Here is a 72,089-nt window from a genome sequence, read left to right as displayed (position 1 = left end):
ACAAGATGTGAGTGACATTCGATCTTTTCTGGGCATGGCGAGTTATTGTGCCAGATACATAAAAGATTACACCACCATCAGTCACCCTCTACGAACCCTTACCAAGCAAGGGCAACATTTCGTTTCGAGCGGGCATTTCAAGAAATTAAACGAGCTGTTGAATCAGCAGACAATTTAGCCTACTTCAGTCCCAAGAGGAAGACGGAGATAACGGTGGATGCTAGCCCAGTGGGAGTGGGTGCAATCCTGGCCCAGTATGACAATGACACAGATCAACAACACATTGTGGCTTACGCCAGTCGCAGCCTATCGGACACTGAGAAGGCCTACTCCCAACCCGAAAAAGAGAGTCTTGCGGTTGTATGGGCCTGCGAACATTTTCATGTATTCATCTATGGCAAACATTTCACCATGGTAACCGATCACCATGCGCTTTTCACCATCTTTGGAAACCCCAGAGCCAAGATGCCACCTCGAATTGAACGTTGGGGTTTGCGTCTGCAGGAATACACCTACACAATAATACATAAACCTGGAAAATCAGCGAATCCTGCGGATTATATGTCAAGACACCCTCAAGCATCCCAAGTCTCACATCCCTCGATAGCTGAAGAATACATACACTTTGTAGTGGACCTAGCCCGGCTGCCCGCGGTTCCCTCAGAAGCAATACAGGAAGCCACTGCGCAAGATGACATCCTTCAGAAAATGGTGCGTCGACTGCAGACACATCGCTGGAGACACGACAGAGAGGAAGAAAGGAACGACCCTCAAATCCGCCAAGAGATGCAGGCTTTCAGGCATATCAGTGACGAACTGTCTGCCACCTCAGAGGGGCTCCTGCTAAGAGATCATCGGATCGTCATCCCGAGGCAGCTACGCCAAGGTGTCATCAACTTGGCCCACGAGGGCCACCGCGGAGTGGTCGCAACAAAAAGAGCTCTCCGAGAACGAGTATGGTTTCCACTGCTCGATCAAATGGTGGAGCTCACCCTAAAGGACTGTCCCCAGTGCCAACTGGTCAATCAAGGAGATCCTCCAGCTCCTCTACAAATGACCAAGCTACCCAGTGGGATATGGCAAGAACTTGCCATGGACTTTTATGGACCCCTTCAGTCAGGCAAATATGTCCTAGCGATAATGGATGAATATTCAAGGTTTCCAATACCAAAGTTTGTATCATCCACCAACGCCTCCAGCACTATTGCCGTGCTAGATGAAGTATTCGCTGCTTGGGACGTCCCCAAGGAACTCAAGACAGATAATGGTTCTCCTTTCAACGGGCATGAATTTGGGGAGTTCGCAAAGCATCTCAATTTCAGGCATCACAAAATCACGCCTCTGTGGCCACAGGCCAACGGCACTATTGAAAGATTCATGCCAACTTTAAAAAAGACATTTCAACAAGCTACCCTGGACAAAAAGGACTTACAAGTGGCTCTCAATGAGGTTCTGAGAGCGTATCGAACAACACCCCATGCCACCACAGGCAAGTGTCCTGCCACGCTTATGTTGGGGCAACCCATCAGAACGCGTATACCTATGTGGGAAGGAGCGTTGGGACCAGTGTCTCCTGCCCGTGCCCATCAAGAGCTAGTAGTGGCTGATCGAGCTGGTAAGAGCAAAATGAAGTCCTATGCAGACACTCGGAGGAGAGCAAGATCTCCATCCTTGCACGAAGGAGATTGTGTAGTAGTTAAACAAGATCAGTTAAGGAAAATGGACTGTAAATTCAAAAAGGAACCTCTGGTAATCACTCAGCAGAAGGGAACAATGTTCACTGCGGAGTCAGAGAATAGACAGATTACCCGAAATGTGTTGCACTTTCAAAAGTGTACCCCTGCCATGAAAGAGGCTCTCGACAGGACAATGGATCAACAAAATGTGGAGATACCTGATCAGATGGTTGCAGTAGAGAGACCTGAAACTCAGGCAGAAGCGGCGCAGGAGTGAGTCTCCGCCCTCGACGGAACATTCAGAAGCCCAGGCGACTAATTGAAGAACTCTGATCACGTCAGTTATTTCATTTGTTAACAAAGGGGGAGATGTGATGTTTTGTGCAGTCTAGTAGTTGGGGTTTGGGTGGAGCTAGGGGGTTGGAGGAAGAGGAGGAGCAAAGACAGGAAAGGGGCAGTTAGAGTATGGACAGGGACGAGTAAGGAAGCACTAAATAAAGCTCCTTGAAGCATAAATAAGTGTCTGTCGTTATTGGTGCAAGACACTACAGAAAGTGAATATTTAAAGTTTTTTTAGTTTATTAAAATAAAAAAATGCTAATTGTTTAATAACATTAATAATTAATAATGTTTCGTTTTGTGAAATAAAAATGGTTTATTAAAAATGCTGGCTGGTAAAATTAAAAACGGATTAAGTTATAATTTGCGAGGTATGGGGTGAGGTTTCGACTGCCTATGGGCCTCCACAGGGTTTAATCCGGCACACAGCACAAAGCTGCGAAAAAACCAAGATTCCTTGGGGAATGAGATGGAGTCATGAGGCTGTTCCCTCTCATCTTCTCACTTGTTCTTTCATTTTCCTTTTAGCCATTTTCTCCCATTCAGAGATTTGCATATTTGATTCTGACTGGGGCCCCTGGGGGCCCCTGGAAGATCCTTCCTCCGGGTCCTGGCCTTTACCCACTTGTAAAATGTTAGTCACCTGTTCATCACTGACACCTGTTTCTTGTCATAAGTAAAAATATGGTGAAAGGGGAAGCCTCGCTGAAAGTGGGTCTTTTTATGTTTGAGGAAGCAATGATGTTGTTAAACTCACAGGTCCTTGCGAGGGTTGACTTAGAGACAACTTAAAACAGTGTGACTGAATTTAAAATGGGTTTGCCTTATTGGCTGTAGACCAGGTCTCCACTTTGATACATAAAAAGTAACTCATATCAGTACATCTGGCAGAAGGTTGTTCTGAGTTTGACATGAAAAGCACACTCTATGAATCTGTAATAATACCCAAGTCATTTTATATGTGTAGCAGCACCTGATCCTGGGCATGCCCATAAAGTTTAGCATTAGAATATCCAACTTTCATACCTCTGATCTATTATTTGTATGTACAAGACCTACTTTTCTAATTGTAAGTTGTTGCGTGCATTGAAATGTGTTGCTGTTTGAGAACCTTTGTAAACAAATCAAGGGCAAGTGAGAGAAAAATATTGTGAATGGCCTATCCCTCAACCTCCCTATCTGACAGAGTAAACACCAAGAGTATGGCAGGCACAGATTACCTATATTATATCCATATTTGTAAATATAACAATGATTAATTCAAAATGTGGGAAATACATTTTAAAATCCATTCAGAGTTCCCTGTAGTGCCTCAATGCCCAAACAACTGAGGTGGCTCAATAAAAAAGTGTTGGGCACCACCGAGGATCTTCCCCTAAAGGCCTAACATACTCCAAGGGAAAGGACCAGTTTTACAAACATTTTGCATTGTGTTTGCATCACAAAAGTGTTGCAAACTAGAACAAAATATTTTTCTTCTTATTTACTTTCTACTGGAAAATTGTCTAAAGGTAACGCAAAGTAGGGTGAAGCACTGTTTTACATTAGTTAGCATCAAGGGGGCTTTACAAGGGCATTCCCATGCAACCAATCATGCTTTTTGATGCCATACCCTATCTACCAAAAATCTGATACAGGGTTTTGTGTAAAAAAGGAACATCATGGAAAGCAGCCGTTTCTGACTTTGCATGTGTGGTGCAGAGTACAGCATACGAACAAAGTAGGAAAAGTTTAAAAGAGTTATCTAGGCATAGTATTTTGTACTGGAAGGAAACCCATCCAGTACAAAACCAACACTAGACTCATGCACACACCCTTGCACTATGGCGCATAAGTGTGGTGCTTGGCAGGAAGATTCTGTGCCAGCACTAGGGAGAGGGGATGAGAGAGCCATATCTCTGTAGATATGGCACTCTCCTGCTCCCTACCTGTCACGCAACACAGAACATTTTTGGCTGCTGCTCTGTGTTGGGTGACTCTTTCATACATCTGGCCCCAAGTCTCTGGCAAAGAGCTCCCAATCAGGAGTCCACCCTGAGTAAATCAATACATCTGAGGTAGGAGTAGACCCAATGACAAAGTGAGACATGTACCCGTGCCCCCATACCCAGATGGCCAAGCACAGGCACTCACATCAAATATTCCCTAAGAGCTATCATCCACAATATGATGAAGCAATCTCAAGAACCAGGGCAGATTCATCTCAATCCAGGGTTCAAGGAATATTGGATGCCGCTTTCACATTGCGGCTGGGGCTGAAGAAGTAGCTGAGGTTATGGCCCCAACAGCACCATGCAGCCAATCCGAGACAGGGAAACCACTCTGTGGCAGTCTCGCTTATCTGCACGTTCTCAGCTAGGGGATGGAGGGACATCTGTCAAAATGAATTTTCTCTTCTCGTGGTCTTACCAGAGATCTCCCGCTAGCCATCAGTCAAGCAGCTTCCTTTTGCAAATGACCCGGAAGAGGTCTGACATCTCTCTCAGTGGACAGGTGTGTGTGTTGCCGGCATGGTCCTGGAGATGGAGCTCAGACAGGATACATACTGCCGAATGTATGTTCAGGTCACACTCAGTGTGTATATGTTTTAGAAGACAATGACACGTATTTGGGAGAACCAAACTCTTTCCATTGGGTATCACCCTTCAACCAATGGTCAAAATGAGAGAAAACAATAGATATTTTAGCAGAATCTTTTTTATTTTGCGAAAGCTACCAAGGTCAATAGAAAGTTCTTCAGCTAAGATTGTTTCCAATAATGCTGAACAATCTTCCACCAGTTGCAGTCTATTTTCTACTTCATAGGGTTAGCACTCAGCATGCTGACATTCTACTCATGGAACTGATTGACGGGTGCCTTGCATGCAGGCTCTGTCTTGCTGACTAATACAGAAAATCATTACAATCTCTCAGAAAACTCAAGGCAGCTCAATAACGTATGAAAGTAACAATCAGTTTTAAATATTGACCTACTCAACTCCCATAAAGCAGGTTTTTCTCTTGTCTTCCAATTAGTGTCCCAATATTATGGATCTTTTAAAATTGAACAGGAACTCCACTTTCACCAGTTAACTTACATCTATCTTTTTGAACACACATTTGGCTCTTTATATTTCTCAGAATAATCCTGGTATTCCAAGTCCTTTTCTAGATGAGACTCCACTTCTACCTCTGTCTTCCTTAGTGTCCACCCTTCAGGAATGTAGATTTTATGCAGTATGTTCTTCTAAATCAGATGGACTCATTTGTACTTTTTATTCAACTGTCAGGGTTATTCTCTTTGTGAAAGTTCTTCATAAGACTCTTAGAACGTCCATTACCCCCTCAACTTTTGCAAGAGTTTCTTGTTTTCTTTGTCTTCCTGCTGCGTGCTGCTTTAAAGCAGCATTCACCTGGCTTGTTTCATCTTTAATTGCGTCAGCAGTGGGTGTATACTATAACATCTTGCCTGGCTTCGCGGAACAGATGACTCATGGACTGGATGGGTTCTTAGGTGTCTGTTTTTATTTGGTATCATACAGGGATTCTGGCATTGCTTGCTGTCATATGCCAGAGTCTGCGTACTTACTACTTAGGTTTATGATGTATGCGGATGGCAGATGCCTCTGTGCTTCACTGGTGGGGTCGTCCCTTTTTGGTGTGTTTGGAAGCAATCTTGGAGTTGAGTGGTATGCTACTGAATGCAGAATTAGATTTGTGGTCTCAGGGAGGCATGTTTCTGTGCCTTATTCCCCTCTTTCACACAATAGGCTTTCCTCCGACTTACCACCCTTAAATTTGGTTCCAATTGTCTGTATGAAAGGATAAGACTTATTTTTAAATCTTAGGCATTACAGAACACTTAATCCGTATTTACTGAAAAGAACTATAAAGAAAGACACTAGTTCTTGATGTATTCTGTACTCCCACTGTGTATACTTGGGCCCCTCTTTACTTAACTTACTACCCCTATGGTGGTTTGGTAGCTTAAAAGAAAGGCCACATGATAATTTTGATGAATGATGAGAAATGGACCAAAGTATTGGTCAGAATTTTACCAATATTGTGTCAGCAGGAAGAAAAAAAGAAGACCGCCCAATTTATAGGTCTCTGGCAAAAGGAGATGATCGATATTTGTTAGCATGTTCATCTTGACTACAAAACGTTTTATTCTTTTAGAAACCAATTGTCTGTGTTTCGGTAACTGACTTATAAAATCAGTAGCTGTTCGAACTAAAAGATCAGTATGCAGAGAAGAAGGAACAGCTCTTGGATGAAAACCTTGAATATGTAAACAACATAAAACATTAGTCGAACATTGGATAACACTGTTTTAAGAAAATGTCTAGTGCAAACAAGACGCCCAATTATCGAAATTGCATCACAGAAGCAGTGCATGTATTGTTCCAAACTTTGATTCTTTGATTGATTTGCTCTGTTGGCTCATTAGACTATGGATGAAAAACAAAGGAAAGAACTTGTTTAGTGACTAATGCCTTACATAGCTCATTCCAAAAACATGAAAGGTATTAGGCACCTGATTCAGAAATAATGGAAGGAATTAGCCCATGTTAAATAATGGTAACTTAGATAGGGGAGAAAGTGGATCATTTTCAAAAAGGTGCCAACTGTAGACATAATTTCTTCATAGCAATCTGAAGGTTCATTGAACCATTTGTTATAAAACCTACAGAAGATTTAGGAGCCATTGGTTATTGCTGTAAATATGCAAAAGGATAGACTAAAAGTGCAATGATGTATGGTAGGCACAAATCAGACAGGAAAAAAACATGTTTGTGATCATCAAAATGAACAGCAGCAACCAAGAAGATTGCAAAAAAAATCCAATGTAATCACTCCTTTATAACAAGAAATGGCAGCATCATGACACATTTTCAGAACTTCAAGTTGTAGCACTTTAGTTGGCCAAAAATGGTTTGTGGCTAAAATGTAACTCATTTTGTCGAACCAAGGGAGTGCTAAAAGGAAGTTTTTGTAATTCCTACGGATACATTTGTTCTTGAGCCAACCGTACGTCAACTTCAAAAGGCCGAAAAATCCAAAACACACAATGAAAAGGAATTAAAGGTCAATCATAAGGGCGTTTTGATGACGAGGTAGAGCGTCAGCCAACAAATTCTTTGATAGATGAATGTAGGTGATCATTTTGTGGAAAAAAACAGCAAATTAATAGATAACTCAGCATTAAATATTTTGTAACAACTGCAAATTCTGACGATCAGATCCAATTTCAGATAGTTTAAATGGGGCAGATCAAAGATGTGTTGATTCGGTGCAATCCATCTTCATGGTTTAAACCTCTCTTTCATCAACAAATTAAGTTCTGTTTCTGACAAACAGCGAGACATATTAGGACAGGATTTTCTAGTTCATCCTATACTTGTATTTGTAACAAATCTGTCCCTACAGCTCTTGCAGATGTGTCTGTTCCACAATAAACGTATTTGAAGTATCAGGATAGCATACATTTACGGCTGGAGTAACGGTCTTTTAGACCATATAAAATGCCCTTTCAGGTTGATTATTCCAACACAAAGCTACTTTCTATTTCCCTTTTCAAACCGTAGGTAAAATCATTGGTTATCGGTGCAAATCTTTTAACAAATTGATGATAAATATTTGGAAATTCAAGAACGTTATAGGTCTCATTAATAACTGAAAGCCATTTCAATATAGCTGAAACCTTTTTAGATCCATTGAAAGACCAGAAACTTTCAATCAAAATCAAATATACCAAATATCTTCTTTTTCTATTTCACACTTTTAATGTTTACAAGGCAACTGCTATTTCTGAAGTACTGATACAAAACACACATGTTCTTGATGATCTGCAAGCACCAAAATATCAGCTAGATGCAGCTTAATCAAACAGATTGAAGACATCTGAAAATATTGAATCCTTAAAACTTTGAAAATGGCAAGAACATTGCACACCAAAGTTCATTACAAAATATTCAAAAGGCCCAAGTAGGATGCAGAAAGCTATTTTCTACTCATCACACTATTATACAGGAAAGGTGCTAAGCATTGTGCAGAACAAGTTTAGTTAAGATTGGTGCTCCATGAGCTGACTCCAAAAATTCCTCTATGAGAGGGAAAGTAAATTGATACTTGATCATTACTTAATTGAAATCTCTGTAATCAAAAGAAGGTTGAAAATCTTGATCTAAGGAATACATATATCTCAAAGGAACAAATTGCACAATTATATCCCCTAGGAGGGGAAGTGAGCAAACCTTAGGCTTCGCAAAGATTGGAGAAAAGAATGGTACTGAAATGGCAACAAAAACAAATTAGCTTTATTTAAATTCAGTGGTGAATCTAACATCTCATTATTAGGTGTCCAGTACCTTCCTGAAGCATAACAATGATCATGACAAAACTGTGAAGACAAACTGCCGTTCTAGCAGACAAGTTTGCATACAAATTATGCCTCTATAACCAAGAATTCCAAGAAAACCAATAAATATTACAGCATGTTTGGGAAAAGCAAAAATGTCAAAGGAAAGCACTAAAGTGTGACCTCCAAGAGAGACTGAAATGACATCCGATATGAGGCAAGAAGTTAATGGTGAGCCATCTCAATAGTTTGAATCACTCCAGGAATCCTATTAACTGTCTAGAATATTATTCTTAGTGGTCCACGCCTAATAAATAAATATTCCACAGATGCCACTCTCCAACAAAGCAGATGCATTAATAACTTCACCTTCTACTGTTATAAAGGTAACTATTAACAGAAACAGAAAATTATCTGTGTTACTTAGGATCAAAAATAAGGAAGTTAACATTCCCTTGTTTTTTTTTCTCTTTCCCACAAGACGAATGGACTCTTCCTGCATTTTTCGAGTTGGTTTAGGAAAGCCTGAATCATATGCTCAGCATCACAATAATATAGACACAAACCAGCCTTTCCCAGCCTTCTTTTTCATCCTATGTTAAAGGACTCCTAGTGTCCCTACTAGGATGGGGTCTTCTTGAGGCAATGGGTCAACTGGGATGTTTGATAAAGTGAATAGAGAAACGCAAGTGCAGTTGGAATAACTTTCCCAGGCTTTCTTTCTTTTCTCAATGCCCTTATTGTTATCTGTGTTCAATAACAGTGTTGTACAGCTTATACTTTCTAAGTAAAAACTGTGAGTTTGTTGGATAAACTAAACGTCAAAACTGTTCAAGACTGATTCTATCCACTCTATCAGGATATGTTGGCCTTAGTCCTGCTTGCTCACAGTGCACCACTTGTACCCCTAACTAGGTAAAGCAACAGTTGGAATATGCAACCTCAGAACATGAAAACCCTGAGCCCCCCCCAAGAAAATCGTGGTAACATCTAGAACCTTTTCATTTGGTAACTCAAGCATACCCAATGAGATACACAAGAAATACACAGCTTGGAGTTTCAATATTTATTGAAGTACTATGATTCTTGTGTCAAATGCATATGCTGCAATAATCAATAGAAGGAAACTGAATTGTGTAATCAGCAATACAAGAATGGTGAAGAAGACTAATAATTCAACCATTGTGCTGTTTACAGAAAAGATATGCAAGCATATAACTACTGTTATATTTTGCTCATACTTAGCGCTACCTATCCTAGTATGCCTAGAGTGGATGTATCAGCCAGAATACATGTAGGGTTATCTAACTTCCCTGTAACTTGTGCGTATGTGTTGTCAGGAAGTCCATCTAGGTGGAATTCCCTCTCAGGAGGTAAGCAGGAATCAGCTGGGCTGAAATTGTGGCATGGGTCCACCACGCAGTGGCAGCGAAATGCTCCTCTTACTAAAAAAAGAGTGATGTCATTTATATAATAAACATCACCCTTGTTGTCATGCCAAAGTCCCAGTCAGGCTGCCATTATTGATTCTACCCTGACAAAGCTGTCTCGAGTGAACAATAACAAACAACAACATTTGGCACAGTGAACTGTAGCTTTTGTACAGAATGTTCACAGCTTCTGATTATGTGCCTCCGGAGATGTTTAAATGTAAGCAAAGCTATTTCTTGGAACAATATCCGTACAAGCATGCAAGCAGAAGTGCGTCAAATGTCAACGTTCAAGAAAATATGTTAAGTTTAAACATGTACATGTAAAATGGTGCTGTTCCTGCCTGGGCCTAAATGGAATAACATGACAACTGCAGTAAGTCAATTACTTGAGAAAATGAAGCAGGTCACTGTGTACAAAAAAAATCCATCCTTATTCTCTTCATTCAACCCTCATCAAGAAAGAGTCACTTGAATGTATTAAAGCAAAGTAGTTTTAGTGCCAATTGACAAACTTCCACACTCTTCAACTGAGTAGTCGGAGGCTTAGAAAGAATGTACATTACAACTGTTGTGCTGTGATAATTCCTCAGGCTTCTGTGAGAATCAAATTCAAGATTTAAGGTATTACTTCCAAAGCCTTCCACCCCAAAAACAAATAATTGCAAGCCTCACAGTTTTCAGGTGTTAAAACACAAAGAGCAAAGCCATTCTTAGCTTTGGGACAAAAGATTTGAAACATTATGAGACAGCACTACAATTTTTCTTTTGTGTGACTACCTTGCACTGGAACTCAATTCCTGAAGACCTGCGATATTTCTATGGCATTTTTAGGTTCCATAAAATTGAAAAACCATTTGTTTAACCTATCATTGGACACTGAACTGATACTTTTAATCACTTCATTACCCCAATTCCTTCCTTTAACCTACTTCATTTTCGTTCTACTTGCTGTATTCACTCCTAATATCATTGCACTCCTGTCTCCATTTTTATGTTCACAACTTTATTTAAATCTTCCCAATTTCTCTCAAGAATCTACAACTGCCCTATCAAATCCTACAACTCTTTACTGCTGAGCCACTTGTTCAGAATTCTTCTCCATTTAATATTATTTTCTAAAATGGTTTTCCTTTAGTTCATAGTGAAATGATACTCCACCTCTCTATTTCTTCACTCTAAAACAGCCTGTCTCTTCCTCAGTAGAGCTGTGTGCCAATAACGTACAGAAGACATAAATGAATAAATAATTTGTACTGAAATAGCGCCCTGGTTATTGATCATCATACCCGATAAGGACTCACCAACATGCTACTCAATGGAAATCCTACCCAAGGTAGGACATTTTTTCACTTTAAGCAGAACATGGGAAATCCTCCCAAAGTTGGACATTTCTCCACTTTGAGCAGAACATGGAAACTTTACAGCATTGAAACAAAGGATAATAAAAAATAGTGAGATCAATAGTACACCATGCACATTTGTCTGTTACTTTACATGTGTATTTGTAAAGCACACATTCACCCAGAAGGGTGTCTTGGCGCTAAATAACAGATGAATATTCATTGTTTCCCACCTCAATGGTACTTATTTTATCAACATCAGAAGGATGAAAGGCTGAGTAGACCTGCTGCTATTTGAAACTGTGACAATGAGATCAAACACAGGCCCTCCAGTGGACTCATCCGCTTAGTTACCAGACCCTTACTATTGATGTAAAGAGTCCTGTTTCATTACTGGTAACCCAAGAGGTGATAGTATGTGTGGACTTTTGGGAACAACGTTCCTAAATTTTTTCATTATATAGAAACACTTTGTTATCCGAAACGCGTCTGATTAGGCTTTAATAAATCAAGATCTGCCAAACCACGCAATGTGGTGTTCGGTTGTTCGTTTTCCTTCCTCTGAAGCATCGCCAGCTGGTGTGCAAGAGACGATTTTGGTAAATACTGTTTGGATATATATATATATATATATATATATATATATATATATATATATATATATATATATATATATATATATATATATATATATATATATATATATATATATATATATATATATATATATATATATTCACTGAAAAAAACATAGGTTATAGACCATATATAGTTAGGAATTAGCATTTCCAAACCTTGAAAATTCACTGAAAAAACCATAGGTTATAGACCATATATAGTTAGGAATTCGCATTTACAAAACCTTATTTTACTCACACAAAACCATTGAAATTCGCATATATAGTTAGTTGCACTAACTATATATCGCGCACCCGCAATCCACTGCTGATGATGTCACATATTACATCATTCATGACATGGTCAGTGACATCACTGATGACATCTCAAATGACATCACTGATGACATCTCAAATGACATCACTGATGACATCACTGATGACATCTCATGTGACATTACTGATCACATCACTGATGATATCATTCATGTGATAATACGATGAACCTCTTCAGACTCTAATATAACCTTAGATACAATCAGTGTAAACAGACACTCACAGACTGTCACTCATCCATGGAGTTACTCACACACCTAGTCAGTCATGCAAAGAATCAATCACACCTCCATTTCCTCAACTGTACAGTTATACAAACTTTACTTATTCAAACATATACTAACACATATTTACTCTCTTTTATACAATCCCTGATACAAGTTCACAATGATCCATACAGCCACTCACACATTCACTGGCTCTTATGCACAGTTATTTATATATGTCAACTCTCACATGTACTGTGTTTTACATATGTACTTACTTTGACATGTAGCACTGAGATATCCATTCACTCACCAATACACTCATGCACACAGTCAACCGCCCATACAGCTGTTTCCACATGCACTTTTGAAACCATACATCTAGTGAATCAACTGCTCACACATCTATGCACAGAGTCATACACCTCCCAGCCACCCACTCACACACTCAGTCTCCCATACAAATACTTGGGCAACCAATCAATAACCCATATAGTTACCCATATAGCTACTTATCAACACATGCAACAGTTTACAGAACAACAGACATAATGATGCACAAATTAAGACAGTTTAGTCACTAACCCATGCACTCAGTGAGACACATTTAATCACTCACTCATACAGTCAGTCATGCACCTACTAAATCCTTCATCCAGACACTTATACATCCACTCATTCTTCAATATGTAAGACATATTTTAACTTTACAGAAACATACAGTCACTGGATGCTGTCATCAGTGATGTCATCAGTGATGTCACTGACCGTGTCATGAATGATGTAATACGTGACATCATCAGCAGTGGATTGCGGGTGCGCGATATATAGTTAGTGCAACTAACTATATATGCGAATTTCAATGGTTTTCTGTGAGTAAAATAAGGTTTTGTAAATGCGAATTCCTAACTATATATGGTCTATAACCTATGGTTTTTTCAGTGAATTTTCAAGGTTTTGTAAATGCTAATTCCTAACTATATATGGTCTATAACCTATGGTTTTTTCAGTGAATTTTCAAGGTTTTGTAAATGCTAATTCCTAACTATATATGGTCTATAGCCTATGGTTTTTTCAGTGAATATATATATATATACATACATATATAAACATCTATCATCTGTATATCTATATAAATACAAACATAAATGCATGCATACATATACTTATATGCATACAGATGCATGTTATTTACATGAAAGTTGAAAAAACACTAATAAAAGCAAAGCTAAAAAGCCATCTCATTACAAACAGAATGGCTTTAACTTAAACGAGGGCGAGATCTATTGCATTTTCAATGCTTGTTTACTTTGGTTCCATCAAGAAGGCATTCAGATGTGTCACACATTTGCCATAAATTCTGAATGTTAGCACTCTAGTTGCACATTAGATCACTGTAGTAAAGCTACTGCTCACCAGGGACGTCTGCTGCTGGTATTCAAAGTGCATGTTTCAGTCTGCATGTCAGAATTTTTTTAATGAAATAGAAGAGGATTTGAGAAGTCACTCAAAATGATCCCTAATTTTTCTTTCTGAAGCACTAATCATACTTTCTATGGCAAAATTAACCCCCTCATGTTGTTCCTTTTTAAATTGAGTGTTTTCAGACTTACCACTTCATTCCAATCAAGATGGCTTCTGGTGTGCCATACTTTTGTCATAAGTAAGACTGTTAGCGCTCTAGTTGTTCTTTAGAACACTCTGGGACATTCTGTCATTGGGCTATACTTGGGGTACATCTGGGTGATATTTGGGCTACATTTAGGCTCTTTTGTCTCTGGTGGCCATCTTGGGAGACTGTATGTCAGAATCTTTTAATGAAATTGAAGAGGGTTTGAGAAGTCACTCAAAATGTGCCCTAATTTTTCTTTCTGCAGCACTAATCATAATTCATATGGCAAAATATACCCCCTCATTTTGTTCCTTTTTAAATTAAATGTTTTAAGAGTTACCACTTTATTCCAATCAAGATGGCTTCAGGTGTGCCATACCTTTGTAATAAGTAGGACTGTTAGCGCTCTAGTTGTTCTTTAGAACACTCTGGGACATTCTGTCATTGGGCTATACTTGGGCTACATCTGGGTGATATTTGGGCTACATTTGGGCTCTTTTGTCTCTGGTGGCCATTTTGGGTGACTGCATGTCAGAATTTTTTAATGAAATAGAAGAGGATTTGAAAAGTCACTCAAAATGTGCCCTAATTTTTCTTTCTGCAGCACTAATAATACCTTCTATTGCATAATATACCCCCTCATTTTGTTCCTTTTTAAAATAAATGTTTTAAGAGTTACCACTTTATTCCCATCACGATGGCTCCAGGTGTGCTATACCTTTGTAATAAGTAGGACTGTTAGCGCTCTAGTTGTTCTTTAGAACACTCTGGGACATTCTGTCATTGGGCTATACTTGGACTACATCTGGGTGATATTTGGGCTACATTTGGGCTCTTTTGTCTCTGGTGGCCATTTTGGGAGACTGCATGTCAGAATGTTTTAATGAAATAGAAAAGGATTTGAGAAGTCACTCAAAATGTGCCCTAATTTTTCATTCTGCAGCACTAATCATACTTTCTATGGCAAAATATACCCCCTCATGTTGTTTCTTTTTAAATTAAATGTTTTAAGAGTTACCACTTTATTCCAATCAAGATGGCTTCAGGTGTGCCATACCTTTGTAATAAGTAGGACTGTTAGCGCTCTAGTTGTTCTTTAGAACACTCTGGGACATTCTGTCATTGGGCTATACTTGGGCTACATCTGGGTGATATGTGGGCTACATTTGGGCTCTTTTGTCTCTGGTGGCCATTTTGGGAGACTGCATGTCAGAATGTTTTAATGAAATAGAAAAGGATTTGAGAAGTCACTCAAAATGTGCCCTAATTTTTCATTCTGCAGCACTAATCATACTTTCTATGGCAAAATATACCCCCTCATGTTGTTTCTTTTTAATTTAAATGTTTTAAGAGTTACCACTTAATTCCAATCATGATGGCTTCAGGTGTGCCATACCTTTGTAATAAGTAGGACTGTTAGCGCTCTAGTTGTTCTTTAGAACACTCTAGGAGGCTGCAGTAGAACACAAAGGAATCAACTGACAGTCTCTGTCCTTGTTGGATGTACATGTTTTACTGAGAATGTCAGATTTCATTTTCACATGACTGAGAAAGATAATGTGAATTTACAGAAAATATGCTTTCAGTTTAGCTTATAGATCCCCTTCCAAACCACTGTGGGAAAATCATGAGATATTAGTTTTCTTTCAAACAATATTCATGATATCACAGCAGAAGGTTTTTTCACATGGTAAAATCACCTTAGAACCCACCACAATTCCTAAAACGAGTATGGTACCATCAACAAATGATTTATAATGTAACTAAAGTCCTAAAACCCTCTATTAACTACAATGCTTTTTAATGAGGTGCTATCATGTATATTGGTCCCAAGATGGCTGCCAACACTTCTTGGATGAAGTGCTGACAGCCAATCAGATCAGATGTGTGGTTAGGCTCCGCCCAGATATATATCTTTTTTTGAACCTAAATTACTCAAAATCCACTGGAGCACATATATTGAGACCTAGCAAAGGCACATCGGGCTAACAGTCCCTACAATTTTACCAAGTTTCGTGCAAATCCATTCAGCCGTTCGAGCTAAAAGTGAGGCCAACCGCCCTATGGAAATTAACATGGGAAAAACGCGTTTTGGGACCCCCCTTTTCTCTCGGCCCCCCCTTGATGAAACCCCCCCAAATTGTCAGGGGCTGCTCAGAAACAAAATGTTCCATTTTCCTGAAAATTTCAGCCAATGCCGTCCACAAACGCCAAAGTTATTAGACATAGAATTTTCAAAAATCCCATAGAGAAAAAATCCTAACTATATATACCTACTGGCGACCGCCAGTAGGTAATATATATATATATATATTCACTGAAAAAATCATAGGTTATAGACCATATATAGTTAGGAATTAGCATTTACAAAACCTAGAAAATTCACTGAAAAAACCAGAGGTTATAGACCATATATAGTTAGGAATTTGCATTTACAAAACCTTGAAAATTCAATGAAAAAACCATTGGTTATAGAACATATATAGTTAGGAATTTGCAATAACAAAACCTTATTTTATTCGCATAAAACCATTGAAATTCCATATATAGTTAGATGCGCTAACTATATATCGCGCACCCGCAATCCACTGCTGATGATGTCACATATTACATCATTCATGACATGGTTAGTGACATCACTGATGACATCACTGATGACATCTCAAATGACATCACTGATGACATCACTGATGACAACATCCAGTGACTGTATGTTTCTGTAAAGTTAAAATATGTCTTACATATTGAAGAATGAGTGGATGTATAAGTGTCTGGATGAAGGATTTAGTAGGTGCATGACTGACTGTATGAGTGAGTGATTAAATGTGTCTCACTAAGTGCATGGGTTAGTGACTGGGTTTTAATTTGTGCATCATTATATCTGTTGTTCTACAAACTGCTGCATATGTTGATCAGTAGCTATATGAGTAACTGTATGGGTTATTCATTGGTTGTCCAAGTATTTGTATGGGAAACTGAGTGTGTGTGTATGGGTGGCTGGGAGGTGTGTGACTCTGTACATAGATGTGTGAGTAGTTGATTCACTATATGTATGGGTTCAAAAGTGCATGTGGAAACAGCTGTATGGGCGGTTGACTGTGCATGAGTGTATTAGTGAGTGAATGGATATCTCAGTGCTACATGTCAAAGTAAGTACATATGTAAAACACAGTACATGTGAGAGTTGACATCTATAAATAACTGTACATAAGAGCCAGTGAATGTGTGAGTGGCTGTATGGATCATTGTGAACATGTATCAGGGATTGTATAAGAGAGTAAATATGTGTTATTATATGTTTGAATAAGTAAGGTGTGTATAACTGTATAGTTGAGAAAATGGAGGTGTGATTGATTTTTTGCATAACTGACTAGGTGTGTGAGTAACTCCATGGATGAGTGACAGTCTGTGACTGTCTGTTTACACTGATTGTATCTAAGGTTATATTAGAGTCTGAAGAGGTTCATGGTATTATCACATGAATGATATCATCAGTGATGTGATCAGTCATGTCAAATGAGATGTTATCAGTGATTTTATCAGTGATGTCATTTGAGATGTCATCAGTGATGTCATCAGTGATGTCACTAACCATGTCATGAATGATGTAATATGTGACATCATCAGCAGTGGATTGCGGGTGCGCGATATATAGTTAGCGCACCTAACTATATATGGAATTTCAATGGTTTTATGCGAGTAAAATAAGGTTTTGTTATTGCAAATTCCTAACTATATATGTTCTATAACCAATGGTTTTTTCATTGAATTTTCAAGGTTTTGTAAATGCAAATTCCTAACTATATATGGTCTATAACCTCTGTTTTTTTCAGTGAATTTTCTAGGTTTTGTAAATGCTAATTCCTAACTATATATGGTCTATAACCTATGGTTTTTTCAGTGAATTTCAATGGTTTTTTAATAGCAAATATCAAAAGCTGTCAAATGTCAAGTACGTGATAGGTAAAAACATTTTCGTGTTTATGCACGCTGATGTGCTTTGAACGCTGCCCCCCCTCCGCCCCCCGCTTTTCTCTTAGGAGTACCCTCTCTTTGCAGATAGTGAAGGGTAGTTAACGCAGACCTTTACCCCCATTGTAATCCGTCGTACCTGCTTGTCTCTCCATTTCATTGATTGTTATCCAAGCATTTACTGTTTTAGAATTGGTTCTCTTTGGATCATTCTCTATTTACAAACAAGCACAAATTCGCAATACTCTGTTTAGTCTTTGCAGATAGTGAAAAATCGTGTAAAAAAATAAAAGTAATCGAGCAAAATCAGTAGACCACTAATTGGATCTCTTTTTGACCTCGCTAAAATACAAACATTAGGAACAACCCTTCATGAGAAATACGAAAATAGTGAGATGAACTAAGCTCCACACCATGATGGCTGCAAGACAGATCGACTCCGCCACCCACCCCGCCCAAAATAACAACAAACCCTATGCAAATATTATAAATAGATACAACACACCAGCAAAGTAAAAGGGTAAAACATTTTATTAAATAACTATTTACATAACTATTTTATACTTTTTGTTGCCCGATCCGGCTAGCTCAATCGATCGAGCATGAAACTCATGCACTGATAGCAAGCGTTGAGAGTTTGTAGAACGATGGCTTCAGATTTTCTACATACGGTGTAGTGGCGCGAACTGGGAGGGGGCGTTTGGATCCTGCCCCTTCCCCAAATAAGATTTTCATACGTGAGTGTTCGTTCATGCTTTTGGTCCCTGATTTGCTTCGATGTCACTGCCTTACACAAATGGCATAAGTTCTGGATGTTGAGTGCCATACTTCAGAGTTCTAAGCAGCGCTTGTAACACTGTCTAAACCTTATTTGCACCTGCTGCAGCTTCACTATTCAAAGTAAGTGGGGTCCGTTTGTGGACCTGACTGCATTGGAAAACAATGTGATACGGTGCCTCCCTAAACCGCTTGACGGAGGCCCCCGAGGGGCGGTGAGATGGCGCGGACTGGGAGGGGGCGCTTGGCTCCTGCCCCCTCCCCAAGTCGTGTTGCCCTGGTGTGGCCTGAGATCGCCCCCAACATAGGCGGCCGGCTCCCGGGGTCCGGCGGAATTTTTTGCCTTTTGATGACTCTTCCATTCTGGACCTTGTCCCACAATCCGTTTGACCTGAAGACACGCTGTAGTGGGGCGCCCCTTTACCGTTTTAGTTGCCATTCCGCCCGCTTTTGGTACTCTGTGCCTCTTCCGCCATTCAGCTGTTTACCGCCCGCTCTTGCGACTACAGCGTCTCGCTCACCATGTAGTTGAGTTGCTCCCGCTCTTAAGATTTAACAGAACTTTTTGGACTGCTGAAAGCGGTTGTATTCCGACCGCTGGTTGGTGGAGACATTTTGACTATATTCTGGACCTGCGTTGTCGCGTAATGCGTCATATGACGCGCCGCGTTAGCGCACCCGGAAGTGCTCCGGTGCGCAAGGCGCAGCTTCCCGGAAACGATCCAGAGCGCGCCGCGCAGCGCGTAACGTAAGCATAACAGGTCATGTGACTTGTTAATAAAACTTTTCATTGGTTCATTTTACTTTTGTTTTCCTAATGATGTAAGACTAGGTCATGTGACCTAAAAATAACACTTTTCATTGGATTAAAACATTTTTTTTCCCAAACGATGAAAGCCCCACCTTGTTTCTGGATGTTTCAGACTGAAGCTGGCGTCACCATGAGAGCACCACCATCTCGTAGCTCCGTCGTGGCCATTCCGCAAGCAATCATGGCAGCCGCTCCCCACCGGAAGCCTGCGGGAGTCGAGGGCCCCCAAGACTTTTGTAAAATCTTCAAGGCTGAGGGGACGCTTTCGAGAATGGGACCCAAGCCCTGGCAGACAAGCGTCCGAGTTCCAAGGTGTCCCAGGGCCATTTTACTGGACCAGGCCCAAATCCGAAGAGCCGGCCGCCATTTTAAGAGTCCTGTGGCAGCCGCCTATCGCTGCACCGCAAGAGTGGGAGCAACTCAACTACATGGTGAGCGAGACGCTGTAGCCGTAAGAGCGGGCGGTAAACAGCTGAATGGCGGAAAAGGCACAGTGTAGCAAAAGCGGGCGGAATGGCGACTGAAACGATAAAGGGGCGCCCCACTACAGCAGACGAGCCTCCGCCATGTGCTTCATAACTGCATACGTATCTCGTGATATCAAGGTTGGGCAACCAGTACACAACAAGCAGTTACGAGTCCCATTTACACCGGCGCCATTTTGGGCGCGGCCGGGCAGGTCCAGGATCTAGTCAAACATAACAAATGAGGCTGACGTCTCTGAAGCAGTTGACGCACAGCAGGACATAGCAAATAAACATGAAGTCTCTAAAGCTGTTAACTCACTGCAGGACAAAACAAGTGAACCTGAAACCTCTGGAATAATTGTCGCTCAAAAGAACAACACACAAAACTCTGTAGAGCCTGAAGAAAGAAAAACAGAAGGGCACTGTAGTTTCAGACACACTTAACACTAATGACTTAACAAAGATATCGTCTGTTTATGAAGCAGTTATCATGTTCACAGAATTGACAAAGAAGTGTGCAGACACCAATGCTATTAAGAAACACAAGGAAATCCCTAACGCATCAGCATTCTCGGAAGAGGTTGACACAGATAACATCTTAAGGAACAAAGAAAGACAAAATAAGGATGAGGAAGTTATCACTTTAGTTTTTTCATCAGCTAGCGACAGCAAGAAACATATTGTAATGGAGATTAGAGAGGCTACGGATGGATGAATAAATTATCCAAAGAAATGGCGACTCCCCCCCTTTACCAGATTAGCTAAATCTTTGCGTAATTTGGACATTAAAGTTATATTATTGTTATTGTTGTTGTTATGGTTATAGTTCTGGTTAATTTTAGCAAGAAACACATTGTAATGGAGATTAGAGAGGCTACGGATGGGTGAATAAATTATCAAAAGAAATGGCGACTCCCCCCTTTAGCAGATTAGCTAAATGTTTGCGTAATTTGGGCATAAAAGTTATATTATTGTTGTTGTTATCGTTATAGTTCTGGTTAATTTCCATTCAGAGTGTCCTACACAGCACCACTCTAGGTAAACACTACTTTATGTAAAACCTGGGACATAGCACTCATTGAAACTATAGTTGGTCACCATGGGGTTTAAAGAAGGGATGGTTCTTCACCTGGGTGCCTTCCACAACTCAGCACGTTGTGCTGCCTTGGGACTATTCGCACAAAAGACAGCTTCTGACCATTGTTGTTTTTTTTAATCAAAAAATGTTTAAATATATTTACAGTTTTTGTTGCGTTCGTTATATTTAAAAGTTAATAAAGTTTTATAATCCAACTTTCTTGGAGTACTATATTTTTTAAAAAAATCGGGTGAATGGGGCCTTGAATCGGGTTATTGTCATGTGTGGGCTTTGCAAGTGTACTGCTACAGGATCGGACATTTCAAACTCAAATGCACGTTCTTTTTCTTACCTTTCCGAAGCATGGAGCGCAATAGCAGGCAGAGAAAGGGTGATGCACGTGTTGAACACTGCCTGGCAAGTTGCTGGCAGTGCCCCCCCGCCCGCTCCTGAAAGAGGGCACACACACACCGCCGCCCCGAGTACTTCACAAATCTTTAAAAGACCATGCGCTTGTTCATGAGGCTTAAATGGTTTATCACCCCTTCTAGAACCCCTGCATCGACCCTCTGACGTTTCCTGGAAGAATTAGCACGTAACACAATACCAAGCCCTGTCAGCTGAAACCCCCGAGGAATCGTGGGGCATATTATCAAGGGGGTTTATTTCCGCTTTTTTGGCTTTAAAAGCCAAAAAAAAGGAGATAAAATTATCTCCCTATTACCAAGCTGTCGCTAACACCAATTAGTGACAGCTAAAAGGAGATAGCGACCATCTTGGGCCCCGCTTTGCATGTCAGTGATATTTATCACTAATGACATGCAAAGTGGGCGTGCCAAGATGTTAGCGACTGGAAACAGTCCCTAACCATCGCTATCTCCTATTACCAACTTTTGGAGATATTCGCGCTAAGCGCGAATATCTCCAAAAGCTAACACCTGCCCTGAGCAGTTTTTAGCCATGTTATCCAATGGAAGGTGGATAACATGGCTAAGAGCATTTGCTGGATAATGCATGAATATCGCTGACTTTTCAGCAATATTCATGCATTGCGGCCGTTTTTTATCGCATTTGCGATAAACCTTGCTAATAGCAAGGTTTATCTGCGATAAAATTCGCCGATGTGCGGCGATAATTTTTGTCTCTAAACAAGTTAGAGACAAAAATTATCGCTAGTTGTTGGTAATATGCCCCCGGGTTTTTCCTTGCAGGAATCGGGAGGCGGAAGACTAGCACTGAAATCAGTAGTCTCACGCCTGAATCGGGAGGATTGGTATGTCTGGATTCTCTACAGCTGGGGCCATAAACTACATCTGCAGGGCTAGGTGATAGCCTGGGTCCGGCCTGGACAATCGGACACAGAGGAAGAGGAGTGTCAGAGGGTGCGGTAGTGAATAGGGTGAAAGGGAGGTGTCGGGCGGGCACAGGGTGTGATTCTCAGGGAAGAGCAGCGCAGATGGGGGGAAGTATATGGCCCATGCATGAGAGAGAGAGCGGGGGTGACCAGTGCGTGGGGGAGATGCTTGCGAGGGTGGGGAGCTGTGCTGAGAATCGACGGCGTACAGAGAGTGGGTCTGGTCAAGGCATCTAAAATGGCTGCCGTGCACGACAAAATTGTGGCATTGGACAAAAAGGCAAGATGGCGCAGACAATGTTTATCAATAAGGATTCATTTATAACAAAATATTTACTCGCAGTGACAAAATGGTGGTCAACACTTCCTGATTTCTATTGAATCGAACGTTAACAGACGTCACGCAGCAAAAAAAAAAAAATCTCACGCACAGCCGCTGGAAGACATGTATCAACATATATGAGCCTCCTTAGCCACCCTCAGAAAACATAAGGGGTCAGGATACGTCTCCCGCACCCCCTTATACCTAGTAATTTAATTAAAACGAAACACAAAATGGCGAATTCCCGTTTTGCTACCAGTTTGCGGCCCAGTTTGCGGCCCGGGAAGCGCTTCTACCGTGAAAAATATATATTTTTTTATTTTCCCCACGGGACCCTTTAATAACCCCAACATCATTCCTAGGGGGTCAAGAGAAGTATACCTTGCCCCCTTTCATTAAATTCCCCCTTCGTTTTTCACCTCTTCTTCTCTCTCAATCCTACCGAGAGATAAGATGGCGGCCGCTCCGGACTGTTTAGAATGTTGACAGACACCGGAGAGCCAATCAGCTTTCTGCGCGCAAAGTTCCGTTTCGCGAAAAGTAAGCGGACCGGAGCGCAGCCCGGAGCGCTGTTACAGATATATATCTTGTTTTGAACGTTAATTTCTCAAAAACCACTGGAGCACATATATTGAGACCTAGCAAAGGCACATCGGGCTAACAGTCCCTACAATTTTGCCAAGTTTCGTGCAAATCCATTCAGCCGTTCGAGCTAAAAGTGAGGCCAACCGCCCTATGGAAATTAACATGGGAAAAATGCGTTTTGGGACCCCCCTTTTTTCTCGGCCCCCCCTTGACAAACCCACCCCAAATTTTCAAGGGCTGCTCAGAAACAAAATGTGCCATTTTCCTGAAAATTTCAGCCGATTCCGTCCACAAACGCCAAAGTTATTAGACATAGAATTTTCAAAAGTTCCATAGAGAATTAATCCTAACTATATATACCTACTGGCGAGACGCCAGTAGGTAATATATATATATATATATATATATATATATATATATATATATATGTATCAGTCTCTCACTTTGTGTATAAGGGGCTGCATGGGTAGGTGAGTAGCTACATGAGTGTCTATATGGGTTATTATTTGTTTTTTCGAGTATCAGTATGCGTGTCTGAGTGTCTGTGTGGTTCAGTGGGGGTATTACTTAGTGCCTACATGCATAAATGAGTGAGTCACTATTTGTATGTGTTGCAGACAGTATGTGTGCAGGACTGTATGGGTGGATGAGTGTGTTTCTGGGTGTGTTAGTGAGTAGGGAAAAACGTGTTTTGGGACCCCCCTTTTTCTCGGCCCCCCCTTGATGAAACCCCCCCGAATTTTCAGGGGGTTCTCAGAAACAAAATGTGCCATTTTCCTGAAAATTTCAGCCGATTCCGTCCACAAACGCCAAAGTTATTAGACATAGAATTTTCAAAAGTCCCATAGACAAAAAATCCTAACTATAAATACCTACTGGCGAGACGCCAGTAGGTAATGTATATGTATATGTATATATATATATATACATATTGTTTTTTTCTTTTTAAAGAAACTACTGCTGATTGGCTAAACCTTGCTCTACCTGGCCTGTGGCTGAGTGGCTTAGAAAGAGGATGGGGGACTTCCTGCTGTGGGCTGAGAGGGACAGCAGGGAAGCCCATTTATCCTTTTTCCATGGAATGCCTGTTTTCTCTGAAAAATGTGCTCATATTAATGGAGTAATCTTTAAGGGTGGGCGTAGAATCCGTTTCGCGGGCGAATTTGCAGATTTTCCGTGATTTCGCGATCCGCGAATCTCGCGAAATCGCGGTAAAATCCGCAAATCAGCGGGGACGAATTTTCAGCCAAGCAAGGGTTACAGCAGCAGGTGCAAAAGTTGAACCTAATTTCTTTGTAACCTTTTACAAAAGGGTTACAAACAAATTAACTTCAACTTGGACACCTGCTGCTAATTGCTTCCTGGCGCCTCGTTGCCTACTTGCAACTATTCTCTGACCCTGCTCTGACCCTTGAAGCAGGGTCAGAGAATAGTTACAAGTAGGCAATGAGGCACCTGTCCAAGGAATTAAACCTCATCAGGAAGCACTTACAGATATAAAAAACAGGAAGAAGGGAGAGGATGGCAAATACACCCATTTTGAGTTGTCAGGAGGGGTTAAACTAAAAGAGACCTTTACAGCACAATTTTCATATGCATTTTGCTAAAAATAAAAAGCTGTATGTTCTGTAGGGGCAACTCCGGAATCTGGCCCTTCAGAGATCCGGCCTCTCTTTCTTTCTCTCGTTCTCTCTCTCCCTCTCTCTTTCCCTCTCTTTCTCTATCTATCTATCTATCTATCTATCTATCTATCTATCTATCTATCTATCTATCTATCTATCTATCTATCTATTTATCTATCTATCTATCTATCTATCTCTCTCTCCCTCTCCCATAAATGACTGCATGGGTAACTTCAATATGCAAGCGGCTCGCGAAGATGCAAAAATCCCTGCGAACACGCAAAAAACCCAGCGAACACGCAAAAAACCCCCGCGAACACGCAAAAAAACAAAAATCCACAAATTCGCACAAATTTGCGAATTTTGCAGATCGCGAATTCGCAAATCCGCAAATTCGCGGATCGCGAATTCGCAAAATTCGCCCATGCTTAGTAATCTTCAGATCTCCATTCTCCATCTTTTGGATAACATGACTTTTAATTGTTCTATGAAAATTATTCGCTGAGACAGAGGAAAGAAGGAGGATAGAGGTAGATAATTTGGTACAGAGGGCATGGAGGTGGATGAACATTCCTGTTATAAAATGTGTGTAAACTCTACATATTTAAGCCCTGATTACAAGTCAGCATATTGCTATTCCCGTGTGAAATCTCACTTTCCGATTCATGCTCAGGCTTCCTTGACCCCCAAGGAATATCAGGACACAGATAAGGGCTATCAGTTTCCTTATTTGTCGGCATTGCAGGCATGTCCTCCCGCTCCTCTGGTCTCCTCTAACTGCACCTGTCCCCTTACCCGAAGTCATGCCCAGTGGCTGGCCTTCCCTTTGGTCCCAACATCAGAAAAAGACTCTGCGAGGAAATGCTACGTCGTGTTAGAAAAGCTTGTAAGTTTCCCCCCCCCCTATCTTGCCCCCGTGGAGGGCCATGTACAGTATGGGGGGGGGGAAATTTGCCACTCGATGAGACTTGATGTCAATTAAGAAGTCATCAATGATATCTTCAATGATATCATTTAACATGTCTTGAGTGTATAATATGTGAAGACATAAAAATGCATGACAGGGACACAAGTTAAGGTTAGTTTTCTAAACTTTAACTGGTGAATTACTGTAGTTATCTCTGGTTCTGAAGTGCAAACAAAAGTTCCCAAAAACAAGTGTGTTCCAGATCAATGGGTGCTTTCCTCAGGTTTTACCAGGGATAGGGGAAAACAACCCCCCCCCCAAATTTTGGCGAGAGACAACATTATTCATTGGCTTAAAAACTATATGGTCATGGACTGATCCCACTCACTCTTTTAACAAATGCCATACAGCACTAGCTGCACCTCAATACAACATCTCCCCCTTTTGTGGAAAGAAGATAGAGAAAAAGAGAGAGAGTGAGAGAGAGACAGAGAGCGAGAGAGAGGAAGAGAGAAAGTGAGAGAGAGAAAACATTGGTAGAACACGGGACAGAAAAAAAGACTGTTTGCTTGCTGCTCCATCACTATACTTCCTCTATAAGTCTCTTTGTCTTTCTGCTCACTCTCTTTGGACGAAACATTTCTGTTCCTTCATTCACTATCTCCTCAACCAACTCTCATCTCTCGATGCTCTGTGATGTCCCTTCCATGCTGTCCATGGTTTCCTTTTTGACATGGTTTGCATTGCTGTTAGGCTCTGCCCCTCCTTCTTCCTCATCTGATGTCTGTAGTCCCTTCAAGTGTGAGCTGTTTTTGGTGATTCGGTAGGGGCCTGCTGCAGACGTTATCATGGGCCCCTATATTTTTGTTATAGTTAGCGGTTCACTTGAGGACAAAAACTGTCCGACTTCCTTGCTTGTTGTTGACGCACCAGCACTGAGTCTTCTTGCTTCAGCTGTGATGGCGTGGCATGTCATCGCACGTCTGCATACTGTCATTTTTCTTTTTGCCTCTTGATCCATTGCTGTGATGCTGCTGTGATCGGATGGCGCTTCTGTCTGCAGCTGGGACAATTTGATCCTGCTTGTTCTTCCCAACACTAGTTCTGCTGGGCATTGCCCCTTGGAGCTGTGTGGGGTGTTTCAGTAGTCTATTAATATGTGGGACAGTGCCTAGTCCACTAATCTCTGTACCCTTTGGGCTGTTTTCTTGATGTTTCCCAAGAACCTTTGCACCATGCCATTTCCTTGCATCCACAGAGGTGTTACCTTCCTGTGATCTATGCCCAGGTACACCATGAATCTGCAAAACTCCTCTCCTGAGAATGGTGGCCCATTGTCTGTCTTCATTGTTTGTGGGGAGCCCCATGCTACAAATATGTCATCCAATATCAGCAACTTCCCTGTATCTGACGTTGATGACACTTGTCGTACTATGGGAAACTTGGAGTATTCATCAATTACTACTAGCAGGTAGTTGCCAGTTTCCAGGGGTCCATAGAAATCAGCTGCAAATGTTGTCCACACTGCCCCGGGGAGGTCGGACATGTCTAGTTGTTCTGGCTTTGCTTGCCTTCCCATTTTTTGGCATAGGTGACAGTTCATTATTGTGTCTTCCACCAGTCGATCCAACCATTTTCTTTGTTGCTACTATGCCTCTGTGGAACTCATATGCTGGATTAACTGTCTGCCGCCGTAGTTTTTGTGGTATTATTATCCTTGTTCCTCGCAAGAGAATTCCCTTTTCTGTTTCCGATAACTCTTCTTGTATGTGCTTGAACGCTAACATTTCCTCTCTTCTTACTCCTTCTCCCATGGGGCTGCTGTTATTTACATGTCTCCACCTTTGCTGTTGTGTTGCTGTTTTAACTGCTTGCAGTGTGGCATCATTGGTCGTCTCTCGCTCCAGCTCTTCAATTGTTATTGGAGCGGGTGTGTTTTGTCTTAATAAGAAGTTTAGGTACTCCTCCGCCATGGACATGATCTCTGGTGCCCATGGTAGAGGATACCTTGACATGTAGTCAACTGGGTTGTGTTCCTTTCCAGGTTAATGTACTATCTTGAAATCATAGCCCATAAGTCATATTCCCCACCTCTCAATGCGTGGTGGTATTTTTACGTTGGGGTTTCAATATATTGTTACTAGTGCTTGGTGGTCAGTTAAAAGGGTGAATCGTTTCCCGTATATGAACATGTGGTAGTGCTCACATGCCCATACTACTGTCAAGCTTCCCTTCTCTGGTTGAGAGTATGCCCTGGGCGAGTCTCTTCCGGGCGTGTGTTGCGCTAGAACGGCTCCTAGCCCCACTGGGCTGGTGTCGACAGTGACCTTAGTGCATAGCGACGAGTTGAAATAGGCATGGTGATCCACTGCTGTGATTGCGTGTCTGATGGCTTCAAATTCCCTGTCACATTCAACGGTCCATAAAAACATTTCTGGCCCTGCTTTGTTAGTTCCCTAAGTGAGGTGCCCAGTGTGGCAACGTCCTTTATGTATCAAGCACGGTAGCTCGCTAGCCCAAGAAATGACCTCACTTCTGCTACAATTGTTGGAGGTCTGGCTTTTTTTCAGTGTTTCCACTTTAATGGGATCTGCCTTCATTCCTGTTTTGAAAATATGTGTCCAAAGAACCAAAGTTCTCCCTTTCCAAGCTCACATTTGTCCTCATTTAAGGTCAGGTCGGCTTGTTCCAGCTGGCGGCAGACCTCTCGTAGAGCCTTGTCATGCTCATCGTCCAAGCATCCAAATACCAGTATCTAATCTCTGTAGCTTAGCCTGTTTCTTACAGGCCAGATCACCTGTATCACTGTTTCTTTAAATATTTCTGCCGCTGACGATATTCGGAAACTGAGTCGCATGTAGCAAAAAAGACCCATGTGAGTGGAGAATGTCATGATGTATCATGATTGTGGATCAAGCTCCAGTTGATGGTACCCTTTGCATAAGTCTAGCTTTGTAAATCTGCATGCTCCAGAGGCAGCTGTTCATGTCATTTAAGTGAGGCCCTCAATGTCCTACCCTCTCAATTGCCGTGTTTGGGATTCGCATGTCAATGCAAATGCAAATTTTTGATGTGTTCTTTTTAGATACTGCGACTATCGGAGATACCCATGGAGTTGTCCCTTCCACTGGCTCTATGATGTCGTGCGCCAGTGGGCTTTTTATCTCCTCTTCCACTTGTGGTTGCAGGTGTATGGGCACTCTTCTGTGATGCTGAGCCACTGGCTTAACTGCTTCATTGATCTGAAGTGTTATTTGTGGTATGGCCGGGTGTTCTCTCAGAATGTTGAGTCATTCTGACATGTGATATGTCATGACTAGGAGATATATAACCTGCACAGTGATGCTGCTTAGTAGACACAGTGCTGGGATGTCACTGCGTAGTAAATGTATGTCTTCCTTTATTGATCTATCTTTGTAGGTTAGTGACTCTACGAACTTCCCCATGTTTACCACTGATTTCCTTGAACCCCATGTGAAAAAAACAACAATGGATGGTGATAGCGGTGGCTTCTTTCTCATCTTTTCATATTATGACATGCACATGATGTTGCATGTGACACCACTGTCCAGTACAAAGCGTGTGCCTCAATATTCACTGTTGCTGTTTTCTTTATCTGTTGTTTGTCTACTATTTGGATGTTCTCTGGCATGCGATCCTGTGTTGGTACGTCCAACATCAGATATAACCACTCTGTTGCCTCTCGCGGATTTCCGCCATCTGACTCAGCTGAGGTTTTGTGTGTCCATGTGTCATGGTATCTGCTGGTCACTGTCCGTTGTTTTTCTGGTCTCCGTTGCTCACTTTTGAATTGCCTGCTCATGTAGGCACTCCCAAAATGGATTTCCCTATTTCATTTTTGACACTTGTGGCCCATCGCTGGGCAGGTGCCAGTATGTGGGATTTGGGATTTCGATTTCGAGTCCACAATGATAGCATGTTCTTTCTTGTTTCTGTTGTTTCTGTTTCTGGGGCAGCAGTGTGTTGTCATGTTTTCTGTCATTCCCAGTCATGCGATCGGCCTGTTCCACCCTCCGTGCTCTCCCGTTTTCCATTTGTCTGGCATGTGCTGTTACTCTGGCCTCTGGTCAGTATTTTCCCCAATGTTTAGGGTTCTTTTAGTATTTTGGTATGAAACTCCACTGACTGACATCCTTCGATGATGCACAGACGTATTGCCTACTCGTTGTCAAATGTGTCGAATTTGCAATGCATGACTAGTTTTGCTCAGTCTGGTTGCGAAGTCATCGAGGGACTCCTCTACCAGTTGGCATGTGGTGTTGAATGTGTATCTGTCGAAATCCACATTTCTCTGAGGGTCAATTTTGTTGGTGAGACACTTCATTAGTCCTTTTTAGGTTGATATTTGTTCAGGAGGGAATGTTACCAGTAAGTTTTCAACCTCATCACCCACAAAGTTTGAAAACAAGTCTATGTTTTGTTGGTCTGTGTACTCTTTGCATGTGGCACACATGTCTAACCCATCTATCTCAGTGAATGCCTTTTGTCTGGGAGTCTGAGAAGCTAACAGGCTGTGGTCGGTGGAAGATTGCATTTGCGGTGGTGCTTTCCTTTCTTCTTCCATCATGGTGGTGGTTGCACAGTGCTGTTCTTCTTTTTATTGTATGGCAGACTGGGGTGGTCTCTGGGCTCAGTGATTCTTTATAAGACCATGGTGGGCACCCAACATCACGATTTTTGGCAAGCGGACCTGGGTGGGCTCCTGGCTCCATAAAACTTGCGACTGGGGTGGGCACCCAAAGTCAAATTCTTCAGCAAGCAGACCAGGGTGGGCTCCTGGCTCTGTGAATATTTTTGTAACCGGGGTGGGCACCTGACGTTGCATTTTTTGTTTCAGGAGGCGGACCAGGGTAGGCTCCTGGCTCTGTTTTTTTCTATTATCACGGGGGCACAGTCACACACGTCTGGTGGTTATCTGTTAATCCCACCTTCATGTCGCCAGATGTAGTGTTTTCAAGCTGCTCCGACCCTCAACAAAGATCAGGACACAGATAAGGACTTTTAGATTTTTTATTCGACTGCCTTGCAGGCACGTCCTCCTGCTCCTCTGGTCTCCTTGAACTGCCCATATTCGCTTCCCTGACCGGAAGTTGTGTCCGGTGGCTGGCCCCTTCCTTTGGTCTTGTGCAGGGTCCAAGTGTCTCTGCACCTCAATACAACATCATTGGGCATAGGAGTTGGCCTAACAACTAGAGCGGTTGACCTCAAATTTGGGGAACTGGGATTGAGTCTCAGCAAGGATGCGCAACAAGTGTGATTCTGGGCAAATGACTTAATCTCCCCATGCCTAACAAAAATAATTGTGTCCTCATGTAACGCAACTGGTGCTCGTGTATAGCGCTCTGATACCTGATACCTTTGGGTCAAGTTTGTACTGTATTAAACTTCGTAATAAAAATAATTGCCTGGCATGGTGAAACTGATCTTACCGGCTGGAAATTCCAGCCAGTAAAGTTTCTTGATGCTTTAGCGCCAGCAACAGGCACGCCTCATAACATTGCTCTGTCCAGAATATTTCTCTGGCATGGAGGAGAATGGATTGCTTCCACTAGCCAGAACTATTCTTCCCTGTCCTTCTACACCCCGTCCTCTACCACCACTCCACAGAGAAGCCCTGGAACACATTTGCCACCTGCTCAGAGCAGGTGTTAAATGTGAGTGTTAAACTCCTCAGAATAGCAAATACAGTGCAGAATACCACTGGTAATCCCATGTCAACCCAGTTCTTATAAATTTCAAGACGTTTAACTTGTAATTGCACAGCTCTATTGGGGTGTTACCGCTTTGAAACAGTAAATATGTGTGCATAGTTTTCACCCTATCAATACGATGCAACTTGTAATCAGGGCCTTAAAAGCCAAAAGCCAAGGACACAAGAGTAAAATTGCTGTTAAAAAAAATTGATCGTGAGAGAGCCAAAATCTGATTGTCTGTTCCTTTGAACCTCATCCTACTGCTCTATATATTAATATGTGAAAGAGAGAGATTGAGAGACAGAGAGAGAAATGATCTCTGAAGTTTTGCAGTGTGCAGACCTTAAAGTATGAACTCTGACAGAAAAGAAAGTGCAAAAGTGCACCTACTTATGAGAACTGTGCGTAACCTGCACCCACGAGCTTCTGAGTACTGTGAGAAATCGAGTGATATATGTGTATGCCAGGTAGTATGTGTAAGAGTGTAGTCTGAGTAGTAATATCCTAGTTTAGCAGCAAGGGGTTCTAGGGAAAGGGTGAACAAAATCAGGGATAGCGGTCATCCCTACTTCATCCCCCTTGAAATAGAAAGGGAGGTAAACAAGCTGTCCTTGATGCATTGTCTAATGGTCGGGGTGTCAAGTAGCAACCTAATCCAGTCTGGCAAAGTTACGGGGAAGAAACATTCTAGGTAAAATGGTCAATAAATAAACCCATCCTAGGGAGTTGAATGCTATCGAGGAATTCAAAGGACTGCTTATGTATCAAGCTCTGTATCTCAGTCTTGTATTAATGCAAAATGTGTGGCGAGAATATGGGCCATAGAGTGGATAACCCAGATTGATCCGGTCTCAACAGATCAGGAAGTAGGAGGTTCAGCAGTTTGCACTGATTTTGGTCAGGAGTTTGTCACAATTTAAGAGACAACAAACTATACGAATCACAGCATTGAGCCTGTGTCCTGGTTTTAGTAAAATCACCAGTATAGCTTCCTGTAGAGTTGAGGGGAGTTTGCAGCGGCGACTCCTCCACAATGGCGAAGGAGCGTCGCCCCACTGCCTGGCTCAGAGCCAGTAAATAAAAAGTACAACAATGTCATAGTTATACTTTTCTTTTGCCAGCTCTGAGCCAGCTTGTGCAGGGAGGGGTGGGGCATGGGGAGGAGGAGTGCTATATGCACTCCCTCCCTAAGTGCACACATGTGTTTGGCAGGCCGTCTCAGGCTGGCCAAAATACACATGCGCACTTAGAATTCTCCAACCCAACTGCATTCAACAGCCAGGCTAGAGATACCCTCACAGACCCCCTGATAAGCGCAGAGCATCTTTCCAGCCCGCTCAGACCAATTTCTATGCTGCTCTCACATGAGAGCAGCGTGAGGAGTGCAGGGAGTCTGTGATGCAGCCCCAGAACTTGCTGGGACCAGGAAGCAAGAGCGCAACGTTGGAGGCGGGCTGCAACCTCTAAACAAGCCATCTAAACAAGCATCTGGCGGCGTTCTTGGACAACTCGGGTCAGTTAGATCAGTCCCAACATGGTTTCAGGAGGGCTCACAGCACTGAGACGGCCTGACGATTGTGCTTGATGACATCCGCACTGAGGTCGATCAGGGCCATTCCTCCCTGCTGATCCTTTTAGATCTGACAGTCGCCTTTGATACCCTGTCAACCTCCTTTTTAACATCTCGTCTGAGGGAGATAGGGGTAGATGGCATGGCCTTGAGCTTGCTGTCCTCTTTCTTGAATCAGAAGGAGCAAAGGGTCAAGCTGGGAGACTTTCTATCTCCTCCCACTCCTGTGCAATGTGGGGTCCCCCAGGCGTCTGTTCAACATCTATGCGGCCCCACTTGCCAGGTTGGTGAGATCGCATGGGATGGAGATAGTCTCCTATGCTGATGACACACAGTTCTTGGTGTCCCTCCCTCGCTCGGTGCACGCTCCCATCCATAACTTTAGAAGTTGTATGGAGGCGGTTGCTGAGTGGATGATTAACAACTCACTCAAACTGAACGGGGAGAAGACCGAAGTTCTGGTCTTTGGTGGTAACGTCAACATCTGGGCGGCCGAATGGTGGCCGCCCTCGCTGGGAACCTGCCCTACTCCTACAGATTCTGCTAAGAATCTGGGAGTAATCATGGACCTTGAGCTCTCAATAGCACAGCAGGTTAATAGAACAGTAGCTACCTGTTGGGGCATTATTAAAATTCTTTGCAAAATCAAGCACTACTTGTCCCCGCAGGCTCGTAAGCAGGTCGTTGTTGCACTCGTTGCTTCACGACTTGACTATTGTAATGCTCAAAAAGCCAACAAAGGTCTTTTGCAGTGCCTCCAGACAGTACAGAACGCGGTGGCCAAATTTGTACTGGACGCCCCGAGACTATCCTCCGCCACGGCGGCCAGGAAAACCTTACACTGGCTCCCTATTGAGTCTAGAATTGCCTTTAAGACTCTCTGTATGACCTATGGGGCGCTTACTGGTAAGGGGCTGAGGGTGTGAGGAAATTGTTGCATCCTTACGCTCCGGAGAGAGCCCTTTGATCCTCAACCAAGAGTCTGTTGGTTGTTCCTCATGTTCGCAGAACCAAATGGGGTGGGAGGGCGTTTTCAACAATAGCCCCCAAACTATGGAATAGCCTGCCGCTTGGAATTAAAACCCAGACATCAGTCCAGAACTTTCGGAAAGCCCTAAAAACGTGGCTATTCTCCAAGGTGTATCCGTAGTGCTTGTTATCTGGCTTATTTTGATCTTTTTCTTTAGGCGCCTTGATGCCTCCGGGCTTAGTTGCGCGTTACAAGACCTCATCCATTCCTCCATTCCATTCCAACCTTAGGTAAGTGTTTCTTTTGAAAAATATATTATTAACCCCCACGCAAGCACTCTCCCACCCGCACTCCTCCACTATTCAAGAAACTGGTGATGGCCATCACTTAATTAGCGCAGAGCTGTATCTCACAGGTATTCAGGTACAGCCATGGGTGACAGTGATCCCCTCTTAGAGTATGATGTAGGGTAGTACGAGGTAAATGTGTGTAAGATCTGTGGCATGTTCCGATGTACGAGACCTCTTCATCTATGATAGGAGTGATGTTGTTGGCAGTCCAGAGACACTTGATCATGTTTGCCTATGTCCTCCTAGGAGGCTCCCCTCTCCAAAGCCCAGGAAGCTGAGTATTTGCCTTGATATTTGGATTTTCTTTCTGCTATCTCTGAGTATTTGGTAATTATATCTCTCATGCGTGTAACCAGCCCTATTTAGTCACTTGTTTTAAGTTTCAAGTTTATTTATTTTTTTGATTACGGAACTCTGAAGAGGTCCATATAAATCACAAAACCACCAACAAATAAAAAAGATTTTGCTTTGCAATAAAATAGACACAAATTAATATTCCTCCCCAGCAAGAGATCAGAGACTCCTAAATGTTATGTTATTTGTAAAGCAATCGGCTTCTCCAGCAACAGGGCATCCAAGGGACAGTCTTAGAAAGGATGGCAAGTAGATAAAAAGAGGATTAGGCAGAGAATAGCCAAGGCTCTTCTGAAGGCCCAGTGATTCAGAATGCTCCTGATGGACGTAGGTACTGCATTCCATAGGGCAGGAGCTGTGGCACAAAAGAGAGCCCTGCTGCTATCCCTTATGGTAAAATCTTACCGAAATAAAGATATTAAAAAGAAAAAAAAGCTATCCCTCTTCTGACACGAGGAACACAGGCCAGATAAATGTTGGCTGAGCAGAGGGCCCGCAAGGGAAAATATGGGTGAAGCAGATGAGAGCTTTAAGGATTTTATGAGCAATGCATAGAACCTTAAATGAGTTCTCATGTCCACAGGGAGACAGTGCAGCCTGTGGAAGAAGCTGGAAACCAAGCAGAACTTAGGAAGGGAAAATAGTAGCTGTGTCGCAGCATTTTGGGCCAGCAGTAGTCTTTTGGCCACTGTCTTATTGGTTCCTAGATACAGCACATTGCAGTAATCCAGTCTAGAAAGTAAAGTAGACTAGATAATGAACTGGCGAGTCTGGGAATATAGAAATCCCAGAATGGGTTTCAACTCTCATAGGAGTCCAAAGCACACACCTACCAACGATTCCGCCTGGACTTCAAAAGCTAAAACGCTGTCAATGCCCACATTTTTAAACACTGCTTTGGGCTGGGGTGGTGGCCCTATAGTGGCGGCCACCAGTGGTCACCCCATGCCACCAGTGGTTGCCCCATTGTTGGATATCTCGTCCTAGGAGAAGAATTTCCGATTTGCTTGAGTTTACCTATGAACATTTGGCTGCCATCCATTCAGCAAGAGCCACCATATCATCTTGGAATCTGGCCAGGGTTGTGAGAAGACATGTTAGAAAAGGAGATCACAAACTGAGTATCATTAACATAAAATACGTGCGAGATCACCGGGGCATAGCAACCAGAGCCAATGGTTGGATATAGATGTTAAATAGGGTAGGGCTCAACACAGAGCCGTAGGGGAACCCCATTTAGCAAGGTGTAAACCTGAGAGTTAGAAGAAGAGACAACCTGAAAAGATCTTTCAGATAAAAAGGAAGTAAGCCAGGGTAATGCTGCTCCGCTGATACTAATCTCCTGTAAAGGTTGCAGCAAAATACTATGAAATAGGCTATCAAAAGAGGCACTTAAATCAAGCAGAATCAGATCAAAAGAACTGCCCTCATCTAAAGAGCCGCACAGATGCTCAGTAACTGCCAGCAGTGCAAACTCAGTACTATGTTGTGGTCTTAAGTCGTTTTGGGAGGAATCCTGAGTAAGGTTAAACTCTAAGAAGTTTGGTAGAGTATCACTGATTTGAGACTCAATGATTTTGGCGAGAAAAGGTAATAGGAAAATAGGCCAAATGTTTTCTTGTTTGGAAACATCCGAAGCCATTTTTTTCAAAAGAGGGATAACTTTGGCATGTTTCCACACAACAGGTAGAGAGAGAGATTTATCAGTTTGAGACAGACTGGGAGACTCGCAGTCATGAAACGTAAAAAACAGGTCAAGCCAAAGGGGGTCGACAGTGGAACCCGATTTGACTTTGCAGAGTGTTTGGAGCACTCCGAAGGACAGTAGGGTAAAAGAGTACAGGAGAGGTGGGGAACGGCTGATAGGTGCCTCCAAACAAGGGACGCCATCATCAGAGGCAAAGTTTAAGTAGGTGAGTTCTACCTTTCTAAAGGGAATCCAAAGATCAAAAGGTATTCATTCAATAACACAGCATCATATCATACAGTCCAAAATATTAGAGTCTCCTTTTTGCCATTAGTGCAAGAATTTAGGAGATAAATAACATAAGTTCGTTTATATACCATACCATGCCAACTTAGGGCAAACAAAGCAAACACAGAGATGATGGACGGAGCACTGAAACTTTTCAGACACTTAGCCCCAGTCAAAGATCTGGGTTACTCAATCATCGTTCTTTACCTTACTTCACCACCTGAACTGAAAAGTTTCAGTGCTCCGTCAATCATCTACTTGTGTTTGCTTTCTTTGCTCTAAGTTAGCAGGGTATGCCCAGACATGGGTCCTTTGCTCACTTTGCCACTGTATTTAAAATAGAATGGCTGATGAGGGGTCCTACCCCAAACCGGTCCCATGTTGCCGGTTTCAGTTCCAGGGAAGACCTAGCTTGGTAATTCAGGCTGGACTGTTCCCATGAGGAACAGGGTCAAGACTGATTTGCATATGGCTGGGTCTGAACTGGAGTGGTGAAGTGAGCTAAAGAACGATGATGAATTAATACCAGAAATGTGACTAGGGGTAAGTTTCTGAAAAGTTTCAGTGCTCCGTCCATCATCTCCTTATGTTGGTTTTGTTTGCCCTAAGTTTGCAGGGTATGCCCAGACGTGGGCCCTTTTCTCACTTTGCCACTAGATTCGAGCTAGCCTGGCTGATGAGGGGTGTTACCCCGAAACCGGTTCAAGGATGCTAGTTTGCAGTTCAGGTAAGACCTGGCTGGACAGTTTGGGCTGTACTGTTTCCAAGACTGATTTGCATATAGTTGGGTCTGAACTGGGAGGGTGAAGTGAGCTAAAGAACAATGATAGATTCAACCTAGATCTGTGACTGGGGGTGAGTGTCTGAAAAGTTTTGGCACTCTGCCCATCATCTACTTTTGTTTACCCTGTACAAAATTATGCCACTAGTGCACAGTTGTATGGAACACATTGCAAAATACTAGACACGCTCCCTTTATTGCATCGGCCAAATTTACAGTCTTACCTGATGTTCTAGAGGTGAATGACAGTACAATTCATTGGCAGAGATGAACATCGGTGGCATTAATGGTGGCAGAGGTCTGTGTCCTAAGGCACTGATGCCTGACAGCACTTCCATCACACCATCAATGGATGGCAAAACTCTTTTGTTTAGCCACTGATGAGAGGCGCATATTTAAAATTCATGACAAACCTAAACAGTTCGAAGAGTGTAGGGTCCTTTCTTCAGACTAAATTAACCTTAGCCGCTATCACTTGATGATAAGGGCTTGTGTGAGCTCACACAATGTATTTGTCAATATAGTTGTCATAATGTGCCTTCATACCTCATCCGCATGGCTGTGACTCAACAGGAGGGAGAAATTTAATAATGACGGGCTGATTCCGCAGAACACGGTCATGTGTACTGATGGACTGACTGGGGAGGAAGTGATGAACTGGGAAGAAAGGTATGGGAGGAAGAATTGATATTTGCTCCTTATTATTTACTTGTTACACTATACTATTTATTGATCACAATCTATTAACTGCATTAGTATTGGCTTATATTCTTCCAACCATTCATCTTCATTTTATGTTTTTCCACATTATTTTTGCTTTTATTTTTCTATGACGCTGATCACCTGGCCGAGTATAATGTAGAGTAGTACGAGTGAAATGTGTGTAAGATCTGTGGCATGTCCTGATTTACGAGCACTTCATCTATGATAAGAGTGATGTTGCTGGCAGCACAGAGATGCTTGATCTAGTTCGCCTATGACCTCCCAGGGAGCTCTCCTCCTCAAAGCCCAGTAAGGTGAGTATTTGCCTAGATATTTGGATTCACTTTCTGCTATCTCTGAGTATTTTTTAAGTTTTTATCTGCACCTGGGTAGGATCAGCGGTGTGCAGGGACTGTTTCAGCACCTTCAACTCATATTCGAACCTGGACAGATGAGCCTGTAGCGTTCTCAAAATCCTATTGTGTTTAGCAATACATAATCCCCTGCTAGTGAACTTAAAGGCCTTCCATATGGTTCACATGTCCTTCCCCGATCCCATATTATGCTGGAAATAGCCCTCCATGGGACTTAGCAGCTCAGCTGCGAAAATCTAATCCATGAGAGCCCCCAAATTCAATTTCCAGCCAGCTCCTCTAAGGACAGCCCTGGGATCTGCAGGCAACAACATTACTGCTGAATGATCAGACAGTGTGCGGCTGAGATGTTGCACCTCCACAAACCATTGGTCACATTCCTAGTAGGCAGCTGGTAGTCCAGCCTAGACTACGTGCCTTGAACAGGAGAGTATAAGGTATTCCCCTGCCGATGGGAATTCCGCAGTCTCCATATGTTCACAAGAATATGACCTTCTCTTACAGCCTGTAGTCGCCCAGACAGTGACCCCGGGACCTATTCAGATGGTCATATAAAGGACAGTTGAAGTTTCCCCCCAAAGTAACGAACTAGGCTTAGTAGTCAGCACCCCCCCCCCCGTTGTGCAACAAAAAGCCTGGGGTCATCAGTGTTAGGACCAGAGCAGTTAACCAGTGTGAATTGTGTCAGTTCCAATCTTCACCACAGTAGGATGTAATGACTGGTCATTGGTGCATGACCCCATGAGAGTAAATGGCTTGCCCTTCTTAATCAAAATAGTAATTCCCTGGGCATAAAATGAGTATGATGACAGGTAGATATGCACTGCCCATCCTTTTGCAAATGCTGAATCAGTATGCCGGTCAAAATGAGTTTCTTGCAATAAGGCTACAGAGATTTGGGGGCATTTTCATGAACCTCTTGCGCTGCTAGAGTATCACTTTTTGTGAGGCTCCAGCATGCCAAACCTCGAAATCATATCTATGAGGCTATGCAAAGCCACTTTGCAGGCCTTTGAATGGCCTCACATATATGAAGTAAGGCAATGCAGCGCAAATAGCTGTGCTGCCTTCCTCTACACTCTGGAGGTATTCCAGGGGTGTTGTGGTGGGTGCACCGACAATCCACCCATGGATTTTGAAGCTTCCCAACAGCCTGTAAATCTGAGAAAGCTGCAAAACTTTATGCCTCCTAAGGTGAGGCATAATGTGGAGAAATAACTTTATTTTGCTTTGTTTATTACTCTTTCCATGTGTGCTGCATTCTGCAGCACACATAGAATGAGAAAAACGCCTCACAAGATTGTTTTTGTGTAGGAAGGCGCAAACAATACTGCTAACAACACCCCATGGTGCAAGGGTGCTTGTGTTGGCACTAGGCTGCCTAAATGGCACCAGCGCTAGGAGAAAGAACAGGAATGCATATTAGATAAAAACTGTACATTTCTGCCCTTACACTTTGACGTAGGGCAACATAGCAAGGGGACCTGCTGCACTGCTTTGTGTCAAAACCCCATAAATGAGGCCCAATGTGTCTATTCAGGAAGGACAGCACCTGCCTCTTTTTGCTGGAGTTACTTAGCCCTCTTACATTACATGACAGACATGCCATTGTGGCATTATTTGTGTTATCAGGTGTGGGCATACCAGGGGAACAAATTGATCAAGATGACTGCCCACAACACCAAGTCTAATGGTTGTGAAGTACTCCTGAGTGTGCCATTATCAGCTGCAAGAGTGCCATGTGACAGGCCTGCGTCTATAATAAATTTCACTTCCACCCAAGCTCGCTTACACTGATGTCCCAGTCCCATCTGGACAAACTATATCCACTTCCTCATACAAACATGAAACATCTTAATCAAGTAATGAAGAGTACTACAAATAACAGAGTTGGTTGTTCGGCTAGGACAAACTTGGTAATACCCTTGGGGGTTCTCAGAGAAGACAGTGGGAAGCCCCTGCACACCAAAGTTGTGGGTGCCAAAGGAGAATTGTTTGCAGGTGTACCTATGAGATATCTAACTAAACAACAAGTAGAGGGGCAATTTGAGCCCGCTCCCAACAGGCGTACGTTTGAAGAGAGAACTTAACCTGGTCGTGAGCAAGAGGAAACAATATTGTAATCAATGGAGCAAGTTTTAACAACCATAGGCAGAATAATTGATGGGCATGGTAATCTGAGTCAATCTGGTGCAGTGGCGAGTCGTCAGGGTCCTGACTCGTTTTATCCCGCCACGACCTCTGAGGGAGGCTTTTCAGAAAGTCAGTTGCTAGCAGGGGAGTCTGAAAGGTGTGCTTTCTGCCTTCATGCGTGACACTCAATCAGGCTGGATAGAGCATGGCATACAGCATGTTAGCCTTACGCAGCTGCTGTTTGATGGGTAGGGATTTTCTTCTGGCTTCTTGACCCGCAATAGTGAAGTCTGAGTATAGAGAACTAATATAGTCATCAATTGCTCATTTCTCCTTTTCTCTGGCCAATGGAATGCAGTGTCCCTGTTGCAGAAGTACTGTATGCAGGCTATAAGGGGTGGTCCGTGGTGCCCAGTGGAGGTCTAGCTACCAGGGTTCTGTGTGCCTTCTCCACCACCAGCAGCTGCTAGACAACATCTGAGCTGAAGGACTCCAAGAGCAGCCTCTTTACGTATTCTTCCACGCTATTCATATTGGCTAATTACAAGGTTGTCTAGAAAAACTTGTATAGGCAAGACCTAGTCTCGAAGTCTTTTGGCAGCTATATTGCAGAGAACCTTTACAATATTTTGTATTGTTTAACCATTTATTGTGAGTAAGTCCCCCACGGTTGAGATCCATTGTTCTGCTTCTGTTAAATAGCCAGTAATTCTCCTGTTTCCTGGTAATAGAATCCATGTGGGAAGTGAGACCAACCATTTTAGAGTCGATGGATATCAAGTTCAATTCCATTGCTCTTGACAGCAACTTCATGGTTTCCCTATTTGCCCCCAGATCTGGAGGTGTGTGGGGCGCCTTCACTGCTTGTAACTCCTGAGACACCAGTCTGGAGCTTTGCTTGGGCTCAGGGAACAGTTTAGACTGCCTAGTGCCTGCCTTTCCCATTGGCATGGAAGGTATCAGCTTGTTTTCATGGTAGAAGCTCCATTTTAAGAGCTGCTGCCCTGAATAGTCCTCCGCGTCGACCCCACCAGAAGCTTGTGCAGCACTCACAGTGGGTTCTCCATTACTCATTCTATTTGACAGCGGTGGCAGGTTCCCTCAGCTCAGAGAGAATCGACCAAGCCTAGCACTGACTACAATCAGAGAGTTGTTTGCCTGGGTGAAATCAGTATGCATTTGTCTGAGGGTTCCTGCGGCAAACCCGAGTAGAGACTAGGCCAGGTGTTCAGGACCCTGTATGGGTGTCTTGTTGCAGATTCCACCTTCCTCCCCACTGGTTGTTAGTTGAACCAGGGGATGGGACAGTTCTAGGCCCCAATGTAATCCACTCATTGAAGTGGGGAGTTGGCATGCGTGAAATGGGGTAGAGGCAGTCCACCAGCTTCCCCCTCACTGCAGTGCTGCACGGCTCTTTAGAAGTTCTGTAGTCAGGCACTGATCACCTCAATGTTGTCCGACGTAGGGACCCACAATATGCTGGTCCGGGCCACCAATCCACCTTGTTTAGGTGGCGCGCAGGATTCTGGCCACCCCTTTGGGGCTGAAATCCCGCCAAGGGTGGGGTTTTGCCACGGGCCTCACTTACCCTTGCTTAGGTAGTCCAGTGCAGCCCAATAAGCCTGATTAAGCATGATCTGCTCCTGCACCGCAATCCCCATGAAGAGCTCTGAATGTGTCACCCCTCGACCTGAGCTGCTCCTCTCCAAGTACAGGCACGTGCCTCTGCACTCGGATTAACAGCCAAAAACAAGAGATGTTTACACTTTACAAAGTTGTAAACCTTAAAGGAGATTCAGCAGTCTCATTAACACACTTGGCTTTGTCTTTGAAGGTCTAGTATGCCTTTTTAACTTTTAAAGACTCAAAAGGGAGGCCTGGGGAGATTGCCCTTGCCCGCCTAAGCACAGTACAATGGAATCTAGGACAGATTACAGGTAGAAAAACTAGCAGTTTAAAACAGTACCAAAATCTTGGAAACCAAGAGTTCAATCCAAACAGTCACAATAATTTTTTGTTAACAGTACCAATTGCATACAGAACAAGAAATTAAATTCAAAGTATCACAAGTAGACAAGCATTGCAATATTAAACATTAAAAACACAACACAAGTCTGCCTTCTTACCACCTTCTCTACTGTTTGTTCACTAGACTCTGTAGGGCACAGCCAAACATAATACAATAACACATATTGCTATGGTTATTCCACCTAAAATAACTCCTGCATATCTAATAATAAGGAAGCTACAGAAATAAAAGTGTGATGAATTCCCAAAACCATCAAACATGTTTACTTATTATTGCTCCTTATGTTATATGTGACAAATCCTAGAACTGCTACTATAGTAGTGCCAAAACTCATATATTCTTTGTTAGCCAATAAATGAATCTCAGAACAATAAAACACACTCTTCATCAAGCTGAACTGTTTCTCTTGTACTCCAGGTATGCAATGTCCAGTTCTCCCGCTGCTGGCTATCAACTTTGTGAGGCTGTGCCGCACTCTCAGGATTGTCCTGAAGTGGTTCCCTCTCTTTCTGCAGATGTCGGTGGCTTCAGACTTGCCAGCATTAGAATGAGTGCCTCAGGGTACCGCAGCCTCCATAGAAGCCAGATGGTCGTGCAATGGGCAGTTATTGTCGGATTATGCCCCTTGACAGCAGGAGCCTCATGAGAGTGCGGCCATCTTGTGTGATAGATCTCAGGTCCCAAACCTAGTATTTTATGTAAAATTACATGTAGGTGAGAAGCCCACAACAATATCCAAAAATATATTTCAATCTGTTGAGTCACGTTGCTGATCCAACCCCCAAGAACCACCACACAGAACTTTCCTGCAGGTAGGATTAAAACCTCATACTCTTTTAAACTCTTCAACCACTGGGTAACCACCCCTGCTTAATTCGCATAAACAAAATGTGCGAGGACTGAGAGTTTTGCTTAGAAGCTCACGCCCGGCGTTATTGAAGGTCAAGGTTATGTTGTCCTGATCCCACCTGAGGCCTCTTTAATCCACCACCACAATATTGAAATATTGAATGTTTCTTCCTCCCTGCTTGCCGCCTGTGTCATTGTTTTTTTCCCTATTGCTCTTCCTTACTCCTCATTATTTCCCGCTTTGTTTCTCTCTCCTGCTCTGAATCAAATGTCCGTTGATATTGATCCACAAAAATGAGTGCCTTGGACCCCACCTCCAACCACCGGTTGAAATTAGGAACTGGGGAGCCCGGCAGGTGAAATCTTACTTTTAAAAAATCGGATCCAGAGCACTATGTGGGATTCAAACTACGGTTACTATGGAAACCTACCTCTTGCACGGAAACTCAAGAAAGAGTTACATTTTCCATTTAGAATTGTGCTTTTCTGCGTTCCGATCGCCATAATGAACGACCCTCACATAAAGCGTCTCTTGTTTTACAGTGCTCTGGCCTTGAGCGTCCAGCTTTCTCTCCCAGCTTTCAATGCCAGTGAAGGTTTTACAGGCAGCGATTCTTGTTGCCTCACGAGTTATCTTTCCCAGCAGCCCTTTCCACTGAAAGGTTTTTTACCAAGGTACCTGGAAGCGTGGGCATCTAAAGTGTCTCTGAAGGAAAGCTATACATGCCACCATAATGTTTCATTGTGAGTTATGAACTTAACTTTGAAACAAAAACCGGTTCGCTGGCTGCACGACAATCGCTATATTTATGTCGTTTTATTTTAAACAATTACATAAAGCCATATACTAATCTTAGAGACTTAAGTGTTGGATTCTAGAGTTCGAAATAAAAAAAGAATGGCAACCAAATGGTTACAGATGGAAACTGGGTAAATGCAGTGTCAGACTAGGATAGAAAATAGGCCGGTGAACCAAAATAAAAGTTGCACCCTTTAGTGAATCAGAAAGCTATAAAAAGTGACCTATATTTGCAAATTGGGGCACTTTTGAACTTGTAAAGACGCGCTGAATAACTGTTTTGCAAAGTATGGAAGACTGCATGGATCTGAGATGGCTGAACGCAAGGTTTGTTTTAATATCATGGAAATCCGTAATAAAATAGCCCACCAAACCATAGAAAAAGGCCCACAAACAGCCAAAAGCATCATCCCCCACACTGACATATCAGACTAGGCCGTGGGGGACTGCCTGATTGCCCCAGAGGCCAGTCGGACCAAGGGAAAATGTACAACAAAGCAACAGTCCGTGAAGGAAGAAGAATGAAATCAAACAGTGACCAGTCAAATAGTCAACAATGTCAACAAAAGGATTTGACAGCCATAGTGCTCCTAAAAAACATCAACAAATCATTTATCGGCCGTACGCCTTTATTGTTACAGTGTGAAACCTTAATGTAGCAACAAGCTAGGGATAACGAATTTCCTATTGAGTTAGTACTTGTCACTGTCAGGAAGTGGATTATTAATTTACACAAGGGGTACCCTTACCAGTTTACTAAACACACTTTGCTTAAGTCTTAACATAAGTGTAAGAGAACTCTGATCAACCCCTGAAAGCTATTGCACAAGCAATAAGCAATTCCTTAGAGAAACGCGTGTTCAGTTTCAAGCACCGCTAACAATTTCAAAGAACACAACACAATAACATTCCCGCATCCGTTTAGAAAAAAGAAAATGTTAATGACACCAAACCCATTAAAATTAGGCAAGGAGAAACGAAAATGTCAATTTAAAAAAATGTAAAAGCAGACAGCAAGTAACAAAAGTAAAGCACCAATGAAATAAGTTTTAAGGGCACAATTTTAAACTGACTGCAATAGAGTGCAGGTCAGTTACATAACGAGGGTGGTCCCAGTCAAAGTTTCCACCTCTGGATTTAGAGGCTTATTTACAAGCCTCTATCACCACAGGAACCTCACTTGTTAAGGCTTATTTACAAGCCTCTATCACCACAGGAACCTCACTTTTTGGTGACGTTAATCCCTTTGCTTTCTTTACAAGGCGGCGTTAAGTTACTTAACAAGTTTAACACTGCCTTGTAAATAAGGTCCCCTTTCATGCTACACCTAGCATGAAAGGAGTGGGCAATGGGTGTTGGGGTGGGCGTTCCTCTGCCGCACCCATTGATTTTGATGCTACCCTCTATTTACAAGGGTGTTGTAAATAGGATGAAGCTACAAAATTAAGACCAACGAAAACCTGGCCTTGACATGGCGAAACGAGGAGAAATGCTCAATTTCTCCTTGTTTTTTCAGTTTTTATGTGTGCTGCCTGCCACATGGTGAAGAGATGTTTACAGGGCATTAAGGCCACATAGCGGAGGGCCAGCAGGCTAGAATCCCCCCAAAGTCACTCTCTGCCTGCCTTTTACTGGCAGGCATTCCGCCATGAAAGGGCAGACGGAAAGGGACATTTGTATCCCTACGGCAGTGCCTGAGTAGGCACCGCCCCTATTGTAGGGATTACTGACCCTCCGACTGGCTCCTTGAGCCCGTCGGGAGCGTCAAACTGTCTCTCCGCCTGCTGCCTCCGACCGCACGCACTGTAATGGATTGTTTGGACTGTAGCAACAGATGATGCGGTCCGACCGCCATCAGAACCGAAGGGAACAGGTACCGACACCGCTGGGATTGAGTTTATTTTCAGCTCAATGCTATGGCATAACAAGTTTCGGCAGTCAAAGCTGCCTTGCTCACATACAATAAAATGCAAGTTTTGTTTCTTTAAATACACGCCACGACGAGTTTCTGCTACGTGCATAGGCATGGAAAACACACTACTACACCCTTCACATGCCTCACTTTCTTCTTTCTTCCAAAATCAAACTTTACTCACATGTTTTTTAAATCATTTATATGTATATGTATATATATACCAACAAAAGGACCAGTTTTCTGAAGTCCGCGGCCCATAAACAGATGGCGAGCATGAACCGAGCAGGTCTCTCGGTAGTTCAATTATCCACAAAAGTTTTCTTCAAAGAAACGCTCGCACTCGGGATAAACCACAGTTTATTTTAGCAATGTAACAAGTTTCGACAGTCAAAGCTGCCTTGCTCACATACAATAAAATGCAAGTTTTGTTTCTTTAAATACACGCCACGACGAGTTTCTGCTACGTGCATAGGCATGGAAAACACACTACTACACCCTTCACATGCCTCACTTTCTTCTTTCTTCCAAAATCAAACTTTACTCACATGTTTTTTAAATCATTTATATATATATATATATATATATATATATATATATACCAACAAAAGGACCAGTTTTCTGAAGTCCGCGGCCCATAAACAGATGGCGAGCATGAACCGAGCAGTTCTCTCGGTAGTTCAATTATCCACAAAAGTTTTCTTCACAGAAACGCTCGCACTCGGGATAAACCACAGTTTATTTTAGCAATGTAACGCGTTTCGACAGCAAAAGCTGTCTTGTTCACACAATTTGCATATTCATATGCAGGAAGTGTATACATAGGCATTGGACACTGAAAAAGGACTAGTGTCCAATTCTCAACTTGGCGGCCATCTTAAGATGGTGAATATATGCAAGTGGTGTATTATACATGTTCATTGTTTCAGCCTATTTACACGCATATGTACAATCTTTAAGCCTATTTGGAGACTCAACAAAGATATATACAGTGTACACAGAGTTCATATATATACAGAGATATTTACATGAAATTCATATATATACACGTTATGCAGTATTGCAAGCTCGGGCAACTTATTCCTTCAACATAGTGCCGTAGTAATATCATAAACGACTGCCCAGATAGTCTCCTGGTTGTAACTAATATTATAACCATATAGGGCATAGTGCCCAGGTTTTACCAAAAATATATAATAGACATATGGCAAATTTTGCAGAACAAAAATCAAATTTAAACATGTTACCAATATATCATATATGTATCCAGAGATTGACTGGTATATATATACATTGTCTACCTATGAATTACTTTCTGCATCAACAAAGAGAAGAAAGAAAAATGAAAAGTGCATGGATTAGAGTAAATTCTTAAACTAGAAAGTGCAGATTCTTATCTGAAAGACAGGACCCTCGGGAGAAAGGGGGAAGTTATCAGGAACGGATGAGACAGTCCGCTGCTCAGGTAACCTGTCCTTTCTTCCTATAAGTGAAATCAGAAGAGAGAAAATTAACTACTTAAGTATAAAAATGTGTGTAGTATTATTCAAAAGCCACAAAAAACATGGTTGCAGAATAATATACTTTACAGGCAAATACAGATCAATGATACACAGATAGGCAAGACCGAACATTAATCAAAGTCAAAGTCAAAGTCAAAAAGTTTTATTTGTATTGGTACTCGACAGAGGACCACAAATATACAGTTTTACAGAAATCAAAAATAATTTCACATTAATCAATACAATGGTAGAAAAGATTTAAAAAAATTATAGAAATTGTAGCAAACAAATTCATTTGGTGGATGTTTACACAACTCTAGTAGTTCACTCACTCGTGTAATTCTACAGGTGCGATAAATAGGGGCAAGGTATCTTGTGCGTGCTATAGTTACTTTTGAACTAGGACATACAAATGTAAATGTAAATGTAAATGTAAATGTAAGGTGTTTTGTAGCGCGCTCAATTACTACCGGAGTATCCTGGCGCGAATGACCGCTGGGGAACCCGTCCTGGCTTTCCCTGTGAGATGGTCCCATGCTGGGTATCTCCAAGGTGAAGCCAGGCATCCCCGGCGTCTGTGGGGGGCCGTTGTAGCGATGTGGCAAGCTTAATGCCCAGAGTTACCGAGTGTGATCACTGCCCAAAGTGGGCACCGAGGCGAGAATTATCAGTCCGCTGACCCTGGTCCTCGACCCTGCCGCGTCGGGAATCGAACCCTGGTCCCGGGCCGTTCTCAGCCTCCGGGTCTGCCGCCTCTAACCAGTGAGCCACACCTCGCTACAAACAGCAAGTGCTCAATGTTTTGGTCACCCCCTTCGCACAAGGGACATAGCGACGATCCTCCTGGCAACCATCTTACAGTATAGGTTAATACGGGCAGGATGCCCAATCTTAACATGGTGACTGACCTCCTTGCGCCATGGGTCAAAGAAAACCCGATGTATGGGTGAGTATGTTGGTATTCCAGTGAGTCTACATAGGATTTATATGTTGACAATTTTTTACAATGTTCGTAGTCTAGTTCATAGCTTAGCTTCGGGGTGAAACATTTTAAAAAAAGTTTCATTTGGGCTGCTGACCAAGTGAGCAAAATGTCCGGGCTAATTTTTGCCATTTTGAATATAGCTGTCATGTTGTTTAAAAAAGTCTGATTTTTTGCTTCATCGTCAAAGGTTTCTTTTTTCAGTAGGAATCTTAAGGTGCCCTCCTTTGCATGGAGAAGATTGTAAGTCCACCTAATTACATTGGCTACCGCTGTGGCGTAGGAGCTAGTAATGGAGAATTCTAGCCGCAGAGCTTGAACTGGTATGGAATCAGATACCTTCATTATTCTTTTTAAGATTTTTCCCTCTTTACGGTCCATAAAGGTCCACTGCTTTATTGGAATATACTCTGTTGCGTATGATAGCACAGGGGGAATTTTTACTTCATATATTTTTAGCAGAGAGGAAAAGTGCCTGTTCCCAGTAGAACGATAAAGTCTTAAGAGGGCCTCAGCGTGTACTTCAGATTTCCTCATTAAGTTTTCTATCTGTTTTACATTAGATGTGTTCTTGGAGAGAATCCTGCCGAGATAAGGATATTCGTTAACTATTTCTATTTTTTCTCCTCCTAGGCTCCAACTGTACTTGGCACTTGATTTTTTCCCCGAGAAGACCACAATTTTTGTTTTCTTTAAATTTGGGATTAAAAAGCTTGCTTTTGAGTAATTGTAAAGAATGTCCAGTGATTTTTGCAAGCCGAACGGAGTAAGATCAAGCATCACTATATCGTCAGCATAGAGTAGTGTATGTATGCTGGTCTTGGCGATTTTTGGGGGTAGACTTGCGCCCTGCTGTAACTGTTTGGGCAAATCGCTCAGGTATAGGGAGAATAGTATCGGGGCCAGGAGACACCCTTGCTTTAGACCATTAGCTGTATTTATCCTTTTCGTTAAACCTTTTTCTCCCCCCATTTGTACTTGGCACCAGGTGCTGGTGTGGAGATTTACTATGGTTTGGAGCAATTGTTCTGGGATTCCAAGTCGCCTGAGTTTGTGCCATAGAGTTGGTCGGTCAACACGGTCGAACGCCGTCGAGTAGTCTATGAATGCTGCGTATACTGCCTGAGATTTTCCCATTACATATTTGTCTAATATTGTCTGGATGATAGCAATATTATCTGTAACAGAATGTTTCGGCCTGAAACCAGCTTGGAACATTGGAATTATATCCAGCGAAAAAGCCCAATCCTTTAGTCGTTGTAAAACCTCTGCTGCAAAGATTTTTCCTACAGCATCCATTAGTGCAATTTGTCTATAATTCCCTGCGATTATCTTGCTCCTCTTTTTGTGTATTGGGATAATAATACTCCCCTGCCAAGATTTTGGGATTTGTCCAGTTTTAAAAATATGGTTGAATAGGATCGATAACAACTGGCTCCACTCCTTTGAGTTTGCTTGAAAAATCTTTATTGGTATCTGGTCTGGGCCAGAGGCACCTGTTTTTCTTGCTTTTCGGATGTTCCATTCCACTGAGGTTGCTGTAAATTTGAATATTTGTGAATTATCTTTTTCCTTATTTTTGTCTGGACTTTTTCCATCAGAGCTGATCGGGTTTGCTTTGTACAGGTCAGTCAGGTAGGTTTCCCAATCCTTCGGCGGAACAGGTATTGTTTGGAGTTTCTTTTTTGTGCCTGTTATTTTGGCTATGAGGGACCAGTATTTGCGTTGATTATATTCTTTTGCAGCTATTTGGATGTCAACCCAGTTACGATCTTGTATTGCTTTCTTATTTCTTTGCTTCTCTCTTCTCAGTTTGTTTTTTAGTTTATTGATTTCTTTCTCAATAGACGGGGAAAAGTTCATGTATTGGGCACGTACAAGTTTGTTCAATTTTTTCTTCGTGATAGAATTTTGGGTTTTATTTTTATTGTGATTTTGATTATTCCACCTATTATCTCCTGGAGTAGCACGATGTAGCTTATCTAGTAGAAAATCTTTGAGCTCCATGATTATATATTCAAAATTTTCTATTGGGTCTTCCGAGTTTGTTTTCGCTAGGATTTGAGTATGCTCAATCGATGTAGAAATTCTGTCCAGAGTTTTAGAGCTCCAGAAAATTTGTCTCTGTTCACTTTTTATCAAGACATAACTTCTATGAAAAATTATCTGACTATCAGATGATGTTTGAGGCATCCATTCAGTAGTTAGATTCATTAAAGCATGGTCACTCTCTAGACTAAACTTTACTTGTAAGTATGTAGCAGTTTCCAGTAGATTCATACTGCAGATGATGTAATCAATGATAGAACAGCTTCCGTTAGCCCGTCTGGTGTATGATGCCGGAATGTCACCTTCTATATTGCCATTTAGGATTACTCCATTTAGTTTAGGTAATGTTGATAATATTAGTTTGCCTCTTTTATCGGTTTTTATACCTTTTGGGAATTGTGGGGTTGAAAATTCTACAAATTCCTCATTATATAATTGGACCCATTTGCTAATTTTAGAATTAGAAATTTTGCCATTTAGATAGATCACCTGCGATTATATATGGTATGTGGAATTGGTCTTCTACTATCTGTATAATGGTTTCCATGATATCCAAAAATGTAATATCTTGTTTCTTACCAGGAGGGGCATATACATTGAAAAGCAAGATTGCCTTTTTGGATGCTGCATTATGTATTTTTAAGAAAACCTTGATGCATTGCAGGTTGTCTGATTTAGTCTGAACAACTTCCTGAGCCCACATGTACTCTTCCCTCAATAGAATGGCCAAACCACCTTTTGCGTGGCCCCGGTTGGTGGCTTTAGCTGGGATATCGTAAACATAATAACTTTTCTGAAAAAATGATTCAGTTGCCCAGGTTTCTTGCAGCATCAAGATATCTGGATGATTACTTGTGGCTTCCAACATTTTATTCTTAGTTTTTCCTGCCATGTTCCACGATATTATTTTTAGACCATTGTTAAACAGATTGTCCTGGGCGTGTGGAAAATGTATTACTATTCAAGGTCTCAGATACCCATGACCACGACTTTATACATTCGCTATATTCCTTTTCTTTTGAGTCTTGATGCCATACTGCCCTTTCACCATTTTCCACCTGTATTTTTAGAATGTCTTTCCCTAAGTGGTTAATTCCAGAGTTCGTCACTCCAGTCACGTCAGTGTTTCTTAGACGATTTTTATATTGAGAATTAGAGATTGATCGTATTTGGTCGTCATACCATGAAGGGATTTTGTTTTCTTTTGGGTCCACTCTTTCGATGACGTCGTATCCATGTTTATGTAATGTCTCTTTTTCATTAAGTATGATCCCGGGAAGAACAGATGACCAGAAGGTTACTGTTACTATTTTGTTATTGTCTTGTTTCGGGAAAATTACTAAATCTATTTCATTACTGTTCAAGGATTTCAGAGGCTTTATGTAGTGAAGGAGGTTGATGACCCTTCTTCTATTGAGTGGAACTGTATCCGTTGGAAAAAGTTCTTCAAGTTGTAGGGTTTTGGAATATGGCACTTCCGCTTCATGTTGGTATTTTTCTTCATTTTTTCTTTCACATGTGTTTTGGTATACTGTTTTTTCGAAAAGATTGTATGGAAGATATTCTTTTGCTGTTGGGTCCAATGGTTGTAATTTCTCATCATGTTTTCTGTAACTGGTTTCCATTTTTTCAAGAGGTTGAGGCTTTATATTTTCAACTGCTTGTATTTCTTGTGTTTTATTGACAGTTAAAAGTTTTTGGAATTTTAACTTGCGGTTTTTCTTTTTATGGATCCGTCTTAAAGGTTTTTTCCTCCTTCTTTTTCCTTCAACTTGTTCGGTTTCCGTTTTTTTGTTGGTTATTTCACCCTTTTCACTTTCTAATGTTTTGTTAAGGCTGGCTTCTTGAGTGCTTTGAACAGTATCATTTTTATGTGTATTTGTTTTTGTTGGTTTTGAGAAAATTGGATATTGTCTTTCATTTTGGGGTATTTCCGTAAATAATTTTTTTAAGGAGAATATTGTTGTTTCATGTTGGCTTTCTAACTTTCCCTTTTTTCGTTTTAGTACATCTGATGTCTGAGTACCACAGTCGCGTTTTAAAGTCTCCTTTTCAGTGTTATGATTACTTGTGTTATTCTTTTGCAGTTCATTGTTATTGGATATCAGTTGTCTTTTTTCTATTTCAGGGAGTTCTTTACTTTTCTTCTTTTCCTCTACTAAATGCTTTAATATTCCAATTTGAACGTCCAAAGTTTGGTTCGAATTTTCTAATATATTTCCCAAGAAGGAGAGGACTGACTCCAATATTTCATGTAGCGAAAAGAGGGCTTTTGACATTGGTGTGACGATGTTAGCTGAATTATTGGTTTTTAAATTAAAAGGGTCCATTGATGAATCAAGTGTAAGAGGTTGTTCAGGAGTTTTTAGCAAAGGACTATTGGTTAACTTAAACTCTGATTGATTTTCTGATATCTTTGATTTATTAGCACAAAGTTCTTCTAATTGACATGAATTTCCGGAGCTTTTTATGGGTGTGGAGGATATTAGATGAATCGCCTCTTGATCCTGAAATTGTAGATTTTGTGAGGAATTAATGGTTTTTTTTATGTTGTCAGATACCAAATTGCTCAAATTTAGAGTTGGTTCAGCTTTAATTTCAGTGCATATTTCTGCCCCTGTATATGTTGATGGATTGGGTGTATTTTCTATCTCCATTAATTTCTTGTCTGTTTCCTCTTTAGATGTTAGACCAGAAAAATATTCACTGATAGCCGGGGTCCGAGTTATGCGTCCTTGTTTTATTGATTTATCTGTAGTTTTTTGTACCGCATCCTCTGTGCCCATACGTTTCATAAAAATAGTCCGTGATCGTAGTTTTTTAAGCCCCATTTCCTTTTCGTTTAGTTATGTTGTTGCTATCAAGCTACAAGACTATCTTCTATCGGCCCACTCTTCGCGAGCGAAATTTGTATCAATGACGATTCTTGTTACAATTTAGCTTTGCGTTTCAAGAGCAGATGTTAGTGGGGTGGCCCGTCCCGTCCTTGTACGTCCTCGGACGGCCACAGACGGCCCGCCCTTTGCCCGGGCTTAGCGCCGCGCTTAGTCCCGCGCGCGTCCCGCGTCGCGGAAAGGCTGATGTTGTTTTTATACGTATGGCCGGTGGGCGTGTCCGTGGGCGTGTCGCCTGGGAGAAGAGGAACAAGCTGATCTGAGCAGGGGTTGCCGGTCCTCGCAGTCCCCCGGGTTGGGCGTGTAGTTTCGCCCTGGCCTCTTACCCAATGGACTCCAGCTGGGAGCGTTGAACAGAGCCTGCCGAGTGCAGCTCTCGCTCACACCAGCGAGTCCGCGGGGAGGCAGCAGCTAAAACACGCAGGATAGATAGATCAGTCCTCTCTGAATACCGGCAGCACAGGCAGCAGGAAACAACCAGAACAGGTGAGTGGCGCCCGCGAAGCGGGTGTCACGAATTTAAAGTCCAAAATCGTCAGTGGGCGTGTCCGTGGGCGTGTCGCCTGGGGGAAGAGGAACCAGCTGATCTGAGCAGGGGTTGCTGGTCCTCGCAGTCCCCCGGGTTGGGCGTGTAGTTTCGCCCTGGCCTCTTACCCAATGGACTCCAGCTGGGAGCGTTGAACAGAGCCTGCCGAGTGCAGCTCTCGCTCACACCAGCGAGTCCGCCGGGAGGCAGCAGCTAAAACACGCAGGATAGATTGATCAGTCCTCTCTGAATACCGGCAGCACAGGCAGCAGGAAACAACCAGAACAGGTGAGTGGCGCCCGCGAAGCGGGTGTCACAAATTTAAAGTACAAAATCGCCGGTGGGCGTGTCCGTGGGCGTGTCGCCTGGGGGAAGAGGAACCAGCTGATCTGAGCAGGGGTTGCTGGTCCTCGCAGTCCCCCGGGTTGGGCGTGTAGTTTTGCCCTGGCCTCTTACCCAATGGACTCCAGCTGGGAGCGTTGAACAGAGCCTGCCGAGTGCAGCTCTCGCTCACACCAGCGAGTCCGCGGGGAGGCAGCAGCTAAAACACGCAGGATAGATGGATCAGTCCTCTCTGAATACCGGCAGCACAGGCAGCAGGAAACAACCAGAACAGGTAAGTGGCGCCCGCGAAGCGGGTGTCACGAATTTAAAGTCTAAAATCGCCGGTGGGCGTGTCCGTGGGCGTGTCGCCTGGGGGAAGAGGAACCAGCTGATCTGAGCAGGGGTTGCTGGTCCTCGCAGTCCCCCGGGTTGGGCGTGTAGTTTCGCCCTGGCCTCTTACCCAATGGACTCCAGCTGGGAGCGTTGAACAGAGCCTGCCGAGTGCAGCTCTCGCTCACACCAGCGAGTCCGCGGGAGGCAGCAGCTAAAACACGCAGGATAGATTGATCAGTCCTCTCTGAATACCGGCAGCACAGGCAGCAGGAAACAACCAGAACAGATGAACAGGTGAACAGCCAGAACATTAATCCTTTAAATGATAGGCAAGCTCTTCATCAAGATTGTGCCCTTTTGGATATTTCGTCTCTAGATTAATTATCCACTTCGATTCACGTTTCCGAAGGGCAAGAGTCCTGTTCCTAACCCTGGAACCGATATGGACTTGTTCCAATGCAAAGAAGCTTAACAGGTTGCTATTGGAGCGATGGAAGAGTTCTAAGTGCCTTGCTATAGGGTAATGGGGGTCTTTGTTGTTTATAGCCCTCATGTGTTCAAGTACTCGCTTTTTGGTCATAAGTGTAGTACTGCCCACATTTTCATCTTACAAGGGCACATCAGTACATAAACACAAAAGGTGGAACTACATGTCAGAAATTGGTCGATGTTTTTAGGGGTATCAAAGCCGGGGATCGTAATAGATTTAACCATACTGCTGTTGCGACAGGCTTTGCAGTGCCCACAGGGGTAAAAACCTTTAAGATGGTGATCATTTGTTGTTTTAGTGGGTGTAACATCATTGCGAACAATGATGTCTCTAATACTTCTCCCTTTCCTGTATGTTATTTGGGTCCTGCGTGGCATGCTTGGGCCGATGATGGGGTCGCTGGTTAATACATCCCATTTATCAGCTAATATTTTTGATATTTGGGATGAGTTGCTGTTAAAGGTAAATATTGCCTGCATGGTAGCTTCAGACTCCTTAATTTGATTTTGTGTATTGATCTCTTCATTGGGGCTGAGTAATGATTTTCGTTCTACACTCCTTACCCGTTCTTTGGCTTTGTTGAGTACCCATTCTGGATAACCTCTATCTCTGAATCTAGTGATCATGGTGTCCATCTCTTGTTCAAAAGCAGAGACAGTACTACAGTTTCTTCTTGCCATCAGCAGCTCGCCATATGGGATACTCCACTTGAGAGTATCCGGGTGGCTACTGAGGGCATGGAGAAGAGTATTCCCCGCTGTTGCCTTTCTATAAAGGCTGGTTTTCAGGACATTTTCTTGGGCTTTTATACGCAGATCTAGAAACTCAATAGGCAAGTGGGAGGAGGAGATTAGATCTGACCACACCTTGAACTTGTATTTTTCCAAAGTAAAGGTGTGGCTCAGATATATTGACAATCTGTTTGTTATCTGGACTGGAGGGGAAGCAATGCCATTAGAATTCATTAACATCCTGAATACCAACAGTTATAACATCAAATTAACCAGTCAGATCAGTAATACATCTATATATATATATATATATATATTACCTACTGGCGGTCGCCAGTAGGTAGTTATAGTTAGGATCTACTTACCATAGAAAATCCGCAACATTCTATTGGGAATAACTTTGGCGCCGGTGGACGAATCTTCGCGAATTTCTCAAAGTTTGTGGCCCGCTCCGCTCCTTCCCTAAAAATGTGGGGGGGATTCATCAAGCAGGGGCCGAGATAAAAGGGGGGTCCCAAAACGTGTTTGTCCCATGTTAATTTCCATAGGGCGGTCAAACTCACTTTTAGCCCGAACGGCCGAATGGATTTCCACCAAACTTGGCAAAATTGTAGGGACTGGTACCCCGATGTGCCTTTGCTATGTCTCAAGATATATGCTCCAGTGATTTTTACGAAAATTTTGAAAAAATATATATTGGGCTACATTGGGCTATATATATGTTAGAGCCCAAATGTAGCCCAATGTAGCCCAATGTAGCCCAATGTAGCCAAAAGATGGCCACCAGAGACAAAAAAACCAAATGTAGCCCAAATATCAGCGAGATGTAGCCCAACAATTTGCTATTAAAAAACCTATGCAATTCACTGAAAAAACCATAGGTTTCACACACGTTATAGTTTGGAATTAGCATTTAAAAAAACCTTTGAAATTCACTGAAAAAAACATAGGTTTCACACACGTTATAGTTAGGAATTAGCATTTAAAAAACCTTTGAAATTCACTGAAAAACCTAGTTATAGTTAGGAATTAGCATTTAAAAAACCTATTAAATTCACTGAAAAAACCATAGGTTTCACACCAGTAATAGTTAGCTGGAAATTTGACTGACATAAAACCATTGAAATTCCCACGTTATAGTTAGTTGGACTCACTATAACTTGCGCGCCTGCAATGCACTGCTGATGAAGTCACATATTACATCACTCATGACATGGTCAGTGACATCACTCATGACATCACTGATGACACCATCCTTGTGACAGAGTGACAGACCTCCTTTTCTTTATGCTTCTACTGTTTCATTTTTATATTCTTTTTTCTTTTCCCTTTTATGTATATCTTTTGTTCTCAAAAGTGCAAGTGCAGTAATCATGCAGTGGGATGATTTTTTTCATTTCTATCATGCTTAAATGACATTTTTTTTAAATTTCTTTATTGAGTTTGCAGTATTAATTGTTATACATAGGAGCAAATTTTTATGTGCAAAAGTGTCAATATCTTTCATTCAAAGTGCTGTTAATTTAATTGTACTAATAAAGTGTAAGTGCTGTAATTTTACATAATTCAGTCCTTCGTACCACACTTATGCAAATCAGTGCAATTGGAAATACATATCAATTCATGTAAATAAAGCTAAAAAAAGTTCATTACTTTTCCCATAGACATTAAAATTAATTCGAAATTTTACATCTTTCATGAAAACTCAAGAGGCACTGAGTCAAAACAATAAATGCTCTAATCACTATAAAAATTCCCGTAAAAATTCTTATCAATTATAGGGACTCCGATATTGGATGAGCAAACAATTCATATGTCCTCCTGTATGTGTACCATATTTTTAGGATCACCTATCTATTCCCTTATTCTCTATTTTGTTTCTTTCCAAGAACATTCTGCTTGAGTCAATCTATTGCCTCTTATCTCCAATCCCTTTTCATGGGCTAGAAGGATTATGCTCCTTATTTCCCCATTACAGCTATACACTTATTACACCTTCTATTATTTCTTAAGTGTAGATATCAGGGCCTATTATGTGCCTACCTCTGTTCTATACTCTAATCCTGTGCCTATCTAAAATGGGCATCTACTAGAACTAAGAGAAATGTCACTTGAAAATAATTCATTATATATCTGCAAACAGCTCCTTGTCTGAATTGAGCCCAAAAGGAGTTTTGTATGAAGATGACAATATATCTGGACTCGAGTTGTCTTAATTTCAATTCTCTATTGCCTCCCCTCCTATTTTTGGGTAAATGTAAATGTAAATGTTGTATACTTGTAAAGCGCACAGCTGCCCACACCGCAGGCGTCCCGGCGCTGTATACCGCTGGGGAACCCGTCCTGGCTTTCCCTGTGAGATGGTCCCTTCTGGGCACCCCCAAGGTGAGACCAGGCATCCCCTGCGTTGAAGGGGCCGTTGTGAAGATTAAGCAAGCTATTGCCCAGAGTTGCAGAGTGGTACCCAGGGTTAGAGTAGGCGCCGAGGCAAGAATTATCCGGCCAGCTGACATTTTGACCCAAGACCCTGCCACGCTGGGAATCGGACCCTGGTCCCGGGCCGATCTCAGCTTCCGGGTCTGGCACCTCTAACCATTGAGCCACACTTCTCCACTGGGTACTGAATCTATTACGTACTGTAGTTCCTTGTATCTGCCTTCCTGATATTCCTGCATGTGACGGACAAAAGGATAGCTTTTATCATACTTTTTTACTGCCCTTTAAGTGCAGTGGTATTCTTACATGGACCATATGTATGGTACTCCCCACATATCTCTTTGGGCAGCGACATTATAATACATATACTACATAATCACTTATGTAGGTACACAAGTTTTGTATTTTGAGTGGAGTTTTCAATAATGGTGACATAACTTTTTTTTTGTTCACACCTTGCTTGCATGCCTTGCATCTATGACACTTTTGAAACCCCGGTTTTGCCCTAAGCCAGGTATTTGAATACTTCACCTCCAGACTGCTAACCACTAGTTCCTGCGACATCGATTTCGCATGCTGGAACGTTAACAGGGCCTTGTTGGGAACCCTCAGTCCTAGCACAGGGTCACTTTTGACCAAATGCCAAAGCCGGGTCAAAATGTTTCTCAATTTCTGATGGTACCTGTGATCATCCTGATTTTATTATAATCCCCTGTTTTTTTTCTTTTTGTCAGTCAGTCAGTCAAGATACTTTATTTCGATAATTCAATATCATAAAAAGACGGTGATACATTATATATACATTATTTATACATTATTAACACATTAAAAATTATTACAATTAATATATTAAAAATAAAAAGTTTAAAAGAAAAGTATCCCACAGGTTTCATAAACATTAAAAATCACTTCGCAATTAATTTGCCGCCTTATGGCATTTCCCAATACAAAATGGTATTTACAATGTGAATGACCAACATCTTATGAATACAGTTAATCACAATTTATCATTTTCCTCTTCCTAAGCCGAATAGCACCCACCAAATAGCTGGCCACATGAAAAATAACCCTAGGGTTATTTAATAATTGCAGGTATAAGAGAGCGGGCTTAACTTGAAGAAACCCTGCCTCCTTAAGGATGGGAACAAGGAACTTCATCCTTACTGCCGTGTAGTGGGCACAAAACATAAAAAAATGCATTGTGTCCTGTTTAGAAAAATTATCGCAAGTACATGGCAGAGCCTGTTCAGGGGTGCTCCATTCTGGAAAATGACCTAAATTCTGATGAATCATATTGAGGCGAAAACGTTTTAAAAGATACCTGTGGTAAGAACGGTTGACTAAAATAAGGTAAAGTTCAAGTCCAGGGGGATTAGCAACAATAAGATTAGTCCTTACCGTAGGTTTTCTGAGCTCAATTTCCTCCCTGTCTAAGGACAACATCTGTACCATAGCCTCCTTAGTTTGAACAATGTCCTTACGGGTTATTGTTTCTGGAGAGGAAAAAAGCTCCGGTCTCCCCAGTTTATAGAAACACTGTTTAACATAAGACAACCACTGAATTTTGCTTACATTGTCTAGTAAGAGGCAATCTTTAAGAATAAGATGATTCAAGGAAAGTTGCTCATTCAACCAGTTTTCAGCCAGATTATTAAAGGAGCCACTCTTATCGTATCTGTAATGAAGCCGGCCCCTAACTCTGAATGGATCGTGTATGAGGGAGTGGACTGTGGCACTGATAAAACCGATCTCATGAATTTATTTTCAGTAACTTGTAAACAGTCTATACCACTATAACCCCATAATGAGCAGCCATATGTGGCTACAGCCAGGCATTTAGCTTTATAGATGTTCAACAGGGCTGTTATCGGCCTAGCCCCCAATTTTTTACTAAAGCCCATAATTGCTGAGGAGGTTCTAGCAAAGGCACTATTTCTATTTTTAATCTGCGGACCCAAGTTCCCCTTCTCTTCAAAGATAATCCCTAAGTACGGGAATGTGGGAACTCTGCTAAGTTCCTTCTCACAACAAAGAAACGTTTTCGACTTTTTCTTTCTTGAGCACTTCCCCATGATCATAATTTGTGATTTCTTTACATTTATTTTAAGGTCCAAGGATTTCATAAAAAGCCCAAAAGCATCTAACAAACGTTGTAGCCCGACCCCGGTCCGTGATAGCAGGACCGCGTCATCCGCGTATAGGAGAACCGGTATGCCAAGTTCCCCTATACGCGGAATGTCGAGCGTTGCCTCTCTAAGTGCAGGTTCAAGGGCGTTTATATAGATTGTAAACAGAAGGGGGGCATGATGCACCCCTGCCTGACCCCCCTTTCCGATTTGAAATGACTAGAGCAACGCCCCTCTGCGTTCACCCTAACAGAGGCCAGGAGACCAGAATGTAGGTCAGCCAAGAGATTAACCAGGGCGCGATCAAGACCCAAATCAATTAAAATCTGCCAGAGCTTTGTGCGATTTACGAGATCAAAAGCCAAGGAAAGGTCCATTCACCCCAGGTACATTGACCCATCCTTGGCCTCAGTATATTTATCCACCAGCAGTTGTAGATTAAGGCACTGATCCAGAGTGCTCCTTTTGGATCTAAATCCATATTGCACATTTGACAGTATCCCTCTGTCATCAAGTCAGTCTTGTAGTTTGTGCAGAATGACCCGTCCCAAGATTTTGACCGATGAATCTATTAGGGAGATTGGCCGATAACAGGCTGGATCTACCCTGTCTTCCTTCTTGAAAACTGGTATAATAATGGATTCTTTCCAAGAAGCTGGGATGTTGTTATGATTCAGAGCATTAAAGACTCTACACAAAATCTTCGACCATAATTTTGGGGCACATTTAAAAATATCGGCAGGGACCCCATCCGGGCCAGGTGCCTTGTTTTTCAGGGTCTGATCTATAGCCCTTTCAACTTCTAGGGCCTCAAAGGTAACACAAGAGCCTTCCATACTATAGGGGGTACGATTTAATAGGTCCTCAGAGGAAGTACTAGAATATATATTGTCTGTTTCACTATGTGGAAATAATAGTGACTCCCTTGACACCTTTTCTGCTTTGTTTTTAGCTTGCCTTAAAACCTGTGGACCATAGTCTCTCTCTACAAATCTCTTTTCAATTTCCTCCTAAGCTTCATTTGCATTTTCTCACTGCAGGTCCTCTTCATTCTAAGATGTTCTGCACACGGAATACTCTGTTTCAGTTTTGTTGGGTGAAATATCTTAGAATTTAAAATTGAATTTCTGGCCGTCGTTTTTTTGTGTGTTTTCGTGTGAATTCTTGTCTTGTCTTTCCAAATACCACCAAGGCAAGGAAGCACACTTCGGTTGTGCTTATACTGGAGGTGAAATTTAAATTTAAAATGTTGTCATTTAATTTTAACGCAAATGCTTAGGTGGACTCTCATGAGCACCTGCTCCTCCCACCATGCCATTTGTAGATTGGCATAACAACAGACCTCAGCAACAGATGAGGCCGGACCACATCCAACGAGACGTCAGATGCGGTCTGACTGGCATCAGAATAACCCTCTCAGTTTTAAACATATATACATATATATATATACTTTGGGAGGAGTAGCCATATGACCAGCAGCAGGACAAACCACAGGTGTGGAGACTTACCCCTTTCCTTGCTTCCACTGGGCACTGACGAAGGCACATAAAGCCGAAATGCATTCGCCTGAAGTGATGGACTGAAATAAAGCTTGCTTTGATGTTCCCCAATGAGGCCTCCTCCTTTCATTTCTTTGGAGGGTATTTCCTGGACATTTACTGCGCTTGTCAGAGGCGCGTTGGGAGCCCCCCGCATGTACAAGAGGCGAAGACTGCTCCTGGCATCTGCTTTGGCGTTCTTCTACAGTCAAGATATTGACTTTGTCTTCGCCCACCACGAAGCCCAGGTCGGAGAGAAGTGGTGATGAGGACATGGCTGCTCGCGCTGGGCTAGCGGCATTGCTGCCGGCCCCCACAGAAATGACACTTGGGCCAAAAGGTTATGCGGTAATGGGGACAGAAGGAGACGCTTTATTTCAACATGTGGGGACAAGTAAAAGCAGCGCACACCGACCTGCTTACCGGCATTCCACATCACAGCGTCGCCTCGAGACCCAGAGCTGGATTACTGCATTCGGGGTCTCGTAGTTGGTGCACCTACTGTGCGCCCTACAAGAGGCGGGCCAACTTTGGGAGGAGTAGCCGTATGACCAGCAGCAGGACAAAGCACAGGTGTGGAGACTTACCCCTTTCCTTGCTTCCACTGGGCGCTGACGAAGGCACATAAAGCCGAAATGCATTCGCCTGAAGTGATGGACTGAAATAAAGCTTGCTCCTTTTGTTCCCCAATGAGGCCTCCTCCTTTCATTTCTTTGGAGGGTATTTCCTGGACATTTACCACACTTGTCAGAGGCGCATTGGGAGGCCCCCGTATGTACAAGAGGCGAAGACTGCTCCTGGCATCTGCTTCGGCGTTCTTCTACAGTCAAGGTTTTGACTTTGTCTTCGCCCAACACGAAGCCCAGGTCGGAGAGAAGTGGTGATGAGGACATGGCTCCTCGCGCTGGGCTAGCGGAATTGCTGCCGGCCCCCACAGAAATGACACTTGGGCCAAAAGGTTATGCGGTAATGGGGACGGAAGGAGACGCTTTATTTCAACATGTGGGGACAAGTAAAAGCAGCGCACACTGTCCTGCTTACCGGCATTCCACATCACAGCGTCACCTCGAGATCCAGAGCTGGATTACTGCATTCTGGGTCTCGTAGTTGGTGCACCTACTGTGCGCCCTACAAGAGGCGGGCCAACTTTGGGAGGAGTAGCCGTATGACCAGCAGCAGGACAAAGCACAGGTGTGGAGACTTACCCCTTTCCTTGCTTCCACTGGGCGCTGACGAAGGCACATAAAGCCGAAATGCATTCGCCTGAAGTGATGGACTGAAATAAAGCTTGCTCCGGTTGTTCCCCAATGAGGCCTCCTTCTTTCATTTCTTTGGAGGGTATTTCCTGGATATATATATATATATATATTCTTCTTTCCTCCAGTGCCGGTATGCGCACGTTGGGCTGTCCTGGCGCGGTCCTGGATAGGCCACCGACTGGCCTTCAATAAGTACACCAATTACCTCCAAAGTTTTGAAGTAAACCAGGACACACGGAGTTCGTTGCAAAATTTAATGGCAGAATGAAAAAGTGCGACGCGTTTCGCCGATAAGGCTTGCTCACGCTCGTCTAACAAACACTGACAGCCATTTTTAAAGTGTTGAAAACACACCCCCAGTGCAAACATACTATCACCAAGGTATTGCAGGGCAGCCATATTGTACTCATGTTGACAATACTAATCAATGTTTCCATGATGATAAATAATACACAGTATGGTAGTGGGGCTGAACATGTGAGTTATTCCTTGTTACTCGGTAATTGTCCACATGAACGCGACAATCACATTATATGCAATCACACATAAAAATTGTTGTGTAAAACAATAATTAATTCATAAGGCGTTAAGCATAAATGTTCGAATGTATATACAGATTCAATGCAAGAGTATTAGGCATACAAATCAGGTCTAAATATCCACATGAAAAATAGCGATCACGTGTTGCCCTTCAGCACGTAATCTAAGCGTTCATTGGATACTGTGACGCTCACACATGTAATGCCCCATTTGATTGGACCCCGTTGCTGGGAAACGAGATAACAACAAATCTCTAGTTGTACCCGTATGACCTCACTGAACAAAGCCCAAGTGGGCAAGTGCTATCCATTGACATCAGAATGATCAAATTATGTCTGCAGCACAGCGTTCGCCCAAGTGGGCTAATGCCAAATAAAATTAACAAACAAACCAAAATATGGAGCTGGTGCCGCCCCAGTGGACTATAATCAGTCCCTGTTCATTCGAAATTAGGTTGAGTGTCAGTTCAGAAAGAGTCCCAGCCCAAGTGGGCATATGTACCATACTTCCAAATTATGTCCCATTGGAAACAGTATTCAGATTCGAATCAATTCGTAGTATCCAGCAGTACCCCACAAGACCTGTGAAAAAAATTGTATATCTATGAAGATAAACTATTAACAATGAAAGTGATTAAAATACAGATAGCATATATAATGAAACCAATTAGGATTGTAGTACTTATTCTTCATACAGATGGATGGCCAATTCCTCACTAGTATTCAATCCCATAGGGGATAAACATTGAAAGTCAATTATATACTTGGACTCAAGTTTCCTCATAGAGAGTTCATAATTGCCACCTCGTACGCCTAGATCCACACAATCAATAACCACCATACGTAGTTTAGTTTCATCCTGCATTTGACAATCAAAGAAGTGTCTGGCGACCAGATACTGTTTGTTATAGTTTCGTATCGCTCGTAGATGTTCTAACACCCTCTCTTTAGCCTCATGTTTTGTACTGCCCACATACCATTTGTTACATGGGCAGATTAACACATACACACTGTATGGGGTATTGCAAGATAGTCTCTTTTTGATGGTAAATTCTCTGGATGTACCTGGTATGATTAAAGTTTTACAATCTCTAATGAATTTGCATGCCTTGCATTTCTTGCAGCATGCAAATCCGGCAGTAATGGCATGATCAGATGAATTCTTGTCAGTTACGTAGTTGTGGCCAAGCTCATCCCGTAAGGATCTGCCTTTCCTAAACGTAATCTGAGGATTATCTCCTAGATATTTTTTGAGATGTTCATCAGTATTTAAAACATGCCAATGTTTCTTGAATACCTGTCTCACATCTTGAGATTGGCCAGAAAAAGTTGTGATGAATCTAACAGTTTCAGATTGCATTTGGGGTGGTTTGGGGGCTAGTAGTTCATCCCTCGTTTTGCTGTTGCTGCGTTCTATAGCCTTGGCAATAACTTTATTGCCATACGCTCTCTGTCTAAACCTCTGGCACATGACAATTTCCTCTTTTTTGTAACCCTCTTGTGTGCTGCAATTGCGCCTGGCGCGCAGTAATTCCCCATAGGGGATGCTGTACACAAGACTTTTGGGATGGCAGCTAGACGCTTTGAGAAGGCTGTTTCCCGATGTGCTTTTCCTGAAAAGTTTGGTGGTCAGGATGTTATTGACCACTTCTACTTCCACATCCAGGAATTCCATCTTCTTCTTTTTTCCGGTGTTTATCAGGAGTAACTTTCTCTGCAATGGCCTGGCGAAGTAGGAAATTTCCGAAATATACCAGAATTGCGCGAGGGTATTTGCCTGTAGGTGCTGTGGGTTTTAAGGATATTGGTACCCTATGTGCTCTCTGCACCTCATATCCCCAGTCCCAGGTGTTTAACTCAGGCAGGGTGTCTCGGAACAGTTGTATTATATAGGTGCGGCAATCTTCGCCTTCCATTTTTTCCGGAATTCCCAGTATTCGTAAGTTATTTCTGCGGAGTCTATTCTCATAACCTTCAAGCTTCCACCTCATGTCATGAACCTGTGCTTCTGCAGCTTCAAGTCGCTCATTTGTTGCAGCAGCCTCTGTCTCGTTGACCACTATGCGGTCCTCTATATCATTTAGCCTCTCAGTAAATGCTCCCATGGTTTTTGACAATTTACGAACCACTCCTTGAACCTTTTGTAGTCCGGCCCGTGCTTTGCGGCTGTCTTTAGAGGTTTCTTCCCGATGTGATGCTATGGCCTGTAGCACTGTCTCCATGACTTGCGTTAGAGTAGTTCCTGAGTCCTCCATAGTTTCTTTATTTACGTTTTGCTCTGACATTAGACTTTGAGCTCTTGGATTAGGAGAGTGGCTTTGGTTCAATGCCAAGACTGTTGGGGTATAATCCCATGATAGTTCATTAGCTCCATGGTGTCCAGATTTTTTCTTTTTGAGTATTGTTCTTTTTTTCTTGTCGCGCTGTTCTTTTGGTGGGTTGAGTTCTAAATCTGAGCTTAAGTTAGAATCTGATTCGTTCTCCAGATCATCAGCTTCATCTAGTTCATCAGTATCTCCTGACCAACTAATATCTTCTGAGAAGGAGTAGAAGTCAGTTATGTCTTTATCAATCTCTAGAACCTCTATAGCGTCAACAGGATGCAGGTCTATTGTAGAGCTGATTTGTGGGGTTTCTAGCTCAGGATTAAATATCTCATTAGGCTTTTGGGTCTCCCCTTCCCTCATCTCCGATCCCAAGCTGGCCCCTCTTTGTGATATATGAGTTACATCCAAGGGTGAGGTTCCTAATATAGTTGTTTTTCCAGTAGCTTTTTCAGTCTCTGGTGACGGATTACTGTGTATCTCTAAATTGTTCACAGAGGAGGTCCGACCAACCGTCTGTCCAACAGTTTCTATGCTCAGACTGTTTTCAGTGCCTTCAGCACAAGTCAAAGGATCTGTAACCTCATGTTGAGTAAGATGTTGTTGGGTGCCGCTACTTGTAACTACACTTTGTACTAGATTGTTTTTTCTGTATAGTTCTCGTTAGGGTGGTCTGCCCTCACCTGGGTATTGATACCAGAACTGTTCGATGTAGATTCAGATTCAGATACAGTAGTAGTAGGTATAGTGTGGCTTACCTGACTCAATCTCATACTTCGTGCGCCCCGATTTTTGTCATTGGACTGTAGAAAGGAGGTGGCGGCTCAGACAACTCATCAAACCCTTTCAAGAGAAAAAAGCAACAGTATATTTGAACAACCCTGCAAAATTGAAAGTGATACATATGGGACAAACAAAATTTTTCACGTCTGAAGTTAAAGCTAAGGAGTATCTAGAGAGTTTGTGAAAAAAACAACTAAACCCACATAAGAACTGGCAGGAGAGGTAACTAATATAAACTAGAGATTGAAAGATAACGAACCCACTGAGTGTACACGGTCTAATATGCATTAGTCTATGTTGATGTAATTGAATATAAGCTGTGGGACTTGAAAATAGGAAAACAAGGAAAATGAATAAGTACAACTTGTAAACCAATAATTTTCTATTAATCTTTCCTTTCTCTTTTCATTTCCCATTTTTTTTTACATACTAATATCCTCTTATCTCCTCTAGCTTAGATATGTTCATAATCGATAAAATTTACTTTTCTTATTTCTACTTTTCTATCTGTCTCCGATAAAGTTACTATTGCACTTTAAAATTGCATGCTTCACTAGTCCTGCTTGGAGTAGGCTAAATCCATCACTACAGACTCCAATGGAGTCTCATTGCTCACTAGGGGAGGGTAAGGGGTGGGGCAGGGGAGAAATGTGGGTGGGGGGTGGCAAACAGGGCGCACTCTGTGCACCTGGTTGAGGGGGGGGGAGAGCAAAAAAACAAAAAAAAGAGCAAAATGACACTTGAAGGGGAATGCAGGCTGATAAATACTGATTCAAAAATAGCAGTACCAAATGGGTAGATTAAACATAGGATGTTGGAATGTCGCAGGGTTAAACGATAGAGGCAAGAAAGCTCAATTATACCAGATAATCACCCAGAGCACTTGTGATATCCTCTGTCTACAAGAAACCCATATTCCATTCGGTGAGATTAAACAATTAAAAATACCCGGCTACCAAATATTAATTACAACAACTCAAACCACAAGAACCAGGGGAGTCGTGATTTTAGCAAGAACCAGACTAGGGAGCCCAGTACGTAAGAAAGCCGACAATCATGGACGATGGGTCATAATCCAATTAGAACTAGGTATTACAATCTGCTCAATCTATGGCCCTAATCTTGATGACCCCACCCTATTTGCTGAATTAGAAATGGAATTAGCATCTTGGTCAAGTAGCTTGATTCTTTGTGGTGATTTCAATTTGGCATTTAATCAAAATTTGTCCCCTCTGAATCAATATAGGTACTCGGGTCGGAAACCAAGGGTGTTTAGGGCCGTATCAAACTTAATTCAAACCCACAACCTACAAGATATTTGGTTGCTTAAAAGGGGTAAAGATCCTGGTTACACCTTTTTTTCTTACCCACATCGTAAATATGTCTGTATCGATTACTTTTTTGCAACTTCAGATATTGCCTCAAATACCCTGATTGTTAAAGACCCGAAAACAATATCCGATCATAATGCCTTATATATTACAACAGAAATACCGGGCTATAACCGGGCCCATACACAGTGGACATTTGATAGGAAATGATTAGCTAATCAGGAATACATAACCCACATAACCCAATGGACAAAAGAATTTTTTGATGCAAATCAATATAGTGCGTCTCGATTTATAGTCTGGGACAGTTATAAGGCGGCACTCAGGGGGGAGACCGCCACATTCGTTGCCACTCATAAGAAAGAACAAAAGAAAATTCATAACCAACTAATAAATGAATTAACTCAACTAGAATACAAACATGCCAATCAAATACAACATAGTGAGCATGCTGAGGAAACCCTAAGAAAGATTCTAGTGATTAAGGCAGAATTAAATAACGAGTTAACTACTAAAGCTGCTGAAATTTATCAAGCTCATCGAAAGAAATCCTATGAGGTGGGGGAAAACGTTGGGAAACATCTTGCCCTAAAAACACGTCAGACTCAATCCTTTAATACAATAAAATGTATTAAACATAGTGGTCACGAATTTACTACTCAAAAAGAAATCGCTAATTGTTTTAAAGAATATTATCAAAAACTATATCAAAACGAGGATGTTCATACGGCCCAAGAGACTAATGAGTTTTTAGCCAACTGGCTTAGCGAAAATAATATATCACAAACTGTCGATGAAGATGTAAGGAATGACTTAGATAAAGAGATCACTAAAACCGAGGTTGAGCTAGCAATAGCAGAACTAGCCACAGGGAAGGCAGCAGGGCCCGACAGAATACCACTAGATCCATACAAAATACTAGGAATGATTATAACACCATTTCTTCACGATCTATTTTTAGGCATCCAGTGGCACGGAAAATCCCCAGAATCATGGCGTCAAACAAACATAGCAGTTTTCGCAAAAAAGGACAAACCCCCTGAATTAACCACATCATACAGACCAATCTCACTAATTAATTCAGATTCTAAAACCTATGCAAAAATATTTGCCAACAGACTTGGCAAATATATCGAACAGCTAGTATCACCCTGGCAACACGGGCTTATACCAGGCAAAAGCACCACAGATCACATACGCCGAGTGATTGCACTCTTTGACATAATGAAGCTAGAACAAGGTCAAATGTCTTTGATTTTACTAGACGCCGAAAAGGCCTTCGACCGTGTTTCATGGCAGTACTTGTGGGAGCTTTTAGCCCTCAACAATATCGGCCCGGGGTTCATAAAATCACTGAAAGCTTTATACGTAGAACCTAAAGCTAAGGTCTTGACGGGCGGTTGCGAGTCTGAAAATATAGATATACAGAGAGGGACTCGACAAGGATGTCCATGCTCACCACTTTTATTTGCCTTATATATTAATCCTTTGATTACCAAATTATTAACATCACCAAGGATAACTCCAGTCAAAACGAGAATATATAATACTAAAATACTTGCCTATGCCGATGACGTAGCGATCCTAACAACTAATCCTACTGAGGCTATAGAGGAAATAGGAGTAGTTACTAAATTATTCGGCCAGTACTCAGGGTACTCATTAAATAAAGATAAGACAATGGTTGTCTGTACTGATAACACGCCATATATAAGTCAATATAGAGTTGGAAATGCAAAATATTTAGGTGTTAACATCTCACCAAATACTAACGAAATGATTACACTTAACTACGACCCTGTCATCACAAAAATAAAAAAAGATCTTGTTAGAGTCAATAACCTTCATTTATCCATAATTGGCAGAACTAACTATATCAAAATGACAATCTTTCCCAAATTATTATACCTATTTTGTGCAATTCCCTTCCTTATTGATAATACCTATATAAAGAAGATAGACCAAGTAATAACATCATTTATTTGGAATTCCGGGAAGACAAGACGGGCTATAACTAAATTAGTATCGCCTACATCCCGAGGCGGATTAGCAGTTCCAAACTTAACTTACTACATGTGGGCAGCTATTTTGCAGCAGATGTCCTTCTTAACCACCTCTAAAATTCCAGAGCGAATAAGATCTCCTCAGTTTATTCCCTCTATCTATGAACTTACACTAGGAGATACTGCGCGCGGACTGCTGCTAAGACAAATTGAGCCATCATACTATAAAAAAATTAAATTTAAAATAGTGACAGATGCATTCAAAATATGGAATAAAACTACTAGAATACTATCAATCCCTAAATATACCAAATACACACCTTTATGGCGTAGCTCTATAATACCGCAATATCTAAATGATAATGTTACTAAGCGATGGGAAAGTCTAGGCATAGTTACCATTGGCGACTTCTTGAATTCAGATGGCAGAATCACTTTTCACGAGTTAAGTTTTAAATACCAGATTTACCCCACAGACCACTTTAAATTAAGCATGGGCGGAAAATCTGTTTCGCTCGCGGATTTTGCGGATTTTCGGTAAATTCGCAATCCGCGAGATCCGCGAATCTCCCGCAAAATCCGCAAATCCGCGAGCAGCGGATTTTATGGCTTGCTCGCACTGTTCGCGTGAGTTCGCGGCTTGCCAGTACAACTTCGCACCCCGCGAGTAAGTGCTAAATTGCAGAAATACGATCTTAGCAAAACTGAAACTACTTACCAGGTTCAAAAGTTCAGGCTCATCATTAGTAGCCATTTCCTGTAGTGCTTCCTGAGGGGCCCCTCCAGAGTTCAGTTGCCAGTTGCAACTATTATGTGACCCTGCTCTGAACCTCAGAATAGTTACACATATGCCACAAAGGTCCTGAATTACAGCTAAGGGAGACAAGCAGGAGCCAGGCTGGAAGTTAAAATCCATTAATCAGCCCCTAATTCATTATTGTCAGTTGGGGCAGGGCAGGTGTTGTAACTAATTTTGCAACAATGAAAGCACTTAGCAAGTGCAAAAGATCACTAATCAGGAAGCACTAAGGAAGCAGGTGCCAGCTAAAAAAATATTCTGTGACACATTAATCAGCCCCAAATTAATTCAGGTCACTTGAGGCAGGGAAGGTGTGCTTTGCTTTGCCGAAAATAATGTACACTGGACAACCAGAGGGTGTGGTGATGAAACAGAGGGTGGCATGGGTGGGCCAGAGGGTGGCATGAGTAGTCAGAGAGTGGCAGTGGTGACAGAGAGTGGCAGTGATGAAGAAGAGTGTCCCAAACAGGCTGGACACGTAGAAACAACAAGTTCGCAAAACTTGCGACCCGACAGGTAAGTTCGCAAATTGCGAAATTGTAAAAACCCTCGCGAACTGGCAGAAACACGCGCGAACACAAAAAAAAAAAATCCGCAAATTCGCGGGAATTCGCGGATTTTGCGGATTGCGAGTTCGCAAATCCGCAAAATTCGCGAACGCGAGATTCGCAAAATTCGCCCATGCTTACTTTAAATTCATTCAATTTTTTACATCAATCAGACAACACACCACAAGTTTAAGCTTACAGTCGTTAACATTATTAGACCTGATGCAAAAAACAACGCTCAGAATTAGTGATATTTATGGGATTCT

This window comes from Lissotriton vulgaris, chromosome 4_1, assembly GCF_964263255.1.
Source record: "Lissotriton vulgaris chromosome 4_1, aLisVul1.2, whole genome shotgun sequence".
NCBI classification, from domain to species: Eukaryota; Metazoa; Chordata; class Amphibia; order Caudata; family Salamandridae; genus Lissotriton; species Lissotriton vulgaris.
The sequence above is the reverse complement of the archived record's forward strand: the minus strand, read 5'-3'. Positions refer to the sequence as shown.